Genomic DNA, 72,089 nt, shown 5'->3' on the forward strand with positions numbered 1-72,089 from the left:
TTTAAATAATACACATTGGCTGTTAAGCCAATTATAATGAACAGAAATATAAACGCTGTGAATTTAATCGCGTAATGGTCCTGGCGTGTCTAACAAGAGTGTCAAGGGAAGCCAGCTTGGATGTGGCTTCAGACCAATCACATCACAAGCCAAACGTCATTATTGACAGAAAAAAACTAGAATTGTTACATCTCATTGTGTTAATCAAATTTCAATCAAATGTATTTATAAAGTCCTTCTTACGTCAGCTGATGTCACAAAGTGCTGTACAGAAATGCAGGTGTAAAAGCATGGTGGCTAGGAAAAACTCCATAGAAAGGCCGTAACCCAGGAAGAAACCTAGATAGGAACCAGGCTATGAGGGATGGCCAGTCCTCTTCTGGCTGTGCCGGGTGGAGATTATAACAGAACATGTCCAAGATGTTCAAATGTTCATAGATGACCAGCAGGGTCAAATAATAATAAATCACAGTGGTTGTAGAAGGTGCAAAAGATCAGCACTTCAGGAGTAAATGTCTGCTGGCTTTTCATAGCCGATCATTCAGAGTATCTCTACCACTCCTGCTGCATCTAGAGAGGTGAAAACAGCAGGTATGGGACAAGGTAGCACGTCCGGTGAACAGGTCAGTGTTCCATAGCCACAGGCAGAACAGTAAAAAATTGGAGCAGCAGCATGACCAGGTGAACTGGGGACAGCAAGGAGTCATCAGGCCATGTAGTTCTGAGGCATATTCCTAAGGCTCAGGTCCAGAGAGCGAGAGAGCGAGAGAGCGAGAGAGAGAATACTTAAATTGACACAGGACACTGGATAAAACAGGAGAAATACTCCAGATACAACAGATTGACCCTAGCCCCCCGACACATAAACTATTGCAGCATAAATACTGGAGGCTGAGACAGGAGGGGTCGGGAGACACTGTGTCCCCGTCCGACGATACCCCCGGGCAGGGCCAAACAGGCAGGATATAGCCCCACCCACTTTGCCAAAGCACAACCCCCACACCACTAGAGGGAAAACTTCAACCACCAACTTACTATCCTGAGACAAGGCATAGTATAGCCCATGAACATCTCCCCCACGAAACGAACCCAAAGGGGGGTGCCAACCTGGACAGGAAGATCATGTCAGTGACTCAACCCACTCAAGTGGTGCACCGCTCCTAGGGACGGCATGGAAGAGCACTAGTAAGCCAGTGACTCAGCCCCTGTAATAGGGTTTAAGGCAGAAAATCCCATTGGAGAGAGGGGAACTGGCCAGGCAGAGACAGCAAGGGCGGTTCGTTGCTCCAGTGCCTTTCCGTTCACCTTCACACTCCTGGGCCAGACTACACTCAATCATAGGACCTACTGAAGAGATGAGTCTTTAATAAAGACTTAAAGTTTGAGACCGAGTCTGCGTATCTCACATGGATAGGCAGACCATTCCATAAAAATGGAGCACTATAGGAGAAAGCCCTGCTTCCAGCTGTTTGCGTTGAAATTCTAGGGACAGTAAGGAGGCCTACATCTTGTGACTGTACCGTACGTGTAGGTATGTACTGCAGGACCAAATCAGAAAGATAGGTAGGAGCAAGCCCATCTAATGCTTTGTAGGTTAGCAGTAAAACCTTGAAATCAGCCCTAGCCTTAACAGGAAACCAGAGGCTAGCACTGGAGTAATATGATAAAAATGTTTGTTCAAGTCAAGATTCTAGCAGCCTTGTTTAGCACTAACTGAAGTTTATTTGTTACATTATCTGGGTAGCCAGAAAGTAGAGCATTGCAGTAGTCTAACCTAGAAGTGACAAAAGCATGGATACATTTTTCTGCATCATTTTTGGACAGAAAGTTTCTGATTTTTGCAATGTTATGTAGATATAAAAAAGCTGTCCTTGAAACAGTCTTGATATGTTCGTCAAAAGAGAGATCAGGGTCCAGAGTCCAGGGTCCTTCACAGTTTAATTTGAGACGACTGTACAACCATCAAGATTAATTGTCAGATTCAACAGAAGATCTCTTGTTTCTTGGGACCTAGAACTAGCATCTCTGTTTTGTCTGAGTTTAAAAGTAGAACATTTGCCGCCATCCACTTCCTTATGTCTGAAACACAGGCTTCCAGGGAGGGCAATTTTGGGGCTTCACCATGTTTTCACGAAATGTATAGCTTTGTGTCATCTGCATAGCAGTGAAAGTTAACATTATGTTTCCGAATGACATCACCAAGAGGTAAAATATATAGTGAAAACAATTGTGGTCCTAAAACGGAGCCTTGAGGAACACCGAAATGAGGACAGAGGACAAACCATCTACAGAGACAAACTGATATATTTTCGACAGATAAGATCTAACCAGTGTCCTCTGGTGGTTAGCTAGCTAACTTGTGGTTTTCCTTAATTCTCCATACTGACCAATAATTATATCAGCAATTCTCAACCAACCATATACTCATATATTGTGACCCTGGCCTGAGAGGATGGAAGTTCAATATGTAGCTAGATGTAGTATACTAATGTTAACTAGCTGGCCTGTCGTAGGAAGTTAGGCTAGCAAGCAAATATTTTAGCCAGGTTGCCTTGGACAACAAAAACTAAACATGTGTACTGTATGACAGAGTCATAGACTGTTTAGGCAGCATGAAGGAGGAGGATGGCAATGGCGTTTCTCTACAAGTAGGTTGAGTCAACATATTTTTTCTACTTGCACGCTTACACACACACACACCACACACACACAAATAAATCAGTACCATGGACAGCCACATCATATGTAGACAAAATCGTTGTTGGCATCTTTTAGTTATCACTGTATTAGACTAAGCATGGGTGATTAGATGATGTTGAAATGTTGAAGTTGAAAAGGTGCTGCAATAGTGGAAGCAGACCCTGTTTTCATTTCGACTTGCAGTAACTCTCCATGGTTCTAAATCAATAGTTTTTTAGGGCATCTGAACATTTCTGAAACATTACCTTGCTTGATCATGATGTAGGTAATGTAACTGTGTTACATGCAATATGTTTTGTGGACTTCACCGGATAGAGATGTTGCTCTCCGGTTTTGTAATTTAACAAATGTGTGTTTGAATTTATTCTGCCACTGTGTCCACTTATTGTCTCAGCCTTAGGCCTATATATTACAGTGTCAAGACAAATTAACTAACAGGTTATAGCGCAAACAATGCTACTATCACAACACATAGGATGTAATATGTTTTTTTTCCTGGATTGGCTTCCCCGGTGATTTTACCCACGCACCACTACAGTGGCTGACAAGCAAAACATTTTGGGAGTATATCAACAATCGACTAATGAAACAAATACCAAAAGATAGTTTTGGGGTGCAATTTTGAAAACATAATTCCAACTTTGCCATTATGAAATTTGTGTGTAGGCCAGTGACAAAGTGTGAATACTTTCTGAAGGCACAAAATTGCACCGTATTTAAAGGGATGGCTTAATGTAAATGTACAGAAAAACACATTAAATGAACATTCAGTTATGGACTATTTGCTCACAAGTATAATTCATTGGCTGATCCCTCCTGTTGACCAGGATGTAATTATGTGATCCTTCCATAATCCATAGGAAGTCCCACCTAGTTATCTACTTTAAAATGTTGAAAGTCCTCAATGGCGCTGCCCTGCTAAAATAGGCTTTTGGGCACTGAAGTCCTCTATCTCTATGCTTCTGCCCTTACTGACACACCCACTCCCTATTTAACTCAAACCAGGAAGTGAGTGACTGATAAATTCAAGTTCAACAACTGCAGATTTAAGTTGATCTTGATCCAGACATAACCGAGCTCAGAGACACAGCTTTCCTGCTAAAAACAAATGAGCCCAGTCTGAGTTAAGACACTTAGCTACAGATCCAAGTTCAACAGCACTGCACACCTAGTTCTGTCATGAGATAGACAGGCTAATTAAAGCCTCTGTAGATTAATTAGAGAAATTATGTGGAATTAAACTCCACTCTCCATCTTGAACAGAATCAGAATCAGCCAGGAAGTGCAACTTAGAACACGCTTCACACAGAGACCTGGTGCAGCTAGCTGTGGTCCCACATCCAAACAATCAGCAAGCAACAGGAAGGTGTTGGAACAAGTCTTGGGTATAAATAAATCAAATATGTTAAAGATGTTGAATGCATCGCACAAATTTCACATTCTCTGCACGCCTTTCCTTAACTTAATGAGTTAAATTGTGTGAATAATTATCACTTGAAAATTGCTTTGTTTGGAGCCAAACAAGGCGATACTAAAGCAATTCTCCACCCCATTCCACAGCAATTAGGCTGAGCCATAGCACCATTACGCTGAGCCATAGCACCATTAGGCAGCGCCATAGCACCATTAGGCTGAGCCATACAGTAGCACCAAATAGGTCATAAAGTATAGCTGTAAAATAGTTAATTTCTCTCTTTAATGTTCCCTCTAACTGTAGAAGGTTTGGAAATGTAGCTGGGCCCTATGAACGCCTCATGGTGCCAAAATAAATAATTCAACAGGCAATTATCTGAGGAGTCAATTATCCCCCTCCAGAGAGTTAAACGGTGTCATCAGACATACACTGAGTATACAAAACTTTAAGAACACCTGCCCTTTCCATTACATAGACTGACCAGGTGAATCCAGGTGAAAGCTATGATCCCTTATTGATGTCACTTGTTAAACCGACTTCAATCAGTCTAGATGAAGGGGAGGAGTGTCACGACTTCGGCCGAAGTTGATGCCTCTCCTTGTTCAGGTGGTGTTCAGCAGTCGACGTCACCGGTCTTCTAGCCATCGCCGATCCATTTTTAATTTTCCATTTATTTTGTCTAATTTTTCCACCTGGTTTTCATTTTCCCAATTACTGGTCATGTATTTAACCCTCTGTTTCCCCCATGTCTTTGTGTGTGATTGTTATTTGTTCAGGTCGGAATGTTCCGGCTGGTTTGTACTGGGTGCTGTTTATCACCCATGTTTTGTGGCAACCGTTCTTTTTGCACTTTGTAAATTGTTTACTTTGTGCTGTCGAGTAAAGTGCGTTGTTTCACTCATCTCTGCTCTCCTGCGCCTGACTTTCTACACCAGCTACACCCACCAGCCTGACAAGGAGACAGGTTAAATAATGATTTTTAAGCCTTTAGACATGGATTGTGTATATGTGCCATTCAGAGGGTGAATGGGCAAGAAAAGTAGTAGGTGCCAGGCGCACCGGTTTGTGTCAAGAACTACAACGTTACTGGGTCTTTGATTCTCAACAGTTTCCTATGTATATCAAGAATGGTCCACCACCCAAATGACATCCAGCCAACTTGACACAACTGAGGGAAGAATTGGAGTCAACATGGGCCAGCATCCCAGTGGAACGCTTTCAACACCTTGTAGAGTCCATGCCCCGATTAATTGAGGCTATTCTGAGGGCAAAGGGGGGTGCAACTAGGACGGTTATGAGGTTTCAAATACTTTTTTTCCAGTGTTCGCAAAGGCCAGTCCAGTACTATTATTCAGGGACAGCTGTTTCCATGACCTGCTCAGTATCAGAATCCATTTCATACAATTTAGATTAAATAAAGTATCACATTTTCCCACTGTTCTCCGGCCATAGGAAACTTATAGTGGGTGTAATGCAATTCACCATTGGGATCATGATGGGACTGAAATGAGAGCTCTGCCTGTTGTGTTTATGAGGTGTACAGCGTTTCACAAGCACATACACATATACACACACTCATGCACACACACATGACACAATAACACACACATACAAACATACACCCGCACACTCTGTGTCATCATGCTACCCTAAACATTATCCCCTGGATTGACTGAAGCCAGTTGTTGCTGTTCAGGACACTTGCACATCTTGTCAGTCACACAATAAAGCAAGATGGTGCCAACAGAGATGGTTGCCTCGCTTCAAGTCCTTAGGAAACTATGCAGTATTTTTTTTTAATGTATTATATGTTGTTTGCCCAGAAAATCTTAAGTGTATTAAATACAGCCAAGAAGAACTATTGGATATACAGTGCCTTGCGAAAGTATTCGGCCCCCTTGAACTTTGCGACCTTTTGCCACATTTCAGGCTTCAAACATAAAGATATAAAACTGTATTTTTTTGTGAAGAATCAACAACAAGTGGGACACAATCATGAAGTGGAACGACATTTATTGGATATTTCAAACTTTTTTAACAAATCAAAAACTGAAAAATTGGGCGTGCAAAATTATTCAGCCCCTTTACTTTCAGTGCAGCAAACTCTCTCCAGAAGTTCAGTGAGGATCTCTGAATGATCCAATGTTGACCTAAATGACTAATGATGATAAATACAATCCACCTGTGTGTAATCAAGTCTCCGTATAAATGCACCTGCACTGTGATAGTCTCAGAGGTCCGTTAAAAGCGCAGAGAGCATCATGAAGAACCACGAACACACCAGGCAGGTCCGAGATACTGTTGTGAAGAAGTTTAAAGCCGGATTTGGATACAAAAAGATTTCCCAAGCTTTAAACATCCCAAGGAGCACTGTGCAAGCGATAATATTGAAATGGAAGGAGTATCAGACCAATGCAAATCTACCAAGACCTGGCCGTCCCTCTAAACTTTCAGCTCATACAAGGAGAAGACTGATCAGAGATGCAGCCAAGAGGCCCATGATCACTCTGGATGAACTGCAGAGATCTACAGCTGAGGTGGGAGACTCTGCCCATAGGACAACAATCAGTCGTATATTGCACAAATCTGGCCTTTATGGAAGAGTGGCAAGAAGAAAGCCATTTCTTAAAGATATCCATAAAAAGTGTTGTTTAAAGTTTGCCACAAGCCACCTGGGAGACACACCAAACATGTGAAAGAAGGTGCTCTGGTCAGATGAAACCAAAATTGAACTTTTTGGCAGCAATGCAAAACGTTATGTTTGGCGTAAAAGCAACACAGCTGAACACACCATCCCCACTGTCAAACATGGTGGTGGCAGCATCATGGTTTGGGCCTGCTTTTCTTCAGCAGGGACAGGGAAAATGGTTAAAATTGATGGGAAGATGGATGGAGCCAAATACAGGACCATTCTGGAAGAAAACCTGATGGAGTCTGCAAAAGACCTGAGACTGGGACGGAGATTTGTCTTCCAACAAGACAATGATCCAAAACATAAAGCAAAATCTACAATGGAATGGTTCAAAAATAAACATATCCAGGTGTTAGAATGGCCAAGTCAAAGTCCAGACCTGAATCCAATCGAGAATCTGTGGAAAGAACTGAAAACTGCTGTCCACAAATGCTCTCCATCCAACCTCACTGAGCTCGAGCTGTTTTGCAAGGAGGAATGGGAAAAAAATTCAGTCTCTCGATGTGCAAAACTGATAGAGACATACCCCAAGCGACATACAGCTGTAATCGCAGCAAAAGGTGGCGCTACAAAGTATTAACTTAAGGGGGCTGAATAATTTTGCACGCCCAATTTTTCAGTTTTTGATTTGTTAAAAAAGTTTGAAATATCCAATAAATGTCGTTCCACTTCATGATTGTGTCCCACTTGTTGTTGATTCTTCACAAAAAAATACAGTTTTATATCTTTATGTTTGAAGCCTGAAATGTGGCAAAAGGTCGCAAAGTTCAAGGGGGCCGAATACTTTCGCAAGGCACTGTAAGAGCGACGTCAACTTACCAACATTATGACCAGGAATATGGACATTGGATCTAATCCCAGAGGCACACCCAAAACAACATCATCGCCACAGAAGGAGCAGACGGAGTGGCTTCATGGACAGACTTAGAAGGAGAGCACACCATCCACCGCTTTTGAGTATATTACTCGCCAATGTCCAGTCTCTAGACAAGAAGCTGGACGAAATTAGGGCACGAGTTGCCTTCAAGAGAAACATCAGAGATTATAACATTCTCTGTAGAAGAAGAGCGAGGGTGTATGCCTCATGATTAACGACTCATTGTGTAATCATAACAACATACAGGAACTCAAGTCCTTTTGTTCACCTGACCTAGAATTCCTTACGATCAGATGCCGACCGCATTAACTCCCAAGAGAATTCTCTACGATTATAGTCACAGCCATGTATATCCCCCCCAAACAGATACCTCGACAGCCCTGAAAGAACTTCACTGGACTCTATGTAAACTGGAAACCATATATCCCGAGGCTGCATTTATTGTTGTTGAGGATTTTAACAAAGCTAATTTGAGAACCAGGCTAACTAAATTCTACCAGCACATTGATTGTATTACCTGCTCGAGCAAAACACTGGACCATTGCTACTCTAACTTCCGCGATGCATACAAGGCCCTCCCCTGCACTCCATTCAGAACATCTGACCATGACCCCATCTTGTTGCTCCCCTCCTATAGGCAGAAACTCAAACAGGAAGCGCCCGTGCTTAGGTCTATCCAATGCAGATCTGACCAATCGGATTCCATGCTTCAAGATTGCTTCGATCACGTGGACTGGGATATGTTCCGGGTAGCCTCAGACAATAACATTGACGTATATGCTGACTAGGTGAGTGAGTTTATTAGGAAGCGCATTGGAGATGTTGTACCCACTGTGACTACTAAAACCTTCCCTAACCAGAAATCGTTGACTGATGGCAGTATTCGCGTAAAACTGAAAGCGCGAACCATCGCATTTAATCATGGCAAAGAGACTGGAAACATCAGATCAGATCCCCTCCACCCTACCTGATACCCTAGACCAACTCCAATTTGCTTACCGCCCCAAAGGGTCCACAGACGATGCAATCGCCATCACACTGCACACTGCCCTATCCCATCTAGACAAGAGGAATACCTATGTAAGAATGCTGTTCATTGACTACAGCTCAGCATTCAAAACCATAGTACCCTCGAAACTCATCATTAAGCTTGAGACCCTGGGGAGGCAGGGTAGCCTAGTGGTTAGAGTGTTGGACTAGTAACGAAAATGGTTGCAAGTTCAAATCTCCGAGCTGACAAAGTAAAAATCTGTCGTTCTGCCCCTGGCACTGTTCCTAGGCTGTCCTTGAAAATAAGAATTTGTTCTTAACTGACTAGCCTAGTAAAATAAAAAACACTGTGTCTTGACCCCACCCTGTGAAACTGTGTCCTGGACTTTCTGATGGGCTGCCCTCTGGGTGGTGGAGGTATGGCATCTCCACCCTGCTGATCCTCAACACTGGGGCCCCACACGGGTGCATTCTCAGCCCTATCTTGTTCAAAGAAGATGATTGTGGATTTCAGGAAACAGCAGAGGGAGCACCCCCCTATCCACATCGACGGTAGAGTAGTGAAGAAGGTGGAAAGTTATACGTTTCTCTACGGACAACCTGAAATGGTCCAGACAAACAGCGTGGTGAAGAAAGCGCAATAGCACCTCTTCAACCTGAGGAGGCTGAAGAAATTTGGCTTGTCACCTAAAACCCTGCACAACGCATCACAGCAGAGAAACTTGTAACTTTCCACCTTCTCCACTACTGTCCCATTGATGTGGATAGGGGGGTGCTCCCGCTGCTGTTTCCTGATGCGGTGATGCGTTGTGCAGGGTTTTAGGTGACAAGCCAAATTTCTTCAGCCTTCTCAGGTTGAAGAGGTGCTATTGCGCCTTCTTCGCCAGGCTGTCTGCCTGCGTGGACCATTTCAGTTTGTCCGTGACAAACTACCTGCCCTCCAGGACACCTACAGCATCCAATGTCACAGGAAGGGCAACAAAATCATCAAGGACCACAAACACTCGAGCCTCTGCCTGTTCACCTCGCTATCATCCAGAAGGCGAGGTTAGTACAGGTGCATCAAAGCTGGGACCGAGAGACTGAAAAATAGCTTCTATCTCAAGGCCATCAGACTGTTAAACAGCCATCACTAACATAGAGAAGCTGCTGCCAACATATAGACTCAAATCCCTGGCCACTTTAAAAAATTTATTTAATAAAGGTTTCACTAGTCACTTTAAATAATGCCACTTTAATACGGTTTACATATCCTGCATTACTCATCTCATATGTATATACTGTATTTTAAATCTATTGCATCTTGCCTATGCCACACGGCCATCACGCATCCATATATTTATATGTACATATTTTTATTCCATCCCCTTACATTGTGTGTATAAGGTAGCCGTTGTGAATTTGTTAGATTACTTGTTTGATATGACTACACTGTCGGAACTAGAAGCACAAGTATTTCTCTACACTCGCATTTACATCTGCTAACCATGTGTATGTGACAAATAAAATTTGATTTGATCTTGTCAGTCATATCCTGTCAGTCACATCGTCTCAGGGAGCAGAGCTCAGATTGGCTCACATTACACTGCTCTCTCTTTCTCTTTCTCTCTCTCTCTCTCTCTCTCTCTCTCTCTCTCTCTCTCTCTCTCTCTCTGGCTCTGGCTCTGGCTCTGGCTCTGGCTCTGGCTCTGGCTCTGGCTCTGGCTCTGGCTCTGGCTCTGGCTCTGGCTCTCGCTCTCGCTCTCGCGCTCTCTCTCTTGCTCTCTCTCTCTCTCTCCCTTTGCAACCTGCTGGGTTTGACTTGACTGACATCTTGTGGTTGCATAGCACTTTGTGCACATGGACTACCGGCAATGTCCAAAAAAAGTCAGGACTTGGCATGATTTACATGGTCACAATTCACATATAGTTGGACTTCAATAAAGAATATGCTCATTATGAAGGGATTGTGAATACTGTCTATCCAGTAATCTGCTGTAGTCAGAGAAAGTTTGTCAGAAGAGAATGCAATAAAAAAGTGTGCCAACACACCTCTCTCTGCATAACACTTTCTCTCACTGCCATCTGTGAGTCTCTTTGTAATCTGCCATAGAACTGTCTGTGTGTGTGTGTGTGTGTGTGTGTGTGTGTGTGTGTGTGTGTGTGTGTGTGTGTGTGTGTGTGTGTGTGTGTGTGTGTGTGTGTGTGTGTGTGTGTGTGTGTGTGTGTGCGTGCGTGCGTGCGTGCATGTTTTGTACACTTGATTTCTATTATAGATGTTCTCACACTGTGCACCATCATGTTAACTACAAAGCTAGAGAACATGTTCCACGCTGACAGCATGAAACACCGTTCTGATACATGATACACTGTACACTACAATGTTGTGTAATATATACTGAAACCCATTTCAGCCCACATATATCACTCTCAGACAGCCCTGTCAGACATCCTCATTCTGTCTTTATCAGTTGTCCCCTGAAATCCACCAACTCCCAGTCTTCACCGAATATAGATTTAGTATAGAGAAATTACTTGAACCACTGGTGCATGCAATAACTTCTCCATGGGTGACGACTTGCATATTAAACTGCAACTTACACATTAAAGGTCGCTCCATGATGATATCTAACTGGACCTGATTTGAATTGTTATGCCCCCATGCACCGCACTGAAGCTATTATGACAAAGCTGTGCAGGTGCATGTGTGGTACGATGGTTGGGGTACATTAGAATGCCATGGCACATTTAGTAATCCTGCACAGCAATGAAATAATGGCTTTGTGTACTGTCTCTACCAGCTGCTGCTGTCTGTGTTTGATTGGCAGAGACAGATCCTGTTTGCCCTATTTGTTGTCATGGCTTTGTTGTCAAGGAGCTGTCTGAAGGCTAGAATCAAGTCTGGAATAGAGAGATAACAAGGTCTCTAGTCTAGACCAGCTTTAGAGAGCAACACAAATGAAATGTCAGATGTTATTTAAATCATGAAAGGATGATTCTTGTGGACCTAATTCACAATAGAAACCAACCAAAATGTTGGTCGCTGCTGCTTACACTATTTTTTTTTTAGAAGAGTCATCATCATTTTACAGTCACATGGCTAACACTGTCTACAGATTGTTTTTAAATGGCATAGTTATTGACTGGCCAGAACATCGTAAATAAATCCCAAATAAATTAATGTTCCTGATGGCCTGGACATTTTCGTGGAATGGGCTAACATATAACTAGGGCCAGACAGGAGATGTACTCTAAACACAAAGTAATTGGTTCCAGTAACCAGTTACACACATATGCAGGCTTATTTTAACTTCCAAACTTACATAACAATATCCAATAAGTGGCTGCATGGGCACATGCTCATCAACAGAAGACAAAGAGCGGGAAAGACTACAAAGATCTGTGTATGTGTAGCCCTAACTCATTGTTACCTCATTCAATATGCCAGGGGTGGTGGCCATCTGGCACGGGCTGGTCCATTTCCAGCCTAGTGGGCATGTTTTTTGTGTGGAGAATTATCATTATCTGGCTAATACCGGGGTCTCAAGGAAAAAATAGCCCGGTTGGTCTAGAGGGCCGGTGTGGGGGCCTCAAGGAAGAAAATGGGCCGGTGTGTTACAGTAGAAATGCCAGGGTCGATTTCTGTTCCCAGTCCGACTCCAGGTGACCAGTTTGGACACCTCAGGTTGGACACGTCTGTAATGCTTCAGCGACATTGATGTGAAAGTATTACAGAATGTGTTCGATTCACTGGACAGGTAACATACATCAATACCACACAAACAATGCATAATTTACACATTCATTTGAAAACCACTACATACACACCCCTACAGATTTTATTTGGTAATACAGTATCTGAATGGCAGATTATTTGATAAATGAACTACAATACAATTCATGTGGTTCTGATTTCCTATACACACAGATACAGTTGTGAAGTCGGAAGTTTAAATACACTTAGGCTGGAGATATTAAAACTCGTTTTTCAACCACTCCACTAATTTCTTGTTAACAAACTATAGTTTTGGCAAGTCGTTTAGGACATCTACTTTGTGCATGACACAAGTAATTTTTCCAACAATTGTTTACAGATTATTTCACTTATAATTCACTGTATCACAATTCCAGAAGGTCAGAAGTTTACATACACTATGTTGACTGTGCCAATAAACAGCTTGGAAAATTCCAGAAAATGATGTCATTGCTTTAGAAGCTTCTGATAGGCTAATTGACATCATTTGAGTCAATTGGAGGTTTACCTGTGGATGTATTTCAAGGCCTACTTTCAAACTCAGTGCCTCTTTGATTGACATAATGGGAAAATCAAAAGAAATCAGCCAAGACCTCAGAAAAAAAATTGTTGACCTCCACAATTCTGGTTCATCCTTGGGAGTAACGCCTGAAGATACCACGTTCATCTGTACAAACAATAGTATGCAAGTATAAACACCATGGGACCACGCAACTGTCATATCGCTCAGGAAAGAGGCGTGTTCTGTCTCCTAGAGATGAACGTACTTTGGTGTGAAAGAAGATGCTGGAGGAAACAGGTACAAAGGTAGAACTGTACAGTAAAACAAGTCCTATATCGACATAACCTGAAAGGCTACTCAGCAAGGAAGAAGCCACTGCTCCAAAACCGCCATAAAAAAAGACAGATTGCGGTTTGCAACTGCACATAGGACAAAGATCATAATTTTTGGAGAAATGTCCGCTGGTCTGATGAAACAAAAATAGAACTGTTTGGCAATAATGACCATCGTTATGTTTGGAGGAAATTAGGGGGAGGCTTGCAAGCCGAAGACACCATCACAACCATGAAGCACGGGGGTGGCAGCATCATGTTGTGGGGGTGCTTTGCTGCAGGAGGGACTGGTGCACTCCACAAAATAGATGGCATCATGAGGCAGGAAAATTATGTGGATATATTGAAGCAACATCTCAAGACATCAGTCAGGAAGTTAAAGCTTGGTCGCAAATGGGTCTTCCAAATGGACAATGACCCAAAGCATACTTCCAAAGTTGTGGCAAAATGGCTTAAGGACAACAAAGTCCAGGTATTGGGGTGGCCATCACAACGCCCAGACCTCAATCCCACAGAAAATGTGTGGGCAGAACTGAAAAAGCGTGTGCGAGCAAGGAGGCCTACAAACCTGACTCAGTTACACCAGCTCTGTCAGGAAGAATGGAACAAAATTCACCCAACTTATTGTGGGAAGCTTGTGGAAGGCTACCTGAAATGTTTGACACAAGTTAAACAATTTAAAATCAATGCTACCAAATACTAATTGAGTGTTTGTAAAGTTCTGACCCACTGGGAATGTGATGAAAGAAATCAAATCTGAAATAATTTGTTCACTCTAATATTATTCTGACATTTCACATTCTTAAAATAAAGTGGTGATCCTAACTGACCTAAAACAGGGCATTTTTACTAGGATAAAATTTCAGGAAATGTGAAAAACTGAGTTTAGATGTATTTGGCTAAGGTGTATACAAATTTCCGACTTCAACTGTATGACAGTTGAGGCAACAACAGTCCTGAATTTACAACTCAACAAAGCACTTATCATTTGAGAATACAGGAGGTCCATTTCTCATCAATACCCTAAAAGATGAGACGTTCTCCTTTCTAAAACAGGGCTTCTGCTGGGTGATTTTAAAAGTAATTGTCAAATGATCAATAGTATAATTATCTTTGCAAAAACTATTTTATATCATTTACAACATGTAGAATCTATGAGAACAAAAAGGTTCAGAACTTTTGTGAAACATCACAGCACAGTTGAAAAAGATATGGCAAATAGAAATCCAAACTTGATGGTGTTCAGAGATAGGCGGGAGAGGTTGAGTGGAGCTGAAGGATGGGACTAAAAACAAACAAAAGATAACAATTTTGTCCGTAAAATGTATATAGTATGTTGCCCATTGGTTTACTCCAATTAGGCTAGGGGTGGTAGGGTTAGGGGAAAATAAGAAAGGAAAATATATTTAAAAAATATATATATTTTATATACAGTACCAGTCAAAAGTTTGGATACACCTACTCACTCACAGGTTTTTTTTATTTTTACTATTTTCTAAATTACAGAATAATAGTGAAGACCACGAAATGACACATATGGAATCATGTAGAAACTAAAATAAGTTTCAAACAAATCAAAATATATTTATATTTCAGATTCTTCAAAGTAGCCACCCTTTGCCTTGACAGCTTTGCACATTGTTGGAATTCTCTCAAACAGCTTCATGAGTTAGTCATTTGGAATGCATTTAAATTAACAGGTGTGCCTTCTTAAAAGTTAATTTGTTGAATTTCTTTCCTTCTTAATGCATTTGAGCCAATCAGTTGTGTTGTGTGTGACAAGGTAGAGCTGGTATATAGAAGATAGCCCAATTTGGTAAAAGACCAAGTCTTTGCTCAAATAAGCAAAGAGAAATGACAGTCCATCATTACTTTAAGACATGAAGGCCAGTCAATACAGAGAATTTCAAGAACTTTGAATGTTTCTTCAAGTGCAGTCGAAAAACTATCAAGTGCTATGATGAAACTGGCTCTCATGAGGAGAGGAAAGGAAAACCCAGAGTTACCTCTGGTCTGATGAGACCAAATTTGAGAATTTTGGTTCCAACCGCTGTCTTTGTGAGATGCAGAGTAGATGAACGTTTGATCTATGCATGTGTGGTTCCCACTGTGAAGCATGGAGGAGGAGGTGTGATGGTGCTTTGCTGGTGACACTGTCAGTGATTTATTTAGAATTCAAGGCAGACTTAACCAGCATGGCTACCACAGCATTCTGCAGCGATACACCACCCCATCTGGTTTGCACTTAGTGGGACTATGATTTGTTTTTCAACAGGACAATGACCCAACACACCTCCAGGCTGTGTAAGGGCTATTTGACCAAGGAGAGTGATGGAGTGCTGCATCAGATGACCTGGCCTCCACAATCACCTGACCTCAACCCAATTGAGATGAGATGAGTTGGACCGCAGAGTGAAGGAAAAGCAGCCAGCAAGTGTTCAGCATGTGGGAACTCCTTCAAGACAGTTGGAAAAGCTTCCCAGGTGAAGCTGGTTGAGAGAATGCCAAGTGTGTGCAAAGCTGTCATCAAAGCAAAGGATGGCTATGTTTAAGAATATAAAATATAAACTATTATTTGGTTACAACATGTTTCAATGTGTTATTTCATAGTTTTGCTGTCTCCACTATTATTCTACAATGTAGAAAATTGTACAAAATTAAGAAAAACCCTTGAATGAGTAGGTGTGTCCAAACTTTTGATTGGTACTGTATATATTTATAAAAAAATATATATGGTGGATTGTAAATGATGCAGACATGTACAATGATGGAAGCCACAACCAGCAATATTAAAGCTGATCCAACCCCTGAAGACAAAAAGGGCTATTTTCATAGAAATAACATTTTGATAAACTTTAACTAATTATCAACAACAAACATTGAGATCAAGATTAAAACATGCACAGTGCTTTTCTCATTGACATGCTTTATAAAATATTGAGTTTATTTTTATTTTTACAGGGACAGTGATCAACGTTTCAGTAAAAGTGCCGGTTTTAGCCAGCCGGCTAATTTTCAACCGCAGTCCCTGGGCAGGTTATTAAAAGCAATTATAATATAGACAATCATTAAGCAGTGAGCACACGCAGAGCAACATAGGACAAGCAAGACATAGCATACAGACAGAGCAACATAGGACAAGCAAGATGTAGCATACAGACAGAGCAACATAGAACAAAAAGCAGCAAGACAAAATTCATAAAAGCAACAAAGTGTTTCCACACCACACACAGACAACATGGAAAGCGACAATAGACAGCTAGGGATTATGTTCACAAATATGATTGACCTTTAGCCATGTCTTCATACATTTTGTGAAAGTGTGATAGGTGGTGCAGTTATGTGTGTCTGATGGCAGTGTATTCCAGACATGGGAAGCTCTCACAGAGAAAGCGGATTTACTAAAGGTGCTTTTCCTTAAGTCACCTCCTACAGTCACCTCTCATGGCAGACCTTGTGGATCTGCTGCCATATGTTTGGGTTTTCTGTTTAACAAAAATACTGAGTGGTGGGGAGCCAGGCCATTTAGGATCTTGAATACAAGACATGCATCGGTGTATTGCACAAGATTTTCCCAACTCAGGAGCTCTTGCTTTCTGAGGATGTAACAGTGATGATGGCTATTGGGCTTCCTATCAAGCACTTTGAGAGGCTGTTTGTAGACAGACTGAATAGGTTTTAATGTTGGACAGCAAGCTTGGGCCCAACTAGTCAAGCAGTATGTTAAGTGGGGGAGTATCATAGATTTGAAGTACAGTTTTGTTACCTCTGTAGTGAAACAATTTCTTATAAATCGGAAATTAGCTAGGTTGAATTTGGTTATCTGAATGACCTTTTTCACATGCTTTTTAAAAGAGAGGTTGGAATCAAGTATGATGCCAAGGTACTTAAAATCAGATAACACCTCGAGATTCTCCCCTGACACATAGACATCTGGTTCAGTAGCATCTGTTGCCCTCTTTGTGAAGAACATGCTAAGTTTTTTCACATTGAGATGCAAAAATGAGTCACTGAGCCACTTTGTAACCTGGACCATTACAGTAGTGAGTTCTTGTGCAGCTTGTTGTTTGCTCTTTGCATGCACATATATCACTGTATCATCTGCATACATTAGAACTTCAGACCCAGTACAGACAGAAGGCAGATCATTAATGTACAGGCTGAACAGGAGGGGCCCCAGTATTGACCCTTGGGGCACGCCAACATCATATCTAAGAGTGGGCGACAGCTCATTGCTCGCTCTGACACTGAGTCCTGTCTTCAAGGTATGATATCATCCATCTCAAGGCATCGGGGGAAAAGTTGAACTTGGAAAATTTTGTGATGAGAATCTCATGGTTAACAGTATCAAAAGCCTTCCTTAGGTCCAGAAACACAGCCCCAACAACGCCCCCTTTGTCCATCTTGGACTTCACATTTTCCAGAAGAAAGCAGTTGGCAGTTTCTGTGGAGTGTTTCGCTCTGAAGCCAAACTGCATGGAGTGTATTGTGAAGGGGCTGTTTTTGAGGTGGGCAATCAGTTGTTCTGCTACACACCTTTGACACCACAGGTAGTATACTAATGGGCTAATGGGCCTGTAGTTACTCACGTCAGCAGGGTCGCCCGATTGAAAGATGGCCGTTATTATGGCCGACTTCCATACCATTGGAAACACCCCGAGACCAATAGATGTGTTGGTGACCTTAGTAATGGGGCCAATGAGTGACTCTTTGTAGTTTTTAAGAAAGGTAGAGTCCAGCCCAAACACATCTTTGGCTTTAGTTCGTTAGTGAGCTAATCACCTTGTTCACCTTTGATTTAGAAACCTCCCTTATGAAGACAGGTTGCACGTTATTCACTAGCACTGAGCCCAAGAAACCAGTGGAGGGGTTCTGTGTCAGTACCCTGACAGAGTCAATAAAGTAGGAATTGAAGGCTATTGCTATTTCGACTGTTATTCACCATGATTTTCAGTCTTTTTGCAGTGTTACTATGGTCTTTCCCTGTTAAATTTTTTAGATTCCCCCAAATCAATTTAGAATTTCCCTTTGCTTCACCAATTATGTTAATAAAAAAGTTTGCCTTGGACTGTCTGATTTCTTTCATCACCTTATTTCTCAACATGGTAAAGCTACGCCTGTCATGCTCTATTTTGGATTTTAGGGCTATTTTTAGAGCATAATCTCGTTCTTTCATAAATTTCCAGATTTCTCCATTTAGCCAAGGAAGAGTGCTCTTTTGGCCAGGTTTGGATTTGATTTTCTTTAGGAAACCATTTATTGTCGTCTGGATTATGGATAGAAAAACTTGACTATCAGCTTCCACGTCTGTTTAGGACAAGAGATCATTCCAGTTAATTCCCTTAATTGCATTTTCAAATAGTTTAATTCACTCTTAGGTATTAGTTGATCCGACTTTCTAACAGTCGAGAGGTTAAACCTGTTCTTAGACAGCTTTCTGGCTATAAGTGTCAGATTATGATCAGACAGCCCAGTAACCATATTGAATGATTTAGTCACTCTCTCTGGTTTATTACTGAACACCAAATCAATCTGTGTTTTAGAGCCACCCTGGTTGGCCCTTTAACTAGCTATGTAAGGTCAAAGGTATTAATGATCTGTTTGAGGGTTTTCCGACAAGACTTGTCTTCACAATTAATGTTAAAATATCCCATTAAGATGACCTCTTTCCCAAAATCACATTCCCTACGCATGTTATTAAACTGATCAAAAAACACACCTTTGGTGGAAGGTGGCCTATACATTCCAATAGGGGTAAAATAAATTTGGGGAGACAGTGTAACGTTCAGGCAAAAACATTGTAGTTCATTATCACATGACCACTCAATTTCTTTAATAAGACAGTAATATCATCATACAGTACAACCTTGTGTACATCAGTTTTATATATTTCTATTTAAATAATTAAAATATTGGTTTTAAAAATAAGCAAAGCTAGAACCCTGTACAAAGTGTTTACAAATGACCAATCATCCACAGTTCAGTAAAACATAGATACAAAGGACAACTTTAAACATTACATGCTAACAAACAAGGGTTCCAAAGCAGTCTGTAAGACAATGATAAATAACTACATTTTTACAAAACATACCGTTCCTGAACATTGAAAGGAAACAAAAAGACACTGGACACATTAATTAGGAGCCTTAATAAATTCAGAAAAATCCTGTCGACAACTACAGTTATATTGATATGACTCTATAAGCAGTGATAACAAATCACACACTTTCCATGCTAGCTTAAGAACTACAGCTCATCTTTAAAAATGGCCAATAAGCCACTGAATAAGCTGCTAAACCACAGTGGATAAGATATATTCTTATATAAAATAAGGACACTTTTGGCAGGAATAGATGAAAAGGCAGAGCCAGTCAGAGGGTCTTTTGGTATTAGGTTAGTATCTTAGTACTAGACAAGCCTACCTACAGTACATTCTAAAGCCATGGGGTTGAATCCTAAATGTCCACTTCAGTCAATGTTTCACTTTAGGCTCCCATTGACATCAGAGCATGGCTAAGTGAAAATTCAACTTAAGTGGAAGTTAGTATTCACCCCATTGTGCGCAGGGCAGGTTTGGTTAAGACATTGGAATGTATTACAGGGGCAGAGTGCTGGTGTGCCAGACAGTCAGTCAGCTCAGTTAGTACACAGGCTTGTAGAGGATCTGTCCATTGAGCAGCCTGCGTTTGAGCTCCTTCCACAACAGGCTGCGCTCCCTCTGGGAACCCTTCATGAAGCCCCTGTTCTCCAGGGCACGGCGAGACAGGTAGGGGATGACCTCGTTGACTGGGCCGTAGGGGACGTATTTGTACACTGGGAATCCAGCCTGGCCTGTTCTCAGACACAGAGAGAGTGGGAGATGTTATGTGACTGGAGAAGCAACAACCACTAGCAATGTGTTTCACACAAGCACAGAAAAACATTGGAACCTAATTACATGCACAGGAATGGAAGGTATTTTTGTCTAAAAGTTAGTCTCTAAACTAATTTGTCTAAATCAATAAAAAGCTAAATTCTATAATAACAAAATATGTAAGAACCCCTATTGATCTACACACTAAAGACAGCTATGGTTTGGTATCAGGTGACTGATGACTGAGACCCTGAGGTTGTTTGTTTCGCACAAGATTTCTGACCAAAATGCCAATCAATAAATCTTGAACTCCAATAAACCCATTACTATTATGCAACACCCATCTACAGTTCTGAAGGTGTTACAGTACCTAGTGGGAAGCTGATCTGGTCACACATTCCGAGCAGCTGTCCAAAATAGACCTTGTTCTCAGTGGGTGACAGACCCATCTGGTTCATCCTGCAGAGAGACAACACAGACGGAATGTAAATATAAAATAAAACAAACATAATCCTGTGCAAAAATAAACATCACCTCACTGATGAATGCATTTACGTTTTAGTCATTTAGCAGACGCTCTTATACAGAAGCAATTAGGGTTAAGTGCCTTGCTCAAGGGTACAGAAAGATTTTGTAGCTAGTTCACTCGGGGATTCAAACCAGTGACCTTTCGGTTACTGGCCGAACGCTCTTAACCACTTGCTACATGCCCATTGATATAATATATTTGGTTTCTGTGACGTGGTTTTACTACTGGTTTGGTGCTTTGTGTTGCAAAATGTCTGTAGAAAAAGTCTAGTAACTAGTCTAACCACCTCTTGATTTGAATAAAGCCCAGAGGCTGGTCTTACTTCTCCAGAGTGAATTTGACAGTGTCCTCGTTGTGTGACGCCACCATGACATTAGCCTTCCTGTTGTGGTTGATCTCTTCCAACACAAACTCTAAACATCTTTGGAGAATCAGGGAAAGAAAAGGAACTTTGGCTATTCCATTCAGCTGATATGATAACGTCATCACATAATGCATCCAAATTCAACTATGAAAATACCCACTTAAGTCACGCATAACACCAATGGTTATGATCTTAGGTCAGTTTTGCATTTTTCACACAAATGGATTGTGGGTCAGGGAAGCTGATCCTAGATCTGTACCTAGGGGAAACGTCACCCCAAAGCACAGAAGGGGGTCTTACTTGTGGTACATCCGGTTGGTGGCCTCGTAGTCTGGGTTAATGGGGTCTTCGTAGCCGATCTCCTCCGCCCTGCTCCTCTCCTGGTACATGTAGGCCCCGCGGACCAGCTTGGCCCCAAAGTACCAACCTTCACGCCGGGACAGCTCCATATCCACAGACACATTGTCATAGGCTTCCTTTACAGGTAGTAAAGGGTAACACAATTATATAACGCTATGGTTAACACCACAAATCTTGACATTTTTGGCACCAGGCTGTCCAGAACACCTCTTATAAAGGGTAGATAAGTAACAAGATCGTGTTTAAATAGTTTCATTTCAGGTTTATGTCAAAAAACAAACATGGCTATGGAAGGTTTATATGGATTATATACTAGGTTGGGCTTTTATGAGTCAAATATGGAAGGCTTACAAAACCTGTTTCACTCTAAGTTTATGACAAGTCAATACATAACAGGGATCCTCCCTATATACATATTATATGAGACTGTACATGTAGTCCCAATAACAAGTCCCAAGCTCTACATACAAATCAAATCACATTTTATTGGTCACATACACATGGCTAGCAAATGTTATTGCGAGTGTAGCGAAATGCTTATGCTTCTAGATCCGACAGTACAGCAGTATCTAACAGGTAATATCTAACAATTCCACAACATAACCTAATATCTAACAAATCCTAATACACACAATCTAGTAAGGGAATGGGATGAGAATATATAAGTATAAAATATATGGATAAGCAGTGACAGAGCAACTAAGATGCAATAGATAGTGAAGGATACAGTATACACATATGAGATATGTAAACATTCTTAAAGTGGCATTATTAAGTGACTAGTGTTCCATTTATTAAAGTGGCCAATGATATCAAGTCTGTAGGTAGGCAGCCGCCTCTCTGGTTATTGTCTTTTATGATCTTTTTTTGCCTTCCTGTGACATCGGTTGTTGTAGGTGTCCTGGAGGGAAGGTAGTTTGCCCCCAGTGATGAATTGTGCAGACCGCACCACCATTTGGAGAGCCCTGCGGTTGTGGGCGGTGCAGTTGCCGTACCAGGCGGTGGTGATACAGTCAGACAGGGTGCTCTCAATTGTGCACCTGTAAAAGTTAGTGAGGGTTTTAGGTGACAAGCCACATTTTTTTCAGCCTCCTGAGGTTGAAGAGGCGGTTATTGCGCCTTCTTTACCACATTATCTGTGTGCGAGGACCATTTCATTGTGTCGGTGATATGTACACCGAGGAACTTAAAACTTTCCACCTTCTCCAATGCTTTCCCGTCGATGTGGATATGGGGGTGCTCCCTTTGCGGTTTCCCGAAGTCCACGATCATGACTTTTGTTTTGCTGACATTGACTGAGAGGTTATTTTCCTGACAACACACTCCAAGGGCTCTCACCTCCTCCCTGTAGGCGGTTTCGTCGTTGTTGGTAATCAAGCATGATCAAACTTGATCATTGAGTTGGAGGCGTGCACAGCCCCATGGTCATGGGTGAACAGGGAGTACAGGAGGGGGCTGAGCACGCACCCCTGTCGGGCCGCAGTGTTGTGGATCAGCGAAGTGGACTACCCTCACCACCTGGGGGAGGCCCGTCAGGAAGTCCAGGACCCAGTTGCACAGAGCGAGGTCGGGTCTCAAGCTTAATGAAGAGTTGAGGGTACTATGGTGCTGAATGCTGAGCTGTATTCAATGAACAGCATTCTTACATAGGTATTCCTCTTGTCTAGATGGGATAGGGTAGTGTGCAGTGATGGCGATTGCATCGTCTGTGGACCTGGAGTGGGTCTAGGGAGTCAGGTAGGGTGGCGGTGATATGATCCTTGACAAATCTCTCGAAGCACTTCATGATGACAGAAGTGAGTGCTACGGGGCGATAGTCATTTAGTTCAGTTACCTTAGCTTTCTTTGGAACAGGAACAATGGTGGCCATCTTGAAGCATGTGGTGACAGCAGACTGGGATAGCGATTGATTGAATATGTCCGTAAACACACCAGCCAGCTGGTCTGCGCAGGCTCTGAGGACGCGGCTAGGGATGCGGTCTGGGACGGCAGCCCTGCGAGGGTTAACACGTTTAAATCACGTCAGCCACGGAGAAGGAGAGCCCACAGTCTTTGTTAGCGGGCCGTGTCAGTGGCACTTTATTGTCATCAAAGTACGCAAAGAAGTTGTTTAATTTGTTTGAGATCAAGAAGTCGATGTCAAAGATGGGGCTGGTTTGATTGATTGTCTGTCAACCCTGTCACATACGTCTCGTGTTTGAGCCGTTGAATTGCGGCTCCACTTTGTCTCTATCCTGACGCTTTGCTTGTTTGATTGCCTTACGGAGGGAATAACTACACTTTGTATTCGGTCATGTTTCCAGTCACCTTGCCATGATTAAATGCGGTCATACGTGCTTTCAGTTTTGCGCGAATGCTGCCATCAATCCACAGTTTCTGGTTAGGGAAGGTTTTAGTAGTCACAGTGGGTACAACATCTCCTATATAGCGTATAGGTCAATGTTATTGTCTGAGGCTACCCTGCAATCGATATGCTGATAGAATTTAGGTAGCCTTGTTCTCAGATTAGCTTTGTTAAAATCCCCAGCTACAATAAATGCAGCCTCAGGATATATGGTTTCCAGTTCGCATAAAGTCCAGTAAAGTTCCTTGATGGCTGTCTTGGTATCCGCTTGCAGGAGGATATACACGGCTGTGACGATAACCGAAGAGAGTTTTCTTGGAAGATAACACGGACGGCCTCACCTTAAGATAGCACTGGTAGGTGTTGAAGATAATGGGCTTCTCTCTGTTGAAGATCCTCTGCATCTCCAGGGTCAGTCTGCTGATAGCTGGCTGGAAGTACGTCTGCTCAGCATCCACCATCAGCCTCACCCCGTTCTCCACCGCATGCTGGGAGAGAGGGAAGGACAAAAGCTTTTTGTTAACTTCTGTCAGTTAGCATCAACACCTGGTCAGCTCCAGAAAAGTGAGCAGAAAATGCTGTTGATTATCTGAAACCCTTCAGTGATCTTGCTCCTACCTAGGCTATATAAATGTATGAGTCTAAGCCTTCTATTTCTGAGCATGTTACATTTTAGACTTTTAGCAGACTGCTTTCCAGAGCCACTTACAATTACTGCATTCATCTTAAGATAGCTAGGTGAGACAACACATATCACAGTCATAGTCGTAGCATGTTGAGGTCTTTGGCCATCTTGTGTTGCCATGTAGTCCAGCCATGCTAATGCAATCTCAAGGGACCAAGGTATTACTTGTATCTATAGAGACTCACTTAAGAGCAAACAGACTTACAACACGTCATAGTAGACTCTTGGTCCTGTTGGAGCAGTGCAACTACAATTCAAACACAACCTTTCCCAAAAATGATGACACACTGCTGAAGTAAATCAGAACATTTGTTATAAGAATAAACAAAAGTATTGCCAAAAGGTTTATTTCCAATAAACTACTGTATGGCCTGCTCACTGAGGCAGGTATGAGAGTAAGAGAAGATTCTTGTAAAATCTGATATATACTACATCCCATGGTTCAATTAGAATATGAATTCGTGAACAACTACAAACACCTAGGTGTCTGGCTAGACTGTAAACACCTAGGTGTATGGCTAGACTGTAAACATCTAGGTGTCTGGCTAGACTGTAAATACAAGCAACATTTCTGGCTCTCACAGACCTGTAACTTCTTCTTTAAGAAGTCATTTTGAGCCTCCTTCACTCACGCTGCCAAACATATCCTCGTAAAACAGACTATTTTGCCGATCCTCGACTTCGGAGATGTCAATTACAAAATAGCCTCCAACACTCTACTCAGCAAATTGGATGCAGTCCATCACAGTGCCATCCGTTTTGTCACCAAAGCCCCATATTCCACCCACCACTGCGACCTGTATGCTCTCGTCGGCTGGCCCTCGCTACACATTCGTCGCCAAACCCACTGGCTCCAGGTCATCTACAAGTCTTTGCTAGGTAAAGTGTCGCCTTATCTCAGCTCACTGGTCACCATAGCAACACCCACCCATAGCACGAGCTCCAGCAGGTATATCTCACTGGTCATCCCCAAAGCCAACACTTCCTCTGGCCGCCTTTCCTTCCAGTTCTCTGCTGCCAATGACTGGAACGAATTGCAAAAATCGCTGAAGTTGGAGACTTATATCTCCCTCACTAACTTTAAGCATCAGCTATCTGAGCAGCTTACCAATCGCTGCAGCTGTACACAGCCCATCTGTAAATAGCCCATCCAACCACCTACCTCATCACCATATTGTTTTTATTTATTTTAGCTATTTTGCACACCAGTATTTCTACTTTCACATCCTCACCTGCACATCTATCACTTCAGTGTTAATTTTCTAAATTGTAATTACTTCGCCACTATGGCCTATTTATTGCCTTAACTCCTTACTCCATTTGCACACACTGTATACAGATTTTTCTATTGTGTTATTGACTGTACTTTTGTTTATCCCATGTATAACTGTTGTTTTTTGTCACACTGCTTTGCTTTATCTTGGCCAGGTTGCAGTTTTAAATGACAACATGTTCTCAACTGGCCTACCTGGTTAAATAAAGGTGAAATAAAAATGAATGTGAGTAGCTGGGTTAATATACTGTTGTTCAATTTTAAAGCCATGCTAGTTAACAGTGCCTATGTTGCACTCAAAAATCCCCCTACCTTGGCCAGAACATCCACTCTCTGCAGCATCCTCTTCATCTGTTTCTCCTCTTCAACAGTGAACTTCCTCAACAGAGGCTCCAGCTGACCAGTCTAGAAAATCAGAAGACACAACCCTGACCTAAACTACAAAACTAAACTACAAAATGCATGTATGTATGTACAGTGCCTTGCGAAAGTATTCGGCCCCCTTGAACTTTGCGACCTTTTGCCACATTTCAGGCTTCAAACATAAAGATATAAAACTGTATTTTTGTGTGAAGAATCAACAACAAGTGGGACACAATCATGAAGTGGAACGACATTTATTGGATATTTCAAACTTTTTTAACAAATCAAAAACGGAAAAATTGGGCGTGCAAAATTATTCAGCCCCCTTAAGTTAATACTTTGTAGCGCCACCTTTTGCTGCGATTACAGCTGTAAGTCGCTTGGGGTATGTCTCTATCAGTTTTGCACATCGAGAGACTGACATTTTTTCCCATTCCTCCTTGCAAAACAGCTCGAGCTCAGTGAGGTTGGATGGAGAGCATTTGTGAACAGCAGTTTTCAGTTCTTTCCACAGATTCTCGATTGGATTCAGGTCTGGACTTTGACTTGGCCATTCTAACACCTGGATATGTTTATTTTTGAACCATTCCATTGTAGATTTTGCTTTATGTTTTGGATCATTGTCTTGTTGGAAGACAAATCTCCGTCCCAGTCTCAGGTCTTTTGCAGACTCCATCAGGTTTTCTTCCAGAATGGTCCTGTATTTGGCTCCATCCATCTTCCCATCAATTTTAACCATCTTCCCTGTCCCTGCTGAAGAAAAGCAGGCCCAAACCATGATGCTGCCACCACCATGTTTGACAGTGGGGATGGTGTGTTCAGCTGTGTTGCTTTTACGCCAAACATAACGTTTTGCATTGTTGCCAAAAAGTTCAATTTTGGTTTCATCTGACCAGAGCACCTTCTTCCACATGTTTGGTGTGTCTCCCAGGTGGCTTGTGGCAAACTTTAAACAACACTTTTTATGGATATCTTTAAGAAATGGCTTTCTTCTTGCCACTCTTCCATAAAGGCCAGATTTGTGCAATATACGACTGATTGTTGTCCTATGGACAGAGTCTCCCACCTCAGCTGTAGATCTCTGCAGTTCATCCAGAGTGATCATGGGCCTCTTGGCTGCATCTCTGATCAGTCTTCTCCTTGTATGAGCTGGGACGGCCAGGTCTTGGTAGATTTGCAGTGGTCTGATACTCCTTCCATTTCAATATTATCGCTTGCACAGTGCTCCTTGGGATGTTTAAAGCTTGGGAAATCTTTTTGTATCCAAATCCGGCTTTAAAACTTCTTCACAACAGTATCTCGGACCTGCCTGGTGTGTTCCTTGTTCTTCATGATGCTCTCTGCGCTTTTAACGGACCTCTGAGACTATCACAGTGCAGGTGCATTTATACGGAGACTTGATTACACACAGGTGGATTGTATTTATCATCATTAGTCATTTAGGTCAACATTTGATCATTCAGAGATCCTCACTGAACTTCTGGAGAGAGTTTGCTGCACTGAAAGTAAAGGGGCTGAATAATTTTGCACGCCCAATTTTTCAGTTGTTGATTTGTTAAAAAAGTTTGAAATATCCAATAAATGTCGTTCCACTTCATGATTGTGTCCCACTTGTTGTTGATTCTTCACAAAAAAATACAGTTTTATATCTTTATGTTTGAAGCCTGAAATGTGGCAAAAGGTCGCAAAGTTCAAGGGGGCCGAATACTTTCGCAAGGCACTGTATGTATATATGCATATACTGTATGTACACTGCATGGATGATGGATTTGTGTAGGTACATAATACACTTCATAAGTTTCTGTGTACAAACACATTCAGGTAGATATCCTACAGTACTATGCCTGTATGTTAAATATGACAATGTCAATTTATGTGTGTCCGAGTGCATGTGATATATGTGGCTAGCTCGCCTCAACATTGGGAATGACGAGCAGGTTCGAGATCGATGTTCTGTCATTAATCAAGCTGTTCCAGTCCAGAAGGTCAATCGTTCTGGGGGACATGATGTAAATGACATATTCAAAGTCAAATTCAGTCCTGTATGCACATCCTATCTATTGAATAGTTGATTGTTTGTGTGCTCATCATGCATTCCAGGTTCAGCCTCTTACCCTGATGGGCCCAGTTTCTCTCCAGTAAACCAGTTCTCAATGTCATCTTTATTTCCAACCCCCAGCTGAGTCAAACTCTCCTGTAGCAAACAGAAGTATAGAGCCATTATTGCATGAAACTCCCATTTATGCTCAAATGAACAGCAAAACTGGTTGAAAAAAATAGATAAAGCACCACCTAACAGCACAACGCCTCTCCCCAATTTGACCTAGATATTTTGTATGTATTGATATGTAGGCCGTGTGTGCCGTTTAAAAACGTACAATATGTAGTTCTGTCCTTGGCCTGTTTTTGTCTTAATATTCTGTATTATGTCATGGTTCATGTTTTGTGTGAACCCCAGGAAGAGAAGCTGCTGCTTGCGCAACAGATAAACGGGGATCCTAATAAAATACCAAAATAGGATTTCATTTTATTAATGAATATCAATAACTATTAATGATGAAACATTATAGATAGATCAAGGAAATTAGTAGGAGGAAAAACAATTAATGTTTCATCATTTTGGTATGGTGTTTTCACAGGTGTTTTTGTCTCAAAGGAACCATAAGGCTCTAACAGATATGAAGTATGTTAGATCTAGGGAGTCGTCTTAGGAGCAGAGAGACGGTTTGGGTGATTTTTAGCTGGGAAACTGCTTGAACTCAGTCACATCTCCACTTTGAGTGTTGTTGCCTTGCCAAGAGGCACATGCCTGTCTAATATATTTGGTACACGTTGAAGTATTCTGCTGTCACAATTTTTCATTTTATGAAAAACAGATCTCCAGGTATCTATGCCAATTTAGATCTAGATTGTTTAGGTGATGGTGGGGAGGGTCATTCCTTTGGAAAGTCTTCTCTTGTCTTTCCCACCTTCAGCTGTTCCAGTTCCAGTTTCTGCTCCAGTGCATCCATGCCAGACTTCCCCTGCTGTGCTGCCAGCAGGTTGAAGAACCTCCTCCATTTCACCAGCACCGCTGAGAACTGGAGCTGGAGAGGGGAGGAAACAGGTCATAACACCAACAAACAATCAAACAAAAAAAGCTGCACTCTGTCATGATCACTGCCAATGTTAAATCAAGGGCTAAAAGAGAGTCTAACAGGCAGAGGGTGTCTAACTCACCAGGAACTGTGGACGGCCCAGGGCAGTCATCTTAATGGCAGAAAATCCATCTACAGAGGCCCCCCCTGAGTGTCAGAGATACAACATAACATTTAGTGCAGCAATAACAGGATTGATAAATACATAATAATAATCATACTAAGCATAATATAACATCTGCATAAAAACTATTTTTTGACTCAATTAATTGAACTCACTGCATTTGATTGTGTTCTCACCTGAGGCTTTTATGCAGTTGAGGAAGGTCTCCATCTGGTTGTCACACTTGGCCTCATCAGCATAGAAGTATGTCCTGGCACTGACCACGCCCCCACGACGGTCCCCAAATTGACGGTGGGCCTTGTACTTCTTCTCACGGTGGTCAACGCCTAAAGTCAGAAAACAACATGAGACATAATGGTGTCTAATGTAACAAGACTTTCCTCTAGACTTGAGTATACACACACAGAACACTGGGAGGGAAAGACAAGAGAAGACTTTCCAAAGGAATGACCCTCCCCACCATCACCTAAACAATCTAGATCTAAATTGGCATAGATTCCTGGAGATCTGTTTTTCATAAAATGAAAAATTGTGACAGCAGAATACTTCAACGTGTACCAAATATATTAGACAGGCATGTGCCTCTTGGCAAGGCAACACATCTGCAGACCTAATATATATATATATATATATACTCTCTTTCGGACACACCTGCTCACTCAAGGGTTTTTCTTAATTTTAACTATTTTATACATTGTAGAATAATAGTGAAGACATCAACTATGAAATAACACATATGGAAGGAATCATGTAGTAACCAAAAAAGTGTTATAAATATTTTTTAGATTTTTCTATTTGTTTACGTAGCCACCCTTTGCCTTGATGACAGCATTGCACACTCTTGGCATTCCCAAACCATCTCAATTGAGTTGAGGTCAGGTGATTGTGGAGGCCAGGTCATCTGATGCAGCACACACCATGTTATAAGATACTGTATATAAAAATAAGTAAAATAAAAAATATCTCTAGATACCTACTCCCATGCTCAGAAAACATATATGTGGGAGAGGGTTATGTAAATATCCAGAGCCCCAACACATGACATGAACCAGGGATTCAGCTGCTATTTAACTTAACATGAATTTCGAAATAGCCCCAGATCATAGCTTTCACCTGGATTCACCTGGTCAGTCTGTCATGGAAGAGCAGGTTTTCTTAACAGTTTGTTTGTACAGTGTGTGTGTGTGAGATATATACACACATACACACAGTACAAGTCAAAAGTTTGGACACACCTACTCATTCCAGGGTTTTTCTTAATTTTTACTATTTTCTACATTGTAGAATAATAGTGAAGTCATCAAAACTATGAAATAACACATATGAAATCATGTAGTAAACAAAAAAGTGTTTTCAAAGTAGCCACCCTTCGCATTCACTCAACCAGCTTCCCAAGGAATGCTTTTCCAACTGTCTTGAAGGAGTTCCCACATATGCTGAGGACTTGTTGGGCTGCTTTTCCTTCACTCTGCGGTCCAAATCATCCCAAACCATCTCAATTGGTTTGCGGTCGGGTGATTGTGGAGGCCAGGTCATCTAATGCAGCATAGTCAAATAGCCCTTACGCAGCCCGGGGATGTGTTTTGGGTCATTGTCCTGTTGAAAAACAAATGATAGTCCCACTAAGTGCAAACCTGATGGGATGGCGTATCGCTGCAGAATGCTGTGGTATCGTCCAGATTGACTGACCTTCATGTCTTAAAGTAATGATGGACTGTCATTTCTCTTTGCTTATTTGAGCTGTTCTTGCATAATATGGATTTGGTCTTTTACCAAATAGGGCTATATTCTGTATATTACCCCTACCTTGTCACAACACAATTGATTGGCTCAAATGCATTAAGGAAAGAAATTCCACAAGTTAACTTTTTAACAAGGCACACCTGTTAATTGAAATGCATTCCAGGTGACTACCTCATGAAGCTGGTTGAGAGAATGCCAAGAGTGTGCAAAGCTGTCATCAAGGTAAAGGGTGGCTACTTTGAAGAACCTCAAATATAAAATATATTTTAATTTGTTTAACACTTTTTTGGCGACTACATAATTCCATCTGTGTTATTTCATAGTTTTGATATCTTTCCTATTATTCTACAATGTAGAAAACAGCACAAATAAAGAAAAACTCTGGAATGAGTAGGTGTTTCCAAACTTTTGACTGGTACACACACTCACACACACCTGCCCCTGGTGAGCACATCAAGTAATACTGTAATATCCAGTATGTTACAAAAACAGCAGGAGTATGAAAATCTGGATACCGACCAACCCTACATACTTGCCCTCATTAACCCCTCCAGACTAAATCCAGATCGAACCTGCTCCCTCACCCATGCAATCTCATGTAACAAACATCATGTAAGAGGCTCGATATTAACCCTTAAATGACCGCTGGCATAGACCCATAAAGTTAGCATTCAGGAACATTTCTGAACCGACAGACATTTTGGCAATGCGCCCCCACTGCTTCCACACACACAGTTATGTGCCCCGTATGAAAGGGGTTCCACCCCCCACCTCCACCAACCAGATGGCCTGTTCCATCAGTAATGAAACATTTATGTAAAGTAACATTACTGTGGTCATGCTCCTGCGTTACAAATAATTCTGTAGCTGGCACTGCAATAAATTATGAAGTGCATAAATAACCAATCAATTACAACAAATCTCACAATCATAACCATATAAATTAATTGTAAATCAAACTGAAAACTCATTTTGAATTGTTAATCCATTTCAGTCTACAAATACACACCTGGACTTTCTTTCTCAGCTTCAGACACACAGGCACTGAAAGAGAGGACACCGAAATAACATGACAACAATTGAGAGATACTTATATCAAGAGTTCAGGTGTTTAGTACCAAATAAGACATTGGAAATCATTTTGAAGTAAGTAGATGGGGAGGAAAATGGGGTCCCAGTAATGAACTGGATTATGACTCATAATTTCTTAAATCAAGGTCATGCACTATAGATTATCACAATTTGTGGCAGCAGCCCCCCCAGAAGCTGTTAAAATCAGTTCCAGCTCTGCGTTTCACAACCACAGAGTGTGCCAGTATGTTGAGTATACTATATATATATATGGTACGCACGACAGTGGGATTGGGGGGAGGGTGTTAACATTATGTAGAAGTGCAAATGTCCTGCTAGTTGATCTCTTGTGCCGTCGTGGACTTCTGATCACTGAGACTGTTGACTATTTCAAAACCTCAGTGCATCCCACATACAGTAGCCTAGGTTAATCTAGAAAGATCCAGTCCAGAACCGAACCGAATACACAAGCTTGAATAACATGAAGGAAATTGTTGTCTCATTAGCACATCTGTATTTTTTAAATTACCTTTATTTTACCAGTTAAGTTGACTGAGAACACATTCTCATTTACAGCAACAACCTGGGAAATAGTTACATGGGAGAGGAAGGGGGATGAATGACCAATTAAAAGCTGGGGATGATTAGCTGGCCATGATGGTTGGAGGGCCAGATTGGGAAGGACACCGTGGCTAACACCCCTACGCTCACAACAAGCGCAATGGGATCTTCAGTGACCACAGAGAGCCAGGGCACCTGTTTAAAACAGAACCCTACACCGGGCAATGTCCCCAATCACAGCCCTGGGGCAATGGCATATTTTTTTAGACCAGAGAAAAGAGTGCCTTCTGATGGCCCTACAGCACCACCTCAAGCAGCATCTGGTCTCCCATCCAGGGACTGACCATGATCAACCCTGCTTAGCTTCAGAGGCAAGCTAGCAGTGAGATGCAGGGTGGTATGCTGCTGGCATCTTTCCGTGCTGTTGGTTGTTTCAGTGATTGCCATGGCTTAATGTTATCAAGGGGTAAATATTTGCACAGGCTAACTGCACAATTTGCATGAAAGTTTTAACATCAATTAGTTGAGTCTGGAAGTTTGAAAGTAATAGACTTCAGAAACTAATTTAAAGCATGTACTTTGCCAACCTTGATGAAAAAATAAAAGGTTGATTACAACTCTGGTACACTCTCACAATGATTTATTCACAATGAGTCCTCTTCCTTTCTGGTACATCCAATTATCAACAAGAGAGAACAGGATGTTGTGTGTTACTCCACCAATGTCGGCTGGCTTCAAAAGTCCTAATTAGTCTGGTGTGGAGAGTTCCACAGAAATTAGGTAGGGTCAGACTGTTACCAAGTTGGTCTTTAATGGTGTCACTAACCTTTTCACTATCATTCCCATCTACCACCCCACCCTCTTCATTATTCAGTCTATTAGTTCAGCTTGAAGGTGTGCATAGTCAGGCTATAAGAAAATCCCTAACCAAACAAGGAAAGGCTGTTTCTCAAAACACATGAAAACATAACATGCCCTGGGCCTCTTTTGAAAGGGTGCATCAAGTAACAACAGGGCTGGCTTGTCTCAATCCACAGCATGTGACTGCATTCTCAAAGGGACTTGAATAAAAATGCTTCTTCAGCTGACAAATCAGGAGAGAGCCTCGAGGGGTATGTCTAAACTAACCAATGGTGGCCGGGTATTGCTGGGAAATGTCAGATGCTGAAAGTGATGCATTGTTTACAATCCATTTGAGACCATGAAAAATGGGATGGGCATGTTTTATGCTGAGAAGTTGTAAACACAGGTTTTTATGACTATGAAACATGAGTAGGCCTGTGTGTTTTAAAGGGAGAGGGGGTGTTTGATAGGGGCGATAGATTGTAGGCTCTCCCTGCTATGTCTGAGAAAAGTGCAACATATGGAACTGACCATATGGCTTGTTCCCCAATAGTATTGGATCACCGAGTATTATTTTGACTGTAGCCTTTTGCCATAGGTCAATTGCAGAAAATGTTTACATAGTGACTACTGAGGTAAAAGTATAGGCATCTCACGCTATATCACATTGCTACAAATAATCAATGATTCATAATAAGTTATGAATCTAGAAGATGTGAAAGCTTGTTTTTGTAGTGTGGATACTGCAAGAGTCCTATATCCTAGATTAGTGTTACTTCAGCTGGGGTTGTGACAAATGACATACAGACTACTACAGCAGACTAGGGTGGCAGAGACTACTTACTCCATCTCCTTCTTCTCTGCCTCCTCCTGGGTCAGGTCTTCCTCCACACTGTAATCCAGGACTGACCCCACGCCGAAGGCCTGGTTCTTATGGATCAGAGGCTTGATTGAGTTGTGGTCCTCCCCGGCCACAAACTGTCCATAGAACGTCATCTTCATCAGCCTCTCAAACAACCGCTGGCCAAATACCTTCTTGCTAAGGTCCATCAACTATGGACAGAGCAAATAATCAACGGAGTTAGACCCACAACTCGCCAGTAAGAGTAGTGTTCCTTTAAAATTTGATCCCCCCCAGGAGCTGATCTGTGAAAACCACCACCTTCGACTTTCATTTCAGTCACAAGTTTCAATACAAATGGTATGATAAGACAGTTTTCTTTAACACCTGCCTCAGTCACAGCGGCTGTGCAGACAGTCAGCCAGGCTAATGATAATAGGCCTAAACTACTTGTGCATCTGGAAATGTTAGGCTGTGAAATTAATGTAAACTGTTCTTCTGCAAGCATGTTGAATAATGGCCCTTTTGACCGTCAGAAATGTCCATTAAGTTATCTGATATATGAGTTAGCCTAATAACCACACCTGTAAAAACTAATCAAAGGAATGTAGCAAAAACAATCTAATCAAAATAATGTCCCTACCTCCTTGTTCTTGTCAACGAGGAAGTCGAATGTGCAAAGCTTGAAGACCAACAGACTTCTAAGAAGCTCAATGTTATCTTTACTTTTGTAAGCTTCATGAGTGTTGTCAAAGTCGATTTCGATCTTCTGTGTTTGAGCTTCGGTGGTATTTTTTGACTGGGTGATGAGGTCTGCTTGAACAGCTTTCACCACAGTGCACTCATCAACTTGCTTCTCTTTCCCTCCTTCAACCTCATCACGTTGCGTGGATGCGACCGTGGAGCGAAATCTCCCGTGAGACAAGCATATTCTCTTGATGTTGTCGGAACTTGACTTGACTAGAGCTGGTACTACTTTATTGTACGACATTTAAAAAAAATGTTATTTACTTTTAGTTTTTAAATTCGTTAAAACTCGTTTTATTGCGTTTAAGGGCGCGTGGATCCACCACTTTTAGTTCCTGGCTAGCCTGAAAGCCAGAATTAGTTGTTGCACAGCGTTTATAACCCAATGTACGTATTTTAGTAGACACACCTACTCCGACGCATCTGGCAGGAACTCCGCGTAGTGAGGACTCCCCCTTCAGTAAAACCCGTTTCTCATTGCCCCCTCCCCAGTCCCCACCGTTGTTGTGTAAACAATTGTTGGCAAGGTGTGCTAGTGTGTTTGACTTAATGGTATCTCCTGCCTGAAAGAAAGTACAGCAATCAATGGGTTTATTTATCCTACAATTCAATACTGTCTGGGAGCCAGATTTATGCAACCATTTATGCACAAAGGATTTTTGTGTTTGAGATAACACTTCACCCAAGTCAATACATATGCCTACAAGGCCCAAAGAAATGTTAAACTAGTTGTCATCCATCCGACCATAGACATAGTGTATGTGTACTGTGAGAATGTGCTACTTCCTATTTTCAACAACAGAGAGAGCCATTGACTAAGTACTGAATCTGCTCTGTAACTGACCAGGTTTTCATATGGTAGTCTGTTTTACTGGAGGGTGGGGAGTTGGTGATGTAGTTGCATTGGGGAGGTCTCCGAGATGTTTACACCTTTTTCCCATTACTTCTTCATACCGAATTTGCAAATTGTCATTGAAGCACAGACTTTGTGCTAACAGCCTACCAGTAGGCTACTTCATTTACTAGAGCATACCGCCACCCTCTGGATGGGTAACTTTTTGGACAACATAGAAAAATAGTTTCAGTGCTTTTTGGAAGAAACTCAGACATAATTCCACGGGAAAGCCCTTGGAGGGATGGTGTTCATCACAACATGGAAACAACCAGAAATGTCTTCGTAATTGTGCTTCTAAATTTCTTCTTTTTTTGGATTTACAGCCAAGAACTAAATCCCAGAGGTAGAAATGTATGCGAAGCTGGGTAAGTGATTGTGTCCCTGTTTTAAATAAGTTTTAGGCTTGACATTGATGGACAAAACTATTACAGCAGCCTGATTCAAGTCAGTGAAGGTAGATAAACATGCATATATATTTTTTCGACATAGTTTGATATTTTCTGAATACCCAAGCCCTTCTACACACAGATACTGTAACCTTCCTCAGATCTCCACTTATTTGGTCTACTGCCTTGTTTTTTCTTTGTGCCAGTAATTCCCTGCACGTTGAATGCTGTGACCGATTTGCATCTCAACGTGATTAGGATCATGTTTAATATTTAGATTTATTAGACTATCTGTCATGATTGAAATGTGATCATAATATTAGTTTTGATAGAAAGAGTTAAATGACGTTAGATTATATGAATCAAATACAGATCATTTGTTTCTCCCTCCCATATCTGCCAGGCTCCAATGCTGTAGTGGCTTCGCACAGCAAGGAGATGAGTGCTTAATACGTGAGTAGTTGAACGCCTCTTTTATAGGAATTAACAAACCTGAGTCCGATCATTGGAAGTAGACTTCACAACCATTTCCTCTTTCATTTCTAAAAGCATAACCATTTAATGTGAACTAACTCGCTCAATTGTTTTCCTTCAGCAATTTGTGAGAGTAACTTCACCTGCAAAGTGAATGAAGTTTGTGTGCGACCCAACGAATGCCGCTGTCGTTCTGGTTATTTTGGAGCCACTTGTGACATGAGTAAGTATCCTGTTACTACCTCACAGCAATCAATAAAGCGGTAATCAGCTGTTGAAACAATATCAAAAAGCTTAGGGATGGGGCTGGAGAAATGTGAACACTCTCCAATTCATAGACAGAGCTATAGATACATGGACTGACAATCCAAAAAGTATAGTTTTAACCTGGTTTTGAGGCTATATAATGTTTGTTTACATTTACTCTGTTTACAAGCATTGGAGTAAAACAAGCTTATATTTTGGGTTCTGATGGGGTACAACAGCTGAACTAAGCTCCTGAGGCATTAATAAGTTATATTCTTCAATAATCAATGGGTACATGTCATTAATTTGTAAGTCCAAAAATGGATGTAGCAACTGCAGATTGCCCCTTTTAAATGTAATTTTGACATTTATTTAAAGGTAGAGTTAATGTGTTAACACTAGTCATTTTCACATACAGCCAGTCCAGGTAGCCTACTACTCAGAACTACGTAGCCTACGTCCAGAGAGAACTTAGTACACAAATGATCTCATTATTGATACATATTTGCCTTTCATCCTCCCTGTAGAATGTCCGTCCCAGTTCTGGGGACCTGACTGTAGGGGTAAGTGTGACTGCCATCCCAATGGGAGTTGCGAGGATGTCACTGGGGCCTGCACCTGTAACCCTAATCGCTGGGGGCCAAACTGTGAGAGAGCCTGTGATTGCCAGAAGGGCCAATGCAACCAGGAGACAGGCGCTTGTACGTGCTACGCAGGCTTCTGGGGCTCCCAGTGCTCCACCAACTGTCACTGCAGCATCAACTCTGTGTGTGATGTGGGAACGGGCCAGTGCCACTGCAACCCCGGCTGGTATGGGAGGAACTGTGGTGCTCAGTGTGCCTGCAACGGTTCTCCGTGTGACCAGCTCACCGGGCGCTGCAGGTGTCGACAGCGTTTGTGGGGTACTCACTGCGAGCACATGTGTAAGTGTATCCATGGACGCTGTAACCAGGCGGATGGATCGTGCACCTGCAGGCCAGGATTCAGAGGGAGGTTTTGCAGGGAGCCGTGTCCAGCTGGGTTCTACGGACAGAATTGCAGAAACAGGTTTGTGACACAGCTGTGTTGGACAAAGATAACTTAGTTGGAACCACAGAGGTTAATTAGCTGGATAAGACAAACATGTCTTTGCTCTTTTCTCTTTCAGTCTGCTGTACTGTGCCCATTGTGGTAGACATGTGGTGAAGCTGTCAAATTGAATGTGATTGACAAACTGTTTTGAGCTGTGACCCACCTAGAGTTTTTTGGCCACCTAAAGCTGTTGGCAACCAAAACCAATACCTATGGCCGCAATCCAGTTTCTAGCAACAAGGGAACTAGCCTTGGCTGAAAGCCTGTGGCAGAAGCTATAAGGAAACCAACCATTTGGAAACACTAGTTTAGCATGCATATGACAGTTATGAGTTGAGTTAGTCCATGCTATTCATGTTGTGTTATAATGTTACTGAGGACTTGGTCTTACTGTTCTTCCAGGTGTGGACACTGTAAAGGCCAACAGCCCTGCAAGGTGGCAGAGGGACGTTGCGTTGCATGTGAACGCGGTTGGAATGGCACCAGGTGTGACCAGATGTGTGCTCCTGGGTTCTTTGGTGGAAACTGCGAGGACGTGTGCTCACCCTGCAAAGATGGACACTTCTGCAACCGCATCGACGGAAATTGCCCCCACTGCAACCCTGGTTGGATGGGTGATCGGTAGGAATAGGATTATGAGCTTCCTGTCACATTCATCATCTTTAATAAATAGATCACTAGTCACTTTAATAATGCCACATTAATAATGTTTACATACGTTGCATTACTCATCCCATATGTATATACTGTATTTTTATACCATCTATTGCATCTTGCCTACAAGTGTACCACTCTGTCATTGCTCATCGATATTTATATGTATGTATTCTTATTCCATCCATTTACTTAGATTTGTGTGTATTAGGTGGTTGTTGTGTAATTGTTAGATTAGTTGTTAGATATTACTGCACTGTCGGAACTAGAAGCACAAGCCTTTTGGTACACTCGCAATAACATCTTCTAACCATGTGTATGTGACCAATAACATTTGATTTAATTTGAATAATCAAATGTAGATGATTGTAGAGAAATTATGAGAAGGAAATTATATAATCTCTGAGTTTTTTCAATCATTTTTGTCTTTACAGATGTGAGCTCAAGTGCCTGAATGGAACCTATGGAGAGAACTGTGTCAATAACTGCAACAGCTGTTTCAATGGGATGTGTCACTTCGCTACAGGAGAGTGTCTCTGTGACCCTGGCTTCTCTGGTGCCTAGTGAGTGCAAAACATTTCAACATGCAAAAATAGTGCAAAGAGCATATTGCCCAATGAAGTTTTCAGCCATGTCGTTTGCCTCTCTTTCCTATGCAGCTGTAATGTGAGCTGTTCAGAGGGTCAGTATGGGGTTAACTGTGCCCAGATCTGTTCCTGCCATGACAACAACTGCAACACAGTGACTGGAGCATGCAACCTACGTAAGAACCTTTCCTGAAACAGACGTATGTTATGTGATGAGGGAAAAAAAGAGTAATGTACATGTATGCTTTTTCCAGAAAGCTTATTAGTAACGTATGTATCCGCCATAAAAACACTTAGGGACAATATTTATTTTAGAAAATATGTTTATTCTGTGGCAATGATGACAGATTAGTGACCTCTGCTCTTTGAACAGAGCCTAACCAGAGGATGGGTGTGATGGCAGCAGGGGTGCTGGTCACCTGTCTCCTCCCCCTGCTCCTCTCCTTGTTGTGTTGCTGCTGTATCTGTAGACAGAACAAACAGAACGAGTAAGTCAAGTGGAAACACAATGAAAACACAGATTCTTTGTTGTTTGTATTGGGCACAGTACATCATGAGATATTGTCACATTGGATGGATTTAAACTCAGACTTTACTGCTTGTTTTGTTTGTCTGTTGTTTGCTTTAAGCCATGAGAAAAAATCCAAAAGACTCTGTGAAGGGTTTACACGAATCAGCTCTAAGCTTCCTTGCATCCCACTGAGACGGCAGAAGCTACCCAAAGTTGATGGTACATACTACTTGCACAAACTCATTTGCATTTCTGTCATACTTGCTGTTCATTGTTTAACATCCATGTTAATGTGTGTTTTCACCGGGTTCGCATGATTGATGATAAACCAGCCAAATTCCAATATATTCAAAGTAGCATCCTTTATCCTTGGTATTTTGCTTTGCTTTCTCTCTGAATGGCTGTGACAGTGAGTTCAGTGTCTTATCATTGTCAACAGATAAGTACAAATCTTTAGTGGATGTAGGTTCTAAGGGTTAGAAGCTCTGTTTCTGTTCTCCACAGTGTCCCACCATGACCATGAGAATACTTTCAACTGTAGTTTCATCGAGCCCCCCTCCGCAGTGGAGCAACCCACCACCTGCGGGTTGTCCCGAGCCTCCACTTCCGTAGAGACCACAGAGGATGGACATGTCTATGCTGTCCCTGACGGTGAGTGTCACAAACTAAATCTTCCCTGTCACTCCTGGATGATACTGCATGCTGCATTAAAAACCCCTCTGTTGTTGTCCATTAGTTTACTCCAATTAGGGGAGTGGTGGTAGGGTTAGGGGAAAATAATAATATATACAGTATCAGTCAAAAGTTTGGACACACCTACTCATTCAAGAGTTTTTCTTTATTTTTACTATTTTCTACTAGCAAATGAGTTTGTGCAAGTAGTACTACTACTTTTACTACTATATGGAATCATGTAGGAATCATGTAGTAACCAAAAAAGTGTTCAAAATATATTTTAGATTTTAGATTATTCAAAGTAGCTACCCTTTGCCTTGATGACAGCTTTGCACACTCTTGGCATTCTCAACCAGCTTCATGAGGTAGTCACCTGGAATTCATTTCATTTAACAGGTATGCCTTGTTAAAAGTTAATTTGTGGAATTTCTTTCCTTCTTAATGTATTTGAGCCAATCAGTTGGTGTTGTGACAAGGTAGGGGTGGACCAAGTCCATATTATGTGTCACACCCTGACCATGGAGAGCCTTTGGTTCTCCATGATGTTTAGGTCAGAGCGTGACTAGGGGGGTGTTCTAGTCATTTTGTTTCTATGTTTTGGGATTGAGTATGGTTCCCAATTAGAGGCAGCTGATTATCGTTGTTTCTAATTGTGGATCATACTTAAGGGTTCCCTGTTCCCACCTGCTTTGTGGGATATTGTTTTTGAGTGAGTGCATGTTGCACCTCAGTACCGCACGATCATTGTTTGTTTCTTGGTTTGTTTTAAGTTTCACTAAAAATAAAGATGTGGAACTCCAATCACACTGTGCCTTGGTCCGTCTCTCCACACGTTCGTGACAGAATATCCCACCAACAAAGGACCAAGCAGTGTGAAAATGAGATAAGGGAGTTTTGGACTTGGGAGGACAATGAGAGGAAACGAGACCCTTCCTTTGTGGGAGTCGCCAAGGAGCATAGGGGGACAGCGACGACGGGGACCACGGCCACAGAAACCCCAATAATTTTTTGTGGGGGGGCACATGGAGCTGGCGGTTGAGCAGCGAAGAGTGCCAGAGCCTGTTTGGGAGTCGGAGGAGGAATTTGATGAAAGATTCCGGAGAGAGGTGGTCGCGATGAGAATGCTGCAGCACAGGCGTGCGGAAGAGCGTGACACAAGTCCAGTGCCATCTGCACCGGTTTCACGCATCTGGCCTCCAGTGCGCCTTCCCAGTACGGTACATCCTGTGCCAGCTCCCCGCACTCTCCCTGAAGTGCGTGTCACCAGTCCAGTGCCACCTGTACCGGCTCCACGCATCAGGCCTCCAGTGCGCCTCCCCAGTCTGGTACGTCCTTTTTCAGCCCCTCGCACTCGCCCTGAAGTGCGTGTCCTCAGTCCGGTACGTCCTGTGCCTGGTCCTTGCACTCGCCCTGAGGTGCGTGTCACCAGTCCAGTGCCACCTGTGCCAGCTCCACGCACTAGGCCTCCAGTGCGCATTCACAGTCCAAAGCTTCCGGCAACGGTTCCCAGTCCAGAGCTTCCGGCGACGTTTCGCGGTCCCGGAACCTCCAACGACGGTCCACGGTCCGGAACCTCCAACGACGGTCAACGGTCCAGAACCTCCAATGACGGTCAACGGTCCAGAACCTCCAATGATGGTCCACGGTCCAGAACCTTCAACGACGGTCAACGGTCCGGAACTTCCAGCGACGGTCAATGGTCCGGAACCTCCAGCGACGGTCAACGGTCCGGAACCTCCAGCGACGGTCAACGGTCCGGAACCTCCAGCTACGGTCAACGGTCCGGAACCTCCAGGCGGCGTTCAATGGTCCGGAGCCTTCTGTGACGGTCAACGGTCCGGAGCTAACAGGCATGGTAAACAGCCCGGAGCTTCCCGGGACAATCAACGGCCCGGAGCTTCCTGTAACGGTCAATGGTCCGGAGAGTCCAGGAGTGGTGCCCAGTACAGCTCCTGGGCAGGAGCCTTCCTCTGCGCCGGTGCCCAGTGCAGGCACGGCATCCAGTCCAGCTCCAAGGCCGGAGCCTTCCTCTGCACCGGTGCCCAGTCCAGGCACGGCGGCCAACCCAGCTCCATGGCCAGAGCCTTCCTCTGTGCCGGTGCCCAGTCCAGGCACGGCGTCCAACCCAGCTCCATGCCCGGAGTCCTCCTTTGCGCCGATGCCCAGTCCAGGCATGGCGTTCAGCCCGGCGCGATGGCCGGATCCAGGGTCTGGGCGGGGGCTACGACCGGCACAGGCACCGCCACCAACACTAGTTGCCACCAACACTAGTCACCCCCCCCCCCCCCCACCCTCAACATTTGGTTTCAGGTTTTGCGGCCGGAGTCCGCACCTTTGGGGGGGGGGGGGGGGTACTGTCAAACCCTGACCATGGAGAGCCTTTGGTTCATCTGTGACGAGCACAGGGGGCCAGTGGCGAATTTGCCAATCTTGGTGTTCTCTGGCAAATGCCAAACGTCCTGCACGGCGTTGGGCTGTAAGCACAACCCCCACCTGTGGACGTCGGGCCCTCATACCACCCTCATGGAGTCTGTTTCTGACCGTTTGAGCAGACACATGTACATTTGTGGCCTGCTGGAGGTCATTTTGCAGGGCTCTGGCAGTGCTCCTCCTGCTCCTCCTTGCACAAAGGCGGAGGTAGCGGTCCTGCTGCTGGGTTGTTGCCCTCCTACTGCCTCCTCCATGTCTCCTGATGTACTGGCCTGTCTCCTGGTAGCGCCTCCATGCTCTGGACACTACGCAGACACAGCAAACCTTCTTGCCACAGCTCCCATTGATGTGCCATCCTGGATGAGCTGCACTACCTGAGCCACTTGTGTGGGTTGTAGACTCCGTCTCATGCTACCACTAGAGTGAAAGCACCGGCAGCATTTAAAAGTGACCAAAACATCAGCCAGTGTCACGGTCGTCCTCCTCTTCATCTGAAGAGGAGAGGCGAGAAGGATCAGAGGACCAAAACGTGGTGTGGTATGTGTTCATTGTGAATATTTAATAAAGAAAGTACTGAACACTGCATACAAAACAATAAACAAATAACGACCGTGAAGCTACAAATTAGACCTGTGCTGACACAAGCCACTAACATAGACAATCATCCACAAACAAACAGTGCAACCCAGGCTACCTAAGTATGATTCTCAATCAGAGACAACTAATGACACCTGCCTCTGATTGAGAACCATACTAGGCCGAAACATAGAAATCCCAAATCATAGAAAATCAAACATAGACTGCCCACCCAACTCACGCCCTGACCATACTAAATAACTACAAAACAAAGGAAATAAAGGTCAGAACGTGACAGCCAGGAAGCATAGAAACTGAGAAGTGGTCTGTAGTCACCTGCAGAACCACTCCTTTATCGGGGGTGTCTAATTGCCTATAATTTCCACCTGTTGTCTATTCCATTTGCACAACAGCATGTGAAATGTATTGTCAATCAGTGTTGCTTCCTAAGTGGACAGTTTGATTTCACAGAAGTGTGATTGACTTGGAGTTACATTGTGTTGTTTAAGTGTTCCCTTTATTTTTTTGAGCAGTGTATATATGTGTATATGTATTTAAAAAAATATATATGGGGGATTGGAAATGATACAGACAATTACATTGATGGAAGCCACAATCTATCTGCACTATTAAAGCTGATCTACCGGAAATACAATTACTAATCTGCTGCCATGTCATCCAATTAAGGCCCTAGTTTCAAGAGTAAACATCAACAGGAAATACAGCATTTAAAACATTCCCAGAGCATTGTTTTTTATTTCCTCAACATCTTAGGTTTGAAAGAGGAGTCTGATTCTGCTTATCGTTTATTTATTTGAAAAGAACATGATTGTCGTTTGAACTTTCTCCTCTCTCTAGAACCTGGAGAACAGAACAAAAATAAAGGGAACAGAATCGACACAACAGAGACTAGAGTACTGGCTGATTATGATGATATCTCTGAGGTAGACACATTGCCGGAGAACATGGCCATGACTATGCAGGTCTCAGTTAACACCAGTGAGCTGCCACTCCAGAAGTCCTCAGAGAATGAGGGCTCCTGCAGTGGCACAGAGTCAGCCAACAGCATCCGCCTCCGGGCCCATGCTCCGCAGCCACCCCAGCAGTCCAGCAAGGAGAACAGTGTAGTGTCAAACACCGTCAAAGACAATGGAAAGCCTACAGCTGCTGAGAGGGCTAAACCTCGACCACCAGACCCCTCCACAAAGCCAAAGCTATCCTGGGTCCATGCATCTCCTGGGCCGAAACATAATAATATAAGTCAGGAAAAGACTGTGGCTGAGGAGAAAACGAGTTCCAGGAAGAAAGCCAGCAAGCAGCAAGCTCCCAATGCCGCAGAGTCTGCATGTACAGATGGGGCTGGCTTCCAAGGGGAGAAGAAGCCAACTAAAAGCAGATCTGGTATGTTGCAGATAGAGCACATCAACGGGGCAGTGCAGAGTGTCCTCAGGAAAATGGGCAACTTCCGTGCTGACCGGAAGCCTGAAATCCAAAGAGAGTCCGCAGAGAAGAGCCCCAGTTTATCCCTAAACAGGGAGGTTAACCAACTGAACATACACTCGGAGGCAGCCTCTCTCTTAGCTGCTCAGCTGAAGGAGAAGACTCAGAGCCTGAACAGGAGTGAGACCGGCTGCTGTGAGGAGAGCCTGTCTCACCTCCAGGCCCATGGAAAGAAGCCCACCTTGCCCCAGAGGACTGGAGCAAAGGTTCTGCTTCCCACATCCGCTAGTTCACAGAAGCCTCTGCCAGATATGCCATCTAAAGAAGCCAAAATCCCAGAGAAACAGGACTCTGAAAGCAGTTCAGAGAAGGGAGACTCCACAGTAAAGAAGGCCCCAATGACAAAGCCTCCTCGGAAAAAAAACAAGGAAGGAAATATAGACTCAAAAACAAAGACTATTGCTCCAAGGGTTGCAGTGATGCCACCTCAGGCTGCAAGTTAGTGTGGTCAGTGTTGTTGATTTTCAATTCTGAGAAAACAACGCACATGTTGAGATGTCTGAAATATTTTTTGGGACACATTTGTTTAATTGTGTTTTGCACCAAATCGAATATCGATGGAATATTTTCCCTTCTGTGGGTGTTTTTCATCTTGAGAAATGTTATGATATAATGCAGTAGTCTTTCTATTTTAACTTTTTATTTTCCTTCACCATAGCTATTCTCAAATCAATGTATTGTATAACAGTGAGTGCTAGGAGGTCTGAATACTTATTTACCTTGATCAATCGTCATTATTGTACCCAACATTTGCTAATTTGTTCATATTGAATAAACAAGACACCCCAAAAACCTGGAATTTGCATCTCCTAAATGTTTTAAGTTGGAAAGCCGATCCCACTGCCCAGAACTGTGAAGCCACATCAGGGCCTCAGACAAACAAGAGGTGCGTTGTGTTGATGGTAGAACAGCTTGGGGTCTGTGTTGAGGGCCCTGTGGCTGTCTGACACATGTGCTGCAGTTGTGTGTGCAGTTTTGGGAGGAATGGTAGACTTTGATGCAGCTATAAAGGCTACAGAAGATCAGATGGTGTTTAATTGATTACAGACTGTTGGTGCCGGTCATCCTGAATCCATGCTGTGACCTGCTTAGACAGGAACATCTCTCATTCGCTCTCAGGACTCTCAGACAAAGCAAAGACCCATTTAAGAGCAACAAGGTCCTGAAAATAAGTTATTTAACATAAGTCACACAGTAAGATTGGCAGATGACCAGCTGCCTTGTTGTGAAAGGTTGATCATATTGATGCTTTCAAGACATGAATGGGTGCATGGCTGCATGCATAGGTGCTATTGCATCATTATTTAATTCTATAAGTTTTACTGTGGAAAAAGTATGGGGCCTAGTGGTGGGATGAGGACTAGAATTATGTTTTGACTGCCTGTTTAAACATCTCCCTGGAGCTTGGTCCATAACGGAATGCCAAGCATTGAGAAGCAACTGCCAACTCAACCATGTCCCAGAATACTATTGGGAGACAGTGGCTACCATAGACACCCTATGAAAGCATTAACATCTGGTAGCCATTACATCGCTGGAGTTGAGGAAAAAAGCTAATATTTTCTGCTAAGCAAAGCAGAAAACCTAGAGTGATATAACACCTAAATGTCAGAAAGGCCTAATTGGAAAACTAGACCACAGTAACAAATAAAAGTTGTTACCTAAATATGGTTGAAATTGTTGTCTTAATGTCTTTTGAATGCCAAGACGGTACAGGATCATTCATTGATAATTGTATTTTTCTGAAAATTAGCATAAATGAATGTTCTTTGGATATGGGCCATGGCTCCAAAAGGACTGTATATCACACCGCAAGCAATTGGCAGGACTTTTCTATGGGCATGATTACCTGTTTGTAAGTGTCTAGTCTATACTCACTGTGGTATGAATGGGACATTGTGGACCTTCTGTGTAGGCTACAACATGTTCTTTTCATTTACTGTTTGCTGAAACAGGAATGGAAAATGCAGACATCATGAAATTTCATGATTCGAAACAAACAGCCATAAAACGACCCAGAATGAACAGACACGATCAGAGTTCAGGGTTTCAAAAATCTGGTAACTTTCCCTAAATTCCCAGATTTTCAAAAAATCCTGAGGTAAATTTATCAAAAAACATTGTCATTTAGAAACAGCTGTGGATATAATCCAATTAAATTACATCTATTTTTACACACACACACACACACACACACACACACACACACACTCACTCACTCACACACACCACACACCACACACCACACACACACACAACACACACACACAACACACACACACACACACACACACACACACACACACACACACACACACACACACACTCACATACGGTACCAGTCAAAAGTTTGTACACACCTACTCATTCAAGGGTTTTTCTAATCTTTACTATTTTCTACATTGTAGAATAATAGTGAAGACATCAACACTATGAATCATGTAGTAAAAAGTGTTAAACAAATTTAAAATACACTACCGTTCAAACGTTTGTGGTCACTTAGAAATGTCCTTGTTTTTAAAATAAAAGCAAAACAAAATTGTCCATTAAAATAACATCAAATTGATCAGAAATACAGTGTAGACATTGTTAATGTTGTAAATGACTATTGTAGCTGGAAAAGGCTGATTTTTTAAATGGAATATCTGCATAGGCGTACAGAGGCCCATTATCAGCAACCATTACTCCTGTTTTCCAATGGCACGTTGTGTTAGCTAATCCAAGTTTATTATTTTAAAAGGCTAATTGATCATTAGAAAACCTGTTTACAATTATGTTATCACAGCTGAAAACTGTGTGCTTATTAAAGAAGCAATAAAACTGTCCTTCTTTAGACTAGTTGAGTATCTGGAGCATCAGCATTTGTGGGTTCGACTACAGGCTCAAAATGGCCAAAAACAAATAACTTTCTTCTGAAACTCGTCAGTCTATTCTTGTTCTGGGAAAAGGAAGGCTATTCCAAGCGAGAAATTGCCAAAAAACGGAAGATCTCGTAGAACGCTGTGTACTACTCCCTTCACAGAATGCCAGGAGCCGCCAGCGCAAACCTGTGCCGCCAGTCTAAGTCCAGAATAGAAACTGAGGAGTGGGAGCTGGAGCCCCGGTGCACGGACTGAGCAAGAATATAGGACAAGTTTACGTTAGAGTGTTTACAATTATGTTATCACAGCTGAAAACTGTGTGCTTATTAAAGAAGTCTAGATTGAGAAACAGCGCAAACTGTCTCTAACCAGAATAGAAAGAGGAGTGGGAGGCCCCGGTGCACAACTGAGCAAGAAATAGGACAAGTACGTTAGAGTGTCTAGATTGAGAAACAGAAGCCTCACAAGTCCTCAACTGGCAGCTTCATTAAATAGTGTCCGCAAAACACCAGTCTCAACGTCAACAGTGAAGAGGTGACTCTGGCATACTGGTCTTCCAGGCAGAGTTGCAAAGAAAAAGCCATATCTCAAACTGGCTAATAAAAATAAAATATTAAAATGGGCAAAAGAACACACTGGACAGAGGAAGATTGGGGAAAAAAAGTGTTATGGACAGACAAATCTAAGTTTGAAGTGTTCTGATCACAAAGAAGAACATTCGTGAGACACAGTTAAAATGAAAAGATGCTGGAAGAATGCTTGACGCCATCTGTCAACCATGGTGGAGGCAACGTGATGGTCTCAGGGTGATTTGGTGGTGGTAAAGCAGGAGATTTGGACAGGGTAAAAGGGATCTTGAAGAAGGAAGGCAATCACTCCATTTTGCAACGCCATGCCATACCCTGTGGACGGCGCTTAATTGGAGCCAATTTCCTCCTACAACAGGACAATGACCCAAAGCTCAGCTCCAGCTGGTATTCTGTCTATAATGGAGTGCCCAGCACAGTCACCGGATCTCAACCCTATTGAGATGTTTTGGGAGCAGTTTGACCGTATAGTAAGTACGAAATGCCCATCAAGCCAATCCAATTTGTGGGAGGTGCTTCAGGGAGCATGGGGTGAAATCTCTTCAGATTACCTCAATAAATTGACAACTAGAATGCCAAAGGTCTGCAAGGCTGTAATTGCTGCCAACAGAGGATTCTTTGACGAAAGCAAAGTTTGAAGGACACAATCATTATTATTTAAATTATCTATAACCTTGTCAACATCTTGACTATATTTCCTATTCATTTTGCAACTTATTTCATGCTTGTTTTCATGAAATTCAAAAGGCACTGGCACATCTGAGCAATCTCTTTGCAGGTGCATGGCAACAGTTGAACAAGATCAAGGAAAAAGGAAACCGCACACTGCTCTTGGTAGTATCACTGATATTTAATAAGCTTACGTATTGGCCTCACGGCCTTCGTCAGAGTTTTTGTGAATTTTTTTAAAATGATCACCCTTATGTAGACCTAGCCCCACCCACATCTGTTCCACGCATGGAAAGGGGTTGGAGGTAAAGGAAAAACAAATAAGTGCTACCAAATATATGCATCTCACAAACACTACAAAAGTGTATAAATAAGACGCTTTAAACACGTCCATAAAACCCCAATGAGGACACTGCAAGTTTTCATTAATCATTGGGTACATCGTACGAAAAACATCAGAGTAATCTTAAATAGGCACACTCTTGGCATTCTCTCAACCAGCTTCACCTGGAATGTTTTTCCAACAGTCTTGAAGGAGTTCCCACATATGCTGAGCACTAGCTGGCTGCTTTTCCTTCACTCTGCAGTCCAACTCATACCAAACCATCTCAATTGGGTTGAGGTCAGGTGATTGTGGAGGCCAGGTCATCTGATGCAGCAATCCATCACTCTCCTTCTTGGTAAAATAGCTCTTGCAAAGCCTGGAGGTGTGTTGTGTCACTGTCCTGTTGAAAAACAAATGATAGTCCCACTAAGTGCAAACCAGATGGGATGGCATATCGCTGCAGAATGCTGTGGTAGCCATGCTGGCTAAGTCTGGGTCTTTTACCAAATAGGGCTATCTTCTGTATACCACGCCTACCTTGTCACAACACAACTGATTGGCTTAAACACATTAAGAAGTAAAGAAATTCCACAAATTAACTTTTAACAATGCACACCTGTTAATTGAAATGCATTCCAGGTGACTATCACATGAAGCTGGTTGAGAGAATGTCAAGAGTGTGCAAAGCTGTTATCAAGGCAAGGGTGGCTACTTTGAATAATCTCAAATATATCATATATTTTTATTTGTATAACACTTTTTTGGTTACTACATGCTTCCATATGTTTTATTCCATAGTTTTGATGTCATCAATATTATTATACAATGTAAAAAATAGTAAAAAATAAAGAAAAGCCCTTGAATGATTAGGTGTCCAAACTTTGGACCGGTACTGTATGTATATACAGTTGAAGTCGGGAGTTTACATACACTTAGGTTACATACACTCCACTAATTTCTTGTTATCAAACTATAGTTTTGGCAAGTCAGTTAGGACATATACTTTGTGCATGACACAAGTCATTTTTCCAACAATTGTTTACAGACAGATTATTTCACTTATAAATGTAGACCTCCACAAGTCTGGTTCATCCTTGGGCAAAATTTCCAAATGCCTGAAGGTACCACATTCATCTGTAAAAGCAATAGTACACAAGTATAAACACCATGGGACCACACAGCCATCATACCGCTCAGGAAGGAGACGCGTTCTGTCTCCTAGAGATGAATGTACTTTGGTGCGAAAAGTGCAAATCAATCTCAGAACAACAGCAAAGGACCTTCGGAAGATGCTGGAGGAAACAAGTACAAAAGTATCTATATTCACAGTAAAACGAGGCCTATATCGACATAACCTGAAAGGCCGCTCAGCAAGGGAGAAGCCACTGCTCCAAAACCGCCACAAAAGGCCAGACTACAGTTTGCAACTGCACATGGAGACTAAGATCGTACTTTTTGGAGAAATATCCTCTGGTCTGATGAAACAAAAATAGAACTGTTTGGCCATAATGACCATTGTTATGTTTGGAGGGAAAAGGGAGAGGCTTGCAAGCCGAAGACACCATACCAACCGTGAAGCACAGGGGTGGCAGCATCATGTTGTTGGGGTGCTTTGATTCAAGAAGGACTGGTGCACTTCACAAAATAGATGGCATCATGAGGCAGGAAAATTACGTGGATATATTGAAGCAACATCTCAAGACATCAGTCAGGAAGTTAAAGCTTGGTCGCAAATGGGTCTTCCAAATGGACAATGACCCCAAGTATACTTACAAAGTTGTGAAAAATGGCTTAAGGACAACAAAGTCAAGGTATTGGAGTGGCCATCACAAAGCCCTGACCTCAATCCCATAGAAAATTTGTGGGCAGAACTGAAAAAGTGTGTGCGAGCAAGGAGGCTTACAAACCTGACTCCGTTACACCAGGTCTGTCAGGAGGAATGGGCCAAAATTCACCCAACTTATTGTGGGAAGCTTGTGGAAGTCTACCCGAAATGTTTTACCCAAGTTAAACTATTTAAAGGCAATGCTACCAAATACTAATTGAGTGTATGTAAACTTCTGACCCATTGGGAATGTGATGAAAGAAATAAAAGCTGAAATAAATCATTATCTCTACTATTATTCTGACATTTCACATTCTTAAAATAAAGTGGTGATCCTAACTGACCTAAAACAGGGATTTTTTACTAGGATTAAATGTCAGAAACTGTGAAAAACTGAGTTTAGATGTATTTGGCTAAGGTGTATGTAAACTTCCGACTTCAACTGTATATTTTTATTTATAGGGAAATCTTAAGATAAATCATCCACTAGTTTAAAAATATATATTTTTAATTGTTTTTAAGTAAAGTAGTAATATGTTAGGTTAGTATGTTGGTTGCAAGAATCCCCTCCCTTCAATGTGTCCCCTTTCTGGTTGATCATGATAATTCACCTTTATTTTACCAGGTAGGCCAGTTGAGAACAAGTTCTCCTTTCCAACTGCGACCTGGCAAAGATAAAGCAAAGCAGTGCGACACAAACAACACAGAGTTACACATGGGATAAACAAACACACAGTCAAATAACACCATAGAAAAATCTACAGTGCCTTGCGAAAGTATTCGGCCCCCTTGAACTTTGCGACCTTTTGCCACATTTCAGGCTTCAAACATAAAGATATAAAACTGTATTTTTGTGTGAAGAATCAACAACAAGTGGGACACAATCATGAAGTGGAACGACATTTATTGGATATTTCAAACTTTTTTAACAAATCAAAAACTGAAAAATTGGGCGTGCAAAATTATTCAGCCCCCTTAAGTTAATACTTTGTAGCGCCACCTTTTGCTGCGATTACAGCTGTAAGTCGCTTGGGGTATGTCTCTATCAGTTTTGCACATCGAGAGACTGACATTTTTTCCCATTCCTCCTTGCAAAACAGCTCGAGCTCAGTGAGGTTGGATGGAGAGCATTTGTGAACAGCAGTTTTCAGTTCTTTCCACAGATTCTCAATTGGATTCAGGTCTGGACTTTAACTTGGCCATTCTAACACCTGGATATGTTTATTTTTTAACCATTCCATTGTAGATTTTGCTTTATGTTTTGGATCATTGTCTTGTTGGAAGACAAATCTCCGTCCCAGTCTCAGGTCTTTTGCAGACTCCATCAGGTTTTCTTCCAGAATGCTCCTGTATTTGGCTCCATCCATCTTCCCATCAATTTTAACCATCTTCCCTGTCCCTGCTGAAGAAAAGCAGGCCCAAACCATGATGCTACCACCACCATGTTTGACAGTGGGTATGGTGTGTTCAGGGTGATGAGCTGTGTTGCTTTTACGCCAAACATAACGTTTTGCATTGTTGCCAAAAAGTTCAATTTGGGTTTCATCTGACCAGAGCACCTTCTTCCACATGTTTGGTGTGTCTCCCAGGTGGCTTGTGGCAAACTTTAAACGACACTTTTTATGGATATCTTTAAGAAATGGCTTTCTTCTTGCCACTCTTCCATAAAGGCCAGATTTGTGCAATATACGACTGATTGTTGTCCTATGGAGAGAGTCTCCCACCTCAGCTGTAGATCTCTGCAGTTCATCCAGAGTGATCATGGGCCTCTTGGCTGCATCTCTGATCAGTCTTCTCCTTGTATGAGCTGAAAGTTTAGAGGGACGGCCAGGTCTTGGTAGATTTGCAGTGGTCTGATACTCCTTCCATTTCAATATTATCGCTTGCACAGTGCTCCTTGGGATGTTTAAAGTTTGGGAAATCTTTTTGTATCCAAATCCGGCTTTAAACTTCTTCACAACAGTATCTCGGACCTGCCTGGTGTGTTCCTTGTTCTTCATGATGCTCTCTGCACTTTTAACGGACCTCTGAGACTATCACAGTGCAGGTGCATTTATACGGAGACTTGATTACACACAGGTGGATTGTATTTATCATCATTAGTCATTTAGGTCAACATTGGATCATTCAGAGATCCTCACTGAACTTCTGGAGAGAGTTTGCTGCACTGAAAGTAAAGGGGCTGAATAATTTTGCATGCCCAATTTTTCAGTTTTTGATTTGTTAAAAAAGTTTGAAATATCCAATAAATGTCATTCCACTTCATGATTGTGTCCCACTTGTTGTTGATTCTTCACAAAAAAATACAGTTTTATATCTTTATGTTTGAAGCCTGAAATGTGGCAAAAGGTCGCAAAGTTCAAGGGGGCCGAATACTTTCGCAAGGCACTGTATATTCTATTTAGGCACTGGCTAGCCCAGTTAGCTACCTAGCAACCTCACTAGCTGAAAGTCTGAATATAAATAAATGCTAGCCAGCTAGTCAGCATAAGCTAATGTCTGCTAGCATAGCTACTTCCTTTTCAGGTGTGAGTTTTCAAGGAATGATCTGATTGTGGTGGCTATGGCAAAGAGGCACTTAGTTGTTCCCTAAATATTATTGAATATGGGTAGGGCATTAAGGCAGCTGCCTGTGCTTTTAAAGTGCCACCCAAAACTCTGAGGCGCCACCGAGACAAGCAGTTCAAAATCCCAGGCTACAGCCATTTGGGTGGGTTACCAGTCTTCACTGGCTCTTTCGAATGTGACCTGGTGAATCAACCTCTGCCACAACCTCCACCCCACAGCCTACCCAGCACCCACAGGCCTCCAGTGACCTTGCTCCGGATGTTGGTAAGAGAAAGAAACGTCAGCACACATTTTAGGAAATGTATAGCAGCATATGATTATAAATGTGTTTATTGAACCAATACTCATGAGTTCTTGTTGTTGTTTATTTGTTTTTTTAAAGTACCAGTTCTACAACAACAAACAGAGGTAGGGGTCATATTGGTGTTGTTCCCCAAGCCAAGGATATACGAGGCGAGGAAAAGAAAGGTTGAGCCGGCTACAGTCCTGACAGCTTCACCCCACAAGAGGTTCCCGGAGAACAAGTGAAAAAACTACTAGAGAAAGAAGAAAGCAAAGGGAGAAAGAAACCTGTAACGCTGAAGGAATCTGTGACACTAAAAAAGGTTCCTCCAGGTTCAAAAACCACAACAAACACTCTAAAAGAAGGGGATGCAGAATACTTGTTCTGTAAAGGGCTCCTCTCTGTTACCTGTGGCAGTGTCAGGTGGGATTAATTTGCGACCTCTGTGTCAATAAAATATCTTTGAAAATGCCATTGTGTTAAGTTATTGTTATGAAATGTTTAATGTGCGTGTGTGTGTGTGTGTGTATCTCTGTGTGTGTGTAATCAATATTTAATCAGATATATACAAATTAATTTCTTCAAAAAAAATCTAATTATTACAAACTTTTGAAAACCATTTGCTCTTGAATTTCATTTTAAAGACTATGAGTTTAGTTTAACTGTACATAATGGAGTGTAAGGAAAAGGTCAAAGAAGAAGGAGAATTCATGTGCAGGTGAGGTAAAAAATAGGGACACTTCTGTGAAATCCTATGGCATAATCTTCTATTGGGCTAAGTATCTTACCCCGATTACACACACAGTTTAGCTTGGTAAAATGCCCGTCCTAAAAAATTTATTGTATTATATAACAAAAAATCTGTCAACTGTAGCCATTTATTTTCCTTTGTTGCGTTACCCTAAGCACAGCTATCATCCACCTGCATTTTTTTCTCTCCAAATGTTGCTTTTTTTTGTGTCAGAAATTAGACATTGATCTTGAGAGAGTGAGCTCAGCTGTGAATGGTCCTGGCGCACCAAAAGGTGTCAAGGGAAGCCAGTTTGGATTTGGCTTCAGACCAATCACATGACATCACATCAGAAGCCAAATGTCATTGACAGAAAAAAAACTTGAATTGTTGCATCTTGTTGTGTTGTTGTTCTCCGGTGGCTAACTAGCTAGCTAAAATCGTCCCTTTCCTAAATTAGCCATGGATGGAGATAGGGATTTGGACTTGTAATTTTACTTCATTCTCGTTACTGGCCAATGATTATGATGACGATTCTAATCCAACTATAAATTAATACACTGTGTCCATGGCCTGAGAGGATGGAAGTTCAATATGTAGCCAGATGTAGCATGCTAATGTTAACTAGCTCACCTGGTGCATCATTGCCCATTAAAGGAAGTTAGCCTAGCAAGCAAGAATTTTAGCAAGTTGCCTAGGACAACAAAAACTACAATTGTGTACTGATGACAGAGTTATAGACGGATTAGGCAACATGAAAGAGGAAGTTGGCATTGGTGTTTCTTTACAAGTAGAGTGAGTCAACATGTTTTTTCTATACACAAACACACAAATCAGTACCATGGACAGACACATCATATTTAGCTTACGTTGATTGGACTAAATTGTTTTTGGTATCTTTTATTTGTCGCTGTATTAGACTAAACATAGGTGATTAGATGATGTTGAAATGTTGAAATGGTGCTGGAATAGTGGAGGCAGCTCCTGTTTTCTTTGCGACTTGCTGTAACTCTCCATGGTTCTAAATCAATAGTTGTTTAGTAGTCTGAAAATGTCAGAAACATTACCATGCTGTAGGTCATTTTTAACCTTTATTTAACTAGGCAAGTCAGTTAAGAACAAATTATTATTTACAATGACGGCCTACAACGGCCAAACCTGGGCGACGCTGGGCCAATTGTGCCGCCCTATAGGACTCTCAATCACAGGTGGTTGTGATAAAGCCTGGATTTGAACCAGGGTGTCTGTAGTGATGCCTCAAGCACTGAGATGCAGGGATATGACCGCTGTGCCACTCGGGAGCCCGTGTTTCATGCAATATGTTTTGTGGATTTCACAGGACAGATTTTTTATTTTTTTATTTTGGAGAAGTTTTATTGTTGCATTTCCTTTAAAACAGCTCATATATTTTTGCACATCATTTTATACACTAAAAAACGGCATAAAAGCATAAAACACAGCATTTCAGTATTACAAAAAGTTTGTTAAAAAGTACATGTTGTTAAAACCAATAAAAACAACCAGAAATAAAATTACTTTTTTATGTAAAACATCAAATTCTGTAAAAGCCATTTAAAATGTGTATAAATGATTTAACAAATGTAAAACATTTTTAAAACATGGAAAACATGTTAAAAAGTCACTTTGTTAAAAGGCTGTCTTCGTTCTTTTGTACAGGAACGGGGTGAGTCCTTATCAAACTCGCCTCCTCCTGCTCCTCCGAATAAATGTCTGTCCTGTCCGTCGGGGCCCAGAAGAGATCCCTCCCCTAGGCGCCGCAGCTCTGTCAGGTTGTGGCCGCCAGGACCTTTGGTGTTGTGGGGACCCTTTGTCTGGGGTTGAGGCCCCCTTTCTTCTGTACCACCCCAGGGCTTCCGTGGCTGCCATGGCCGCTGGCTGGGGGGTGGTCTCTACTCGTTTCGCTACCAGCAGGTTGTGGGAGGACCACAGTGCTTCCTTCAGACTCGTGAGGGTGGACCAGAGCTTGGAGAAGGCCTTCGGTGGAATAGGCTGGGGCGTCAGGTCATCCCCTGCTGGCAGACACGGGGAGATCAGGTGGCCTGCTTCCTTCCACAGGTCCCTGGCGGCTCTGCCCTCCCAGAGCAAGTGCCTCACTGACTTATCTTGGCCGCAGCCTGGTCGGGGGCACGTGGATGTCCTCGCCATGCCCCGGGAGTGCATAACGGCCCTGACCGGGAGGATCTCGTGGGCGACCATCCAAGACAGGTCTAGGTGCCGATTCAGCAGGACAGATGTTGCTATCTGGTTATTATTGTCTCGGCCTTAGGCTTATATATCACGATGTCAAGCAGTGGAGGCTCCTCAGAGGAGGAAGGGGAGGACCATCCTCAGAGAATTTCATAATAAAAAATAGTAAAACATTTAAAAAGTTATCCTTTTTTGATAAAACTATGCTAAATATATTCACGTCACTGAATAATTGATTAAAACACATGGTTTTACAATGAATGTTTACTGTAGCCTCAACAGCACTCTGTAGGGTAGTGCCATGGTGTAGTCGGAGGACAGCTAGCTTATGTCCTCATCTGGGTACATTGACTTCAATAAAAAACCTAGGAGGCTCATGGTTCTCACCCCCTTCCTTAGACTTACACAGTAATTATGACAATTTCGAGAGGACGTTCTACAACCTAACAGAGCTCTTGCAGCATGACCTGGCATGTTGTCCACCCAATCAAGGGATCAGATAATGAATCTAGTATAAGCATAAGATACAGCTAACTAGCACTGCAGTGCATAACATTTGGTAAGTAGTTGACTCAAAAAATGTGACAATAGTTGAACAGTTAACAAATGACATTTCTTATTAAATTTCTTATTAAATAAAAAATGTTTTGTTGTTGCTTTCACTTACTTAGCTAGCAAATGCAGCTAGCTAGCTAAGTCTACTCAAATTGAGGGATGCTATGTTAGCTACAGTTGCTGGCTATGACTATCCAACACAACACTGGAACCCTTCCAATTCAAGGTAAGATTTCTGTTTACTAATTTAATGCTAGTGGGGCTCATCAGTGTAACTGCTAAACTGCTTATTGAACTGCACACTAACATTACTGCATGATTGTAGCAGGTTTACTAGTGCGTTAGTTCTATTAGATATGTTGACTATGACGTTACTTTACATAGTGACAATGATGTAGGAGAGCACATACATGTGAGAAGGAACTATGTTTATGTGTGATCAGGGGTGTATTCATTCCGCCAATTCTGTTATTAAACAGAATTAAACGGAACAGGGATAAGCATACCCGGATTTGTCCACTAATGGACTAATGATTACACCCTAGATCAGCTAGATGCAGGCAAGTGCGTGCAAGGTGGTATTGAATGTGTCACTGTCAAATTTCTATCGACCTGTGTGCACCTACATGATAAACTTTCATTCATAGGCTAGGTTGATGGGCTTGATGGGTATAGGGAAAATTTGAGTATCATGTAGTACTCTAAACCTATTGGTGTTACATTGAACTGAGTTAAATGGAATATGAATGACAGTCATCCAATATGCTGTAATAGAAATAAGGCAATGCTCATGAGACAAAAAAATCGTCCTCCCTCATCTTAAAACGGCGCCTGCTGCCAAAGCTTATGAACTAACAAGTTACAGAAACAACAATGCAATTGACACATATTTTGTAATATTGCTTTTTTTATGGGATGGGGGGCTTGCTTGCTTTCCCGGTGATTTTAACCACACACCGCTACTGCCGATCTTGGATGTGGGATATAAAGTATTACATAAACAGGACATGGATAGAATGATGCTGGATGGACTCTCCATATAGAGGAAATGGCTCCATCTTGTGTTCCCAACATAGAGCAGGACCTGGTTGTCACACTTGTGACCAGACATTAATGACACTTTCAAAACTGGGAAAAAACGAGCTCCTACTGAAAAAAATCGATTTGAACGTGTCATCCACCTCGATATTCCAACTCAGACCTCTTTCTAGAGCTCTGACATCATATGACCTCGTATTTTCCCAGTTGTTTTGAATGTGGCATCAAATCAGAGATACAATCCCTCATTCATATTACAGTCAAATTTTGATCAACTCCCATTCACCATTGGGTGAAATACCAGTGTGCCATCAGAGCAGCAAGATTTGTAACCTGTTGCCACAAGAAAAGGGCAACCAGTGAAGAACAAACATTGTAAATACAGCCTATATTTACATTTATTTTCTCCTTTTGTACTTTTAACTATTTGCACATTGTTATAACATTGTACATAAGACAATGTATGATGTTTGAAATGTCTCTATTCCTGACACTTTTGTGAGTGTAATGTTTCCTGTTCATTTATCTATTTCACTTGCTTTGGCAATGTAAACATGTTTCCCACGCCAAAGAAGCCCTTCAAATTGATACTGTATATAGTGGCGAGATGGTTTTGTCTCCGCCCCAACAATGGGAGTTGAAGTCCCAATGGCAGGAAGGCAGGCAGTCTGCTAGTCATGGTCAGATTGACAAGTGAACCCTCTCTTCCTCCCTGCCATTGACCACTTCTCCCTGTGAGGGGAACATAGGACAGCAATGCCTTGTTAAAGGGCTACTGATAGCTTGTATTGAGTATTCTGGTAGAAAACTTTTGGTTCTTACTGGGACTGACTGAAGGGCATTGCCCACTTTTGACATCAACTGTATTAGACTTGAGCATTGATACTTGGTGCAATTCTTCAAGTTTGAGTTGTGTCAACAAGTTATACTATTGAGCTTTGATACAGTGAGTTATTTTGTACAATGGAATGCCACTAAAGTAACATCAGTCATGGCAAGGAATAATATTATCAAACAAGAGAATGTCAAGAAATGCTTGCTAGTTTTCTGATTCTACAATTCAAAACGTGTAGGTTTATGTTGAGTTTATTAACAGTTTTAATTTATCAGTACATTTACAAATTGTGAGGAACATGAGGGCATGACAATAACAATTGATAGGAAACACTTCCATGATTTTCTGAGTTCTGACAAGTCTAACGCCCATGAAGTTCCTGGTAGCCAGTAGTCAGCCTCGTCGTGACAGATCAATGTCCATGCAGCTGATGGTCCATGAAGACCGACTCCGGGGAATAGAACACTAAAGAGTGGCGTTAGCTTCTTTTCCACCGGAACATCGCCAGGCCACTTCTATTCCTCCTCTGTTTCGTATTGGTGTTTGATGTGTTTCCATAGTTTCTACAAACAAAACACAACATTGAAAGTTGAATTATACGTGTAACGACCTATGATGCATCCTTCCTATGAAGAGTTAAATGAACTAACTAGCTAAACAAATAGCTAATGGACATAAACTAGCTAGCTAGCTAGGTTAGCTAAAAGCCTAAGCAGGCGGTCGTTTGTCCTTAGCAAGGTCAGACGAATGCTGCGGGAAGATCTGTCAGTTGACTTACCCCCCGATTCAATTGCTCAAATATGGCATCGCCTCCCTGGTCAAACATTCGTTCAAAAAACACTGCTCCGACCATGATGGTAACGGCAAAAGTAGATGTTCTCCTGAAGAGCAAATTGTAGACACCTTTAGCGAGCGACATGTTAACTGATGGTGATTTCGAGAAAGGAGGAAATGACGACATATTCAATTAAACCGAAGTACGATGGGAAAAGTAGTTCTAAACATGTGCGTCATATCAATGTGCGCCACAGTAAACGTGAAAAGAAAATACTGACGATATTACATACATGGTCTTTGAGAGTAAACACTTACATACTTACTTATCATACAAATATAATGATGGCAAACTGCGGAGTGGCTAAGCTGGATAGACAGCAAACCCGCTAGAGGAGACCCAACCTGTTGTTGCAGTTACTAGCGGTTCGAGGTCGTCACTAATTACCACAGCCACAAAGTGATACTTATTTCTAAACCCTGCATGTTTCTACAATTAATCTTGTTAAAATATGATTTTGAACCTAACCTTAACCCCAACGACACTGCTAAATGTATGCCTGTATTCAATGGAGAGATACTATGCTACTAGCCTCATAACAATTATATGCATAGCCATCTCGAGACCACTACGAAATAGTGTTTTTTCTGAAAGTTGCAGGGATGTCACGTGTCCTACTTATATCATTAAACTGCTAACAACCTAAGCATTACGAAACTTCTATTCAATCAAATAAACCATACATTCTTTGGTTGACTTCCAAACAAATACTCTTTGCTTAGTGGGCGAAAAAACGCTACCTGCTGGAGGGAGACAGATTTTCCTCCGAGTTGGGCCCTCTACCTCATCCTCTCTGATAGAGGGCTCACACTCCAGTACAATAAGGGGCGGTGTTTGCACCTCTCGATTCGCCAATACAAATTTAAAGAAGAAGAACATCACGTGATATAGCTACGACCTGAAAAATAAATTATACATTTGGACAGTGACAATCTTTGCTGAAGGCTGTTGGGGAGGAAGTGGCTGGATGGTGGTTGGAAGAGCACACTTGTTTGAAAAGCTTCTTGGTAGCTACTGACAAAGAAGAACATCAAGACAAAGCAGCTGCTTTACAGTGTGGGATGCGCTACATTCTGAGGGGTTTGTTCTGATTGTACAGAAATTGTGGCAGCTGGTTAAATGGCATCCCTTGAGAGGGCAAGAACAAGATGTATGTCAGGAGTAGTGCAGTGTTATCATAAGGAGACGTATACTTGGAATATGGAGGAGGAATAGAGGGGAAAAGAGAGGCAGAGGAGGAGAGGGAGAGAGAGAGAGTTGGTTAAAAATGGTGGGAAAAGGGGAGATGATTTGTTCAAGAAGAATGGTCCAAAGTGTAAGCAGAGTATATGCCGGATCGAAGACAGGAGGAGAAATGGAAGTAAATGAGGGTGAAGTATCAGAGGTGGTAGGTGTGGTCAGGATAAAGATGAGTCTGTGACAGTAGGAGTGACATTTTTTGAAAAAGTGGATCCTTTTGGCTGATCCATTTGTTGTTTCAAGGTGGGTGAAAACAGAGTTGGGTGCTGTGGAATTGGTGAAGGTAACCAGAAGTGGTCTTGTGTTTCTGTTGGTAAGAGGGAGCAGGCGCTCCGCGTTAAACTAATGGGGACAAAAAAGTTTAATTGTTATGTAGCACTATATTGAATCACTCCAATATGGTATCCTTCCGCTCGGCAGGATACATTCCGAGTAAGAATTTCAGATTAGTCCTGTGTACCAGGTCGTGCTGAAGCTGACCCCCTTAAATAGCTGCTGCCTCTCTACTCCCACCACTTCCTTTTCTCGCCTCATTCCAGAGAGGATGTGCTTGGTAAGAGCTCTATGTTAGTCTATAAGTGCAGAAGTATACCTACAGCTATTCAATAGCTTGGAGCAGCTAGCTAGCTAGCTGGGTCCTCTGCTGTCCCCCCACTTGGTTTGGCTTGTGCCATCTCGTTTGGGTTTTATCCTTGTATTTAATTACTTGTGTACCAACCTGGGCGACACTGAGCTCGGGGACCGCGCCGAACTCCGCAAGATCGGGAGTCTGTGTATGTTTCACTCCGGCAGGCTTGCAGTTCTATCCAGAGAGTGAGTCACGTGTTCCTAGGCGCACCACGCTTATCTCTCAAAGGGCGTAACCATCTTGCCTAGACTCTTGTGTGTTCCACGGTGATGAGCTCTACAGTAGTTAGCTTAACAAGAGCAGGACTAAACACACTCCCCAATACACTCTCAAATTAGATGCCGCTCGGCCCGCATCAAGCAGTGATTGTAAAAAGTGTAAAACCGTTTGTACATCACACGACTCTGGGGCAACATTATGACCCACACAGAACAGAATATGCCCCACCGCATTTGATATGATGTGTTGGTGGAGGAAGCCCTGGCTTTCTGCAATGTGTTCACCACATTGTCCTGAATTCCTATTGTCCCATTTACGCCTCTCAGGGGTCAAGCCCAAAGCATTAGGTGATGTGGGTCCAGATGCCAGAGCGTCCCCCAAGCCTAAGAAAGCAGATCGGGCCTCATTGGCATCTGCCATGGGATCCCAGAGAGGAGGGACAACAGAAGGCTGAACCATAGTCGTCTCTGCCAGTATGGGGCTATCAGGAGCAGACGGTGGCCCTTTATACTGACCCTGTTTAGCCTAGCTGTGATAAGGGGAAATGGCGGGAACATAGTGTAGTTGCCGGCCAATTGTGAGCAAGGTTGTCCAAACCCAGAGGGAATGCAGGGTCCGACATCGAGAACCAGCTGGGACAATGAGTGTTCTCCTGAGATTCAAACAGGTCCACCTGCGCTCTCACGAACCTTTCCCACAGCTGTAACACCACCTGAGGGTGTAGACTCTTGTCCCCCTCCGGTGGGCCATTTCTCGAAAGCATGTCCGCTGCCCGGTTCAAGACCCCGGGGATGTGCGCTCCCCGCATTGATGCTAAGTCTGAGCCCACAGCAAGAGCTCCACGGCACCTACACGAAATGGCTTGGATCTCAGTCCCCCCTGGTGATTGATATACCCCACTATCATGGTCTTGTCTGAGCTGACCATTACATGCTTCCCCTCCAAGTAGAACAAGAACTGTTTGAGTGCCATGGAGGGCTCCAATGTCCGCTCGCTGCCATGCCTCAGAACACTGCCCCCCAACCCGCTAGCGAGGCATTGGTGCACACTAGCTTCCTTCGGTGGGCTCTGTTCAGTATCACTCCCTCCAACAGGAAGGAGGGAGAGGGCCGTTTCAACAAAGTCTTCACACATGCATTTGTCACCGATAGTTGACTATGTCTGTGTCGTCTCTGGTGTGGATGGTGAGAGTTGAACCATCGCTGGTGTGGCCTGAGGTGAAGAAGGCCCAGCGTAATCAACAGAGAAGCCGACGTGAGTAGACAGAGTAACTTCTGGCACTCTAATACGGACTCGGCCTGTATCTTCTCCAATCTCACCTGAGGGAGAAATGCTCTCATAAGAGTTGAGTCGTTCAACATTCCCAGGAAGACCACAATTTGTGAGGGAGTCAGGTTGCTCTTCTCTTTGTTTCGGGTGAGGCCCAGGTCTTGAATGTGTTTCAAGATTATCCTTGAGTCTGCTGTAGCTTGCTCACTTGATTGAGCACACACCAGCCAGTCGTCCAGGTAGTTCAGCACTAGCATGCCCTAGGACGTGATAGGCGCTAAGACTGCGTCCATGCACTTTGTACACCGCGCCAGTGAGAGGCCAAATGGGAGGTACTTCCAGTGATCTTGATTAACAGGAACGTGGAAGTACGCATCCTTCAGGTCGAGCGGTGAACCATTGGCCTCTTAAGACTGCCTGCAACACCCGCACTGGTGAGAGCATCTTGAACTTGAGCTCGTTTAAACATTTGTTGAGGCCGCGCAGGTACAGGATTGGCTGAAAGCTGCCGTCCTTTTTCAGAACTAAGTAATACGCAGAACCCACTTAGCCTTTCTAGTGGCTCTATCTTCCTTATTGCATCCTTGCTCAGGAGCGAGGCTATCTCCAACCGGAGCACCTCTTTCCAAAACCCATCTGCCACCGAGGTGACCCAGGTGGCACCGTAGGACGGTGGTTGGCATCGGAACTGTAGTTTGTATCCCCCCAGGACTGTGCCCAGTACCCAGGGAGACTCCACCTGCCTCCCACAGTTTGTCTTTTGGGCATGGGAGAGACAGCCGAGGCCGACTGCCAGCACTTCAGGAGGACTGCCGGGGCCCATCCTTCTTATCTGCTTGCCTCCGCTTGTAAGGGTTGTCACGACGCCTGTCCTTGTGCTGTTGGGGTGTGAAACGCTGGTTCCCATTTCCCTGTCTAGGCGAGAGAGGAGGGGGGCCAAGATGTTGCTAGAGCGCCCTGCCCTGTCTTCCAGCTCCTCTGAGGGGCGGGTGTAGGGCACGCAGTTGCCAATAACTCCTGCAACGTCTCTGCCTTTGCATAGTTTTGTAGTCTGCTGTATGATGTTATCCACCCCTGCCCCAAAGGTGGAACCTGGCGTGAAGGGGAGCTCCAAGAATATTTACTGAACTGGCGTTGATAGTTTAGACTGTGCCAGCTAAAGATGGAGGTGTGAAGTCACCACCGAAGCCAAAGCCTTGCCGTTGGCACGTGCCATGTCCGTCTGGAGCATAGTGAGAAGCCTTGACACCTCTGTGGCCTCCTTAAGAAGCTCGTCACCACCCCCTGGGAGGTGAGGGATCAACAGGGAGAGGTAGGATTACAGCATCGTAGCCGTGTTTACAAGGCATGCCATGATGGAGAGGGTCCCATTGCTTACTCTTTCAGGTCCTGGTTTGAGGCGAGGCACCTTGCCAACAATTTCCTTGTCAGGGAGGATCAAGGCAGCCACCATGTCATCCATCACCCGATAGTGGTCTAGCCCCAAGGACTCTGCATCCCTTAGGAGAGTCAACGGCCTGGTCTAGATGTCACAATGGAAGCGCCCTCCCATCTTGCTCCAGTATTCGTGGACTGCCAAAGCGAACTTGGGGCAGATTGGTATAAGAAGCTAATCAGATGGTGCTTCTTCCAGCTTGATATCAAAAGCGGTAGCCACTCTCGCTAAAAACTCCTGTGTTGCTTCCGTCACCACCGGGGGTGCCTCTGTAGCGGTGCTCCCCGCTACAGATGGCGATGTGGACTGGGTCGATCATTGATGTGCTCAGAACACTGATGCACTGTCATCCAACTCCAACTCGTCTCCAGCGTGGAGAAAGGGCGTCGTCGCCGTCATTATCCTTTCCACCTTACGTTCAAGACGGATCAACTCCTCAGCCATACTGAGTTTGGAGGAGGGCCCCCAAAGTGGCCGAAGGAGTGCTGCAGTGACAACGCATCACCCCAGGGGGGAAATACGGTCATCAGATGGGGAGGACTGTAATGTGGCCCTCACCCCCTCCAGGCTTGCTAAGCGCATGACCACTCTCACATTGGACTATGGACACTATTACTACAGCATTTCAGCCTTTGCCATCTGCTTTGGTGGCGCAATCTACTAGAAGAGTAGCTACATCATAGGCCTGGTTTTGGTATTGTCTGGCCATGCCTAGATCACTGATTTAATCTGGTATTGTGATACCATATTGTAGTGATCGAAAATAGTGCTACATAAGAAGGTTACGTATGCAACCACAGTTATTTGCGCTATTGGATCACTCCAATCCTCTTGTTGTGATCTACTACGCCTCGAAAAGAACTTGAGGTGGGAGTAGTGCGTCTGCAGCTATTTAAGGGTGTCAGCTGCAGCACTACCCAGAACACGGGACTAATAAGAAATTCTTACTCGGAATGTATCCTGTCGAGCAGAAGGATACGATATTGGAGTGATCCAATAGCTCACATAACCGTGGTTACATACGTAACTTTCATTTCGCTCTCATCGGAAGGGCGCCATTGAGAGGAGTGATTACTGGGGTAGGGGTTTGTGATGCTCGTTGTTTGGTGCGACACAGACAGGGTGGTGTGAGTGGTGACGGGGGCGTGAGAGTCGTTGTCTGTCCTTTTGAGTTTTGATGTTGAGTCAACAAGGTGATGTTAGGATATATAAGTTATCCTGTATGAGCTTTTGTGCCAAATACATCACGTTGTTATAGGTGTCAAGCTTATGGGTATGTGGCAGCAGTGTGTAGGAGGGAGGTTCCTAGGTGTGAGAAGTGTGCAGAAGGGCATGAGACAAAGGAATGTGTAGCATTGGGGAAAGTAGTGGTATGTGTTAATTGTAGGGTTGCCCATGAGCCCGGGAATCAGACATTTCTGGTGCGAGAGAGGCAGGTTGAGATTTCCAGGATAAGAGTAGTGCAGAAGTTGAATGCTGAGGCAATGAATAATGTAGAGGGGAGTGTGAGTAGCAGAGCTATACCAGTACAGAGGGTTAGGCCAACAAGTGAAATACAGTACCAGTCAAAAGTTTGGACACACCTACTCATTCAAGGGTTTTTCTTGATTTTTACTATTTTCTACATTGTAGAATAATAGTGTAGACATCAAAACTATGAAATAACACATGGAATCATGAAGTAACCAAAAAAGTGTTAAACAAATCTAAATATATTTCAGATTCTTAAAAGTAGCCACCATTTGCATTCTCTCAACCAGCTTCATGAGGTAGTCACCTGGAATGCATTTCAATTAACAGGTGTGCCTTGTTGAAATGTAATTTGTGGAATTTCTTTCCTTCTTAATGTGTCTAAGCCATTCAGTTGTGTTGTGACAAGGTAGGGTTGGTATAGAGAAGATAGCCCTATTTGGTAAAATACCAAGTCCATATTATGGCCAGAACAGCTCAAATAAGCAAAGAGAAATGACAGTCCATTATTACTTTAAGACATGAAGGTCAGTCGATCTGGACAATTTGAAGGACTTGAAGAAGAAGAATTTGAAGTTTCTTCAAAGGGCAGTCGCAAAAACCATCAAGCATGATGATGAAACTGGCTCTCATGAGGACCGCCACAGGAAAGTAAGACTCAGAGTTACCTCTGCTGTAGAGTATAAGTTCATTATAGTTAACTACACCTCAGATTGCAGCCCAAATAAATGCTTCACAGAGTTCAAGTAACACACATCTCAGCATCAACTGTTCAGAGGAGACTGCGTGAATCAGGCCTTCATGGTCAAATTGCTGCAAAGAAACCACTACTAAAGGACACCAATAAGAAGACAAGACTTGCTTGGAACAAGAAACACGAGCAATAGACATTAGACCGGTGGAAATCTGTCCTTTAGTCTGATGAGTCCAAATTTTTGATTTTTGGTTCCAACTGATGTGTCTTTGTAAGCCGCAGAGTAGTTGAACGGAGGATCTCCACATGTGTGGTTCCCACTGTGAAGCCTGGAGGAGGAGGTGTGGGGGTGCTTTGCCGGTGACCCTGTCTGTGATTTATTTAGAATTCAAGGCACACTTAACCAGCATGGCTACCACAGCATTCTGCGGCGATACGCCATCCCATCAGGTTTGCACTTAGTCCCACTATCATTTGTTTTTCAACAGGACAATGACCCAACACACCTCCAGGCTGTGTAAGGGCTATTTGACCAAGAAGGAGAGTGATGGATTGCTGAATCAGATGACCTGGCCTCCACAATCACCCGTCCTCAATCCAATTGAGATGGTTTGGGAGGAATTGGACCGCAGAGTGAAGGAGAAGCAGCCAACAAGTGCTTAGCATATGTGGGAACTCCTTCTAAACTGTTGGAAAAGCATTCCTCATGAAGCTGGTTGAGAGAATGCCAAGAGTGCGCAAATCTGTCATCAAGGCAAAAGGTGGCTATTTTGAAGAATCTCAAATATAAAATATATTTCTGATTTGTTTAACACTATTTTGCTCACTACATGATTCCATATGTGTTATTTCATAGTTTTGATATATTCATTATAATTATACAATGCTGAAAATAGTTCAAATAAAGAAAAACCCTTTAAGGAGTAGGTGTGTCAACTTTTGACTTGTACTGTATATTCTGGAGTCTGCAAAAGACCTGAGACTGGGACGGAGATTTGTCTTCTAACAAGACAATGATCCAAAACATAAAGCAAAATCTACAATGGAATGGTTCAAAAATAAACATATCCAGGTGTTAGAATGGCCAAGTCAAAGTCCAGACCTGAATCCAATCGAGAATCTGTGGAAAGAACTGAAAACTGCTGTTCACAAATGCTCTCCATCCAACCTCACTGAGCTCAAGCTGTTTTGCAAGGAGGAATGGGAAAAAATGTCAGTCTCTCGATGTGCAAAACTGATAGAGACATACCCCAAGCGACTTACAGCTGTAATCGCAGCAAAAGGTGGCGCTACAAAGTATTAACTTAAGGGGGCTGAATAATTTTGCACGCCCAATTTTTCAGTTTTTGATTTGTTAAAAAAGTTTGAAATATCCAATAAATGTCGTTCCACTTCATGATTGTGTCCCACTTGTTGTTGATTCTTCACAAAAAAATACAGTTTTATATCTTTATGTTTGAAGCCTGAAATGTGGCAAAAGGTCGCAAAGTTCAAGGGGGCCGAATACTTTCGCAAGGCACTGTATATGCAGATGATACAGTCTTGTACTCAGCTGGCCTCTCCCCGGATTTTGTGTTAAATGCTCTACAACAAGCTTTCTCTACCCTTGACCTTTGTTTTGGAGGTGTTCAGAGCAAGGTTATGTGGTTTGGTAAGAAGAATGACCCTCTTCCCACAGGTGTTATTACTACCTCTAGGGTTTAGAGCTTGAGGTAGTCACCTCATACAAGTACTTGGGAGTATGGCTAGATGGTGCACTGTCCTTCTTTCAGCACATAACGAAGCTGCAGGCTAAAGTTAAATCTAGACTGGGTTTCCTCTATCATAATCGCTCCTCCTTTACCCCAGCTGCCAAACTAACCCTGATTCAGATGACCATCCTACCCATGCTAGATTACGGATTCATCATTTATAGATCGACAGGTAAGGGTGCTCTCGAGCGGCTAAATGTTCTTTACCATTCGGCCATCAGATTTGCCACCAATGCTCCTTATAGGACACTTCACTGCACTCTATACTCCTCTATAAACCGGTCATCTCTGTATACCCGTCGCAAGAGCCACTGGTTGATGCTTATTTATAAAACCCTCTTAGGCCTCACTCCCCCCTATCTGAGATATCTACTGCAGCCCTCATCCTCCACATACAACACCCGTTCTGCTAGTCACATTCTGTTAAAGGTCCCCAATACACACACATCCCTGGGCCGCTCCTCTTTTCAGTTCGATGCAGCTAGCGACTGGAATGAGCTGCAACAAACACTCAAACTAGACAGTTTTATCTCAATATCTTCATTCAAAGATGTATTGTTGTCTCTACCTTCTTGACCTTTGTGCTGTTGACTTTGCCCAATAATGTTTGTACAATGTTTTTGTGCTGCTCCCATGTGTTGCTACCATGTTGTCATGTTTTGCTGCCTTGTTATGTTGTCTTAGGTCTCTCTTTATGTAGTGTTATGACTCTCTTGTTGTGATGTGTTTTGTCCTATATTTATATTGAATACATTTTTTAAATCCCAGCCCCCGTCCCTGCAGGAGGCCTTTTGCCTTTTGGTAGGCCGTCATTGTAAATAAGGATTTGTTCTTAACTGACTTGCCTAGTTAAATAAATAAATGAAATGAAGAACCTAAGAATGCAGATTGAAGGTCAGTTGTTTCCACAAGATGGCACTGTCTGCCATGGACATGGTCCTCAAATGAAGGGTATTCAGTTATGAGCAATGGCGTCGTCGTCATTTTAGTTATGCCTTGCATGATGATAACATTTTTAAGTCAAATTTACATCATTATGGTGGCAAGTTACTCTGATGTTTGAATTATGAACACACAATGCCACTCTGTTCATTTAGGTGGTTCAATGAAATCCCTCATAGTAAGCATCGTTACTAATTTTGCTCGGAATTCAAAGTTACCATGGTGCTTGTGTTAATTAGCTCCATATTAAGTGGTGCAGTCTGAACTCTAGATGAAAGATGGAGCAGAGAGGACCCAGAGCACAGAGCATCCCCTGAGCGGAGCATAGAGGAGTTTCTTACCAGGAGGGAGAAGAGGAAGGCCACCCTCAGCAGTGGAAGGTACAGTATGAATAAATGGTCAAAGGCTGTCAGTACTTACTGTGCATGCTAGTGGTAAAATGTTATTTTCACTTGCACAGCGTGAGATTTGATACCATCAGTGCAACGATAGCTTTTCCTCTTTTTCCTTTTCCTAAAATGGTGAATCTATTTTACTCCCTATAGTGTTTTGAAAGAGGAAGATGATGACAATCAACCAGAGAATGATATACCACCACATTTCCTCACAATTCCTGACCTCCCTCCCTCACTTCTGCCCCCTCCCCCTAGTGGATCGAAAGTCTGGCTGAACTGAATGGGGTTAACTAAAGGAGATTCACCATTTTATTTCTCAAAAGTTCCATTTGGTGATGCAAGAATTTATCATTTATTAAGCCTCAAACTTTTACTTGATGAAGGTGAGGGTATTTTTTTTATCTTCATATTTAAATTGAGTTTCTTCATTAGTCTACATTAATCATGAGTTATGTGCATGCAGACTTGTTGAGTCCTTGGATTTAAGAAAATGGATTATGAATTATACATTTGCAGAATGTGAGGTTGTAATGCTTTTGAAATGATGACCTCAGGAAAGCAGCAGTACTGGAGTGGCTACCACATTTAGAAAAATAAATAAATGTGCTTTCCTTCCCTCCACCTATTCTTTATGATGAAAAAGTGGTTTGTGTATTTTGGGGAGATTTATTTTGAGTGGATGGATGTTACAACTTTACCTCATCACTGATGTTGGCCACATGCACAAAATATGGTGTCAATATTGTGTCCCTATCTTCAGGTAATTAAATAGTGTTTCCCCACATTTCATTTATAGGGGATAATAGAACAAGTGCTATTCAGGACCTTACTTCAGTGTGTAATTGGAGCCCTGTCAGTATGTGCCACACAACTGAGGGCCAGATCAGACCGTGCCTTGGCAGGATGTCACATCACCATGTGACGGCGACCCTTTGCCGGCATCATCTGCCTCTCCTGTGACAGTGACACAGATTAAAACCCAAACCGCTACACCCTAGAATAACATTTTCAATTTGTTTCAGATTGGCTCTGAGGGAGATGCCAGGACAGGGATACTTTGCTGGTTGGTTGGCCAGCAGTGTGAGTACCTCCTCTACTCTGAATATTATGGCCATGCTGGCTGTATTACATCTCTGGGCTCTGTGATAAAAACTCACATGGCCAATTTGAGCAGGACTACAGTTACTGACTTGACACAAGGCCTTAGTGTCTGCCTACCTGCCACCGAGAGCCCTGATAAGTTTCCCTGAACCAGGCATAAAATAACTCAACATAATTAAAATGGTATTTACACTTGTAGTTTTGCATTTATTCAAACTATTCACCAAAATGTACTATGTACAGTCATTGTACCAAACAACATTCTAAGTAGAAAAGTTTGTAGCTATTAATAGTAGCTTTTTGCTACTATCCAACCATTAGTATGCCGCTTGCATTGGTTGCTTAATTGCCGGTACACTGTGCTCTTTATATCTGATCTGCTTCTCTTTTTACCATCCATGCTCTTTAAGACCTTAGCCACCTCCAATGAGAAGTTGCTGTGCTGAATACTGAGTCCATTCCCTGCTGAAATGTGACACATTAACAACGGTCTGTCTAGGCTCCGCAAGAGAACTACAAGCAGAGTCCCAATGTACGAGTGGCG

At 42.7% G+C, this 72,089-nt stretch overlaps 3 protein-coding genes across 3 annotated transcripts; 1 reads left to right on the forward strand and 2 right to left on the reverse strand.

The window, feature by feature from the left end:
• Positions 1-19,019: 19,019 nt before the first annotated feature.
• On the reverse strand, positions 19,020-35,557 carry LOC139422879 (proline dehydrogenase (oxidase) 1a). Its single transcript, XM_071174319.1, has 14 exons — positions 34,975-35,557; positions 34,335-34,543; positions 32,025-32,059; positions 29,449-29,598; positions 29,231-29,295; positions 28,981-29,097; positions 28,126-28,205; positions 27,925-28,006; positions 25,961-26,053; positions 24,032-24,178; positions 21,287-21,462; positions 20,945-21,043; positions 20,464-20,552; positions 19,020-20,071 (listed from the first exon to the last, which is right to left on the reverse strand). Exons 1-14 carry the CDS (start codon positions 35,320-35,322, stop codon positions 19,881-19,883), a joined length of 1,881 nt encoding a protein of 626 aa, XP_071030420.1. The 5' UTR covers positions 35,323-35,557; the 3' UTR covers positions 19,020-19,880.
• A 500-nt stretch (positions 35,558-36,057) lies between these two features.
• On the forward strand, positions 36,058-45,875 carry LOC139421924 (scavenger receptor class F member 2-like). Its single transcript, XM_071173060.1, has 11 exons — positions 36,058-36,338; positions 36,763-36,812; positions 36,955-37,056; positions 37,607-38,126; positions 38,553-38,771; positions 39,239-39,367; positions 39,464-39,567; positions 39,765-39,879; positions 40,021-40,121; positions 40,407-40,553; positions 44,442-45,875. Exons 1-11 carry the CDS (start codon positions 36,232-36,234, stop codon positions 45,524-45,526), a joined length of 2,679 nt encoding a protein of 892 aa, XP_071029161.1. The 5' UTR covers positions 36,058-36,231; the 3' UTR covers positions 45,527-45,875.
• A 13,927-nt stretch (positions 45,876-59,802) lies between these two features.
• On the reverse strand, positions 59,803-60,525 carry LOC139421925 (ubiquinol-cytochrome c reductase, complex III subunit X). The gene is made up of 2 exons (XM_071173061.1): positions 60,346-60,525; positions 59,803-60,130 (listed from the first exon to the last, which is right to left on the reverse strand). Exons 1-2 carry the CDS (start codon positions 60,484-60,486, stop codon positions 60,083-60,085), a joined length of 189 nt encoding a protein of 62 aa, XP_071029162.1. The 5' UTR covers positions 60,487-60,525; the 3' UTR covers positions 59,803-60,082.
• Between the last annotated feature and the right edge of the window lie 11,564 nt (positions 60,526-72,089).

Source organism: Oncorhynchus clarkii, chromosome 12 (genome assembly GCF_045791955.1).
Source record: "Oncorhynchus clarkii lewisi isolate Uvic-CL-2024 chromosome 12, UVic_Ocla_1.0, whole genome shotgun sequence".
In the NCBI taxonomy this organism is placed as follows: Eukaryota; Metazoa; Chordata; class Actinopteri; order Salmoniformes; family Salmonidae; genus Oncorhynchus; species Oncorhynchus clarkii.

Excerpts from the sequence above, each read along its gene's own strand:
- LOC139422879 (XM_071174319.1), bottom strand. The coding sequence starts at position 35,322 with ATGTCGTACAATAAAGTAGTACCAGCTCTAGTCAAGTCAAGTTCCGAC. Across the intron at positions 26,054-27,924 it reads TCGTCATTCCCAATGTTGAG|ACTGGTCAGCTGGAGCCTCT; the intron begins GCGAGCTAGCCA and ends CTGATTTTCTAG. Across the intron at positions 21,463-24,031 it reads CCTACCAGTGCTATCTTAAG|GAAGCCTATGACAATGTGTC; the intron begins GTGAGGCCGTCC and ends CTACCTGTAAAG.
- LOC139421925 (XM_071173061.1), bottom strand. The coding sequence starts at position 60,486 with ATGTCGCTCGCTAAAGGTGTCTACAATTTGCTCTTCAGGAGAACATCT. Across the intron at positions 60,131-60,345 it reads TTGAGCAATTGAATCGGGGG|AAACTATGGAAACACATCAA; the intron begins GTAAGTCAACTG and ends TTTTGTTTGTAG.
- LOC139421924 (XM_071173060.1), top strand. The coding sequence starts at position 36,232 with ATGGAAACAACCAGAAATGTCTTCGTAATTGTGCTTCTAAATTTCTTC. Across the intron at positions 36,339-36,762 it reads AGAAATGTATGCGAAGCTGG|GCTCCAATGCTGTAGTGGCT; the intron begins GTAAGTGATTGT and ends CATATCTGCCAG. Across the intron at positions 40,554-44,441 it reads TGTCTATGCTGTCCCTGACG|AACCTGGAGAACAGAACAAA; the intron begins GTGAGTGTCACA and ends TCCTCTCTCTAG.